Source organism: Furipterus horrens, unplaced genomic scaffold, assembly GCF_987537825.1.
Source record: "Furipterus horrens unplaced genomic scaffold, mFurHor1.1.pri manual_scaffold_8, whole genome shotgun sequence".
NCBI classification, from domain to species: domain Eukaryota; kingdom Metazoa; phylum Chordata; class Mammalia; order Chiroptera; family Furipteridae; genus Furipterus; species Furipterus horrens.
In genome coordinates this window covers 55,392,557-55,464,645 of record NW_028327178.1, presented here as the reverse complement: position 1 = coordinate 55,464,645, position 72,089 = coordinate 55,392,557, and the positions used below count along the sequence as shown (strand labels likewise).

Sequence of the window (72,089 nt, the reverse complement as noted above, 5' to 3'; positions counted from 1 at the left end):
TGTTCAGTTGGTTATTTCTGATGATTTCTCCAAAATTAAGTTATAAATCCATACTGATCCTGGGAGGAAGTTAGTATAGCTCCCACTTACTACTCCGCCATCTTGGATCTCTCAGGAAATTTTTTAACTCAAAGTATAACTTGGAAAATGACGTTGTTTCTCTACCTCATTAAATCTCTCTCTTTTTTACCCCATTTCTCTGATGAGTTTTTTGCCTGTATATAGATTATGCTATGGACTTTTGCTTAAAAACACACGTATGTATTATTAACTCTTGTGCCTTCTTCAGTAAGCCTTCAGGAGCCATAGCCCCCTGCAAAATGCCTGACATGTACTAATCAATATATATGCAATACAAGTTTACAATAAAATTGTTTTATAACAAGCCTACAGGCATACATGACAGTTATGATCAAGAAAAAAAGGCAAAGAATTTTCAAATTAATTGATTATTTTCCCACCAGAGTACACCTGGCTCACGACCTTTCTTGGGAATTAAGGTGAGCCTTTGGGAAGGTGTGTTAACTGGGTCAGATAATATATCTCTGTTCAACTTTGAAGCAACCATGTTTTCAGAGACACCTTGACCTTTATCTAGGGTGTAATGCAAGAGAAGTGCAGCCAGAGAGTAAGCATGTGGTTTCCAGGTCTTGTTTACTGTCTGACCTTGAAACTCCTTTATCTCTCAGCTTTTAGTTCCTCATTAGTACAGAGGAAGTTAAGAATAACTTCTTCTAGAAGCACTGGGCTTTTAAAGTGAAAAGGTTTATAGGAACATGTTCTTTGAAATGAAAGCACCATGAAAATATCAGGTTTATTCACCTTATATTTTCCCCTGGATTTTGAACTTTTGGAAAACAGAAGTTGGTCTCATCAGTCTTTGTATACTGTGCCAGGGAACATAACAGAACTTAAAGTTTGTTTATTAAGCTGCGTTGAGTCTCATAGAAATTGTTAAGGACTTAGGCAGAGGCCTTTGTTCTTTGTTTGCCAAAATTTCTTCAGTGGCGACTGGATAATAGTTAAATGGGTTATGCTATTGTGCATAAATGGGGGTTTTAAGGCTTTGATGGGGTCACCAAGAGAAATGTGTTGCCAGGTCAGGTCCAGAGCCCAAGGGCCTGCTGCCTGTTCCCTGTCCAGGTTGCATCTCATTGGTCTGCAGGCTGCAATTTCCAGACCTGTAAGAGGACCAGTCAGGCCTCCACTCCTTCATTCAACAGAGATTTATTAACCACCTACTGTGTCACACCATGTAGACACAAAGATAGATAAAAGTGGCTCCGCCCTGGAGGAGCTGCCTTTATAGGGAGAGACAACTCAGGAACTCAGCAAATTGTAAGACAGCCAGACAAGGTCTCTACAGGTGGTGGGGACAGGGACAGGACTCCTGAGTACCCTGAGTATCCAAGGGGATAGGAGTCTCCTGCAGGGGGGAGACTCTCTCTACCCTAAGTCTCTGTAGATGTGTGAGCTTACCAACTGGCCTTGAAGAGGGACACTCCCCACAACCTACTCACCAGTTCATGCCCCTAATACTGCTGGTACAGCCACTGCCCCAGCTCTTCTGAGCCTTTCTTCCCCTCTATCCATCCTGTGGTCCTGGATGGGGGGATGGAAATCAGTGACTCCTCACTGGTTGTCACATGAGGGACAACTGAGCACACATCCTACAACCAACCAGCTGTTGGCTCATGGCCAGTGGTCTCTCTGCATGTGGCACCTACAAAATGGTTGTGGCCATCAATGGCTGGGGGTTGGTATTCATGTTGCTACAATGACCAAACACATTCCAGGCCTAGAGGGCTGCCTGCACTCCCAGCCCCAGAGCCCCAGGTGAGGGCCAGGGCTACTTCTCTAGCTGACTGACTTTTACTGGCTGCTGCTTTTGTCTGTGCATATAGGTTAGGGTTGACCCCAGAGCCTTTTGCTCTGCTGACCTTATTTCAGTTCATCTCATGCCTTAGCAGCCCTCGCTGCCTAAGGAAAGGAGGAATCATTGATCATGCCCTGAATATTTTAAATTTATTTCTCATTGTATATACTTAATTGATCTGAATATAAATGGTTTCCAAATTTCATTTGGAAAATTGGAGTGAAAAGAAAGAGATACTAAAATTTCAATGCTTTACTTGTATTATATATATATTGCATATTATGCGCTGAACAAGAGCAACTGATTATATTTAGGCAAATAATATGAGACCTGAAGGCAAAAAATGTAGTAAGAAACTCCCCTTAAAACAATGGGTACATCATCCCATCCAAAATCAATATGGAACTATTGAAGTTTGACTATACTTTAGAGCAAACAATACTAATAAATATATACTATGTTTTCTCCAAATGCAACAGAAGACATTTTTTAAGAATTAAAGGCATTTATTTATTTGTTTGTTTATTTATTTATATTGATTGTGCTATTATAGTTGTCCCAATTTTTCCCCTTTTGTCCTCTAAGCAGCAATCCCCAACCCCTCCAGCAATACCCCCTCCTTTATTCATGTTTATGGATCATGCATATAAGTTGTTTGGCAACTTGCTCTTATACTTGCTCTTAACATCCCTCTGCCTATTCTGTAACTACCAATTTGTACTTCTTAATCCTGAATCTTTTTCCCTATTCCTCCAGATCCCCTCCCCACCGACTACCATCCCAATGTTCTCCATATCTATGATTCTGTTTCTGTTCTGCTTGTTTGCTTATTTTGTATGTATTTATTGTCACTTTAATTTTTATAGTTTTGCTATTCTTCTTTTCCTTAAATAAGTCCCTTTAACATTTCATATAATAATGATTTGATGATGACAAACTCCTTTAGCTTTACCTCATCTTGGAAGTACTTTATCTGCTCTTTGATTCTAAATGACAGCTTTGCTGGATAGAATAATCTAAGTTGTAGGTCCTTGCTTTTCATCATTTTGAATACTTCTGTTAAATCCCTTCTAGCTAGCAAAGTTTCTTTTGAGAAATCAACTGACAGTCTTATAGGAACTCCTTCGTATGTAATTATCTGCTTTTATCTTGCTGCTTTTAAGATTCTTTCTTTATATTTAACCTTTGGCATTTTAATTATGATGTGTCTTGGTGTGGTCCTCTTTGGGTCCAGCTTGTTTGGGACTCTCTATGCTTCCTGAAATTTTATGTGTATTTCCTTCACCAAACCAGGGAAGTTTTCTTTTATTATTTTTTTAAATAGGTTTCCAATTTATTTCTCTTCTCCTTCTGACACCCCTATGATGCTAATACTGGAGGCGTAGGAAAATATGGCTCACCTCCTTGCACAACAACAGCAAAACTAAAGCTAAACTACAGAACAAACATCACTCAGAACCATCAGAAAATCAAGCTGTATAGTTCAGCAACTAAGAAATTAAAGAAACCACATTCATCCAGATGGGCAAGAGGGATGGAGGGGAAGGGACATGGAGACTCAAATTGGGCTAGCCCCAAACCCATGTGTGGTGGATATAAAATGGAGGAATATCTCAGGAGCTAGGGAACTTAGCCCCATACCAGACCACTCGGCCCAGGGCCCCACCACCAGGAAGACAAGTCCCCATAACCTCTGGCTGCAAAAACAATCAGGGCTTGGGTCAACAGGAGAAAGTGCAGGACCCCCATGTCTCTCAGGTCTCTACTCCCAAAGGGCCTTGCCCCACACATGGACTTACTCAGACTCACCCCTTTCTGGCTCCAACACCAGAGAAGCACCCCAAATGGCACCAATGGCATATGGGGAGGAACCAAAGTGTCTGGCATTAAGAGGAGAGCTGGGGGACAGCTTCCTCCAAGACAGAACTACAGACAGCAGCCATTGTGCCTTTTCCTAGTCCTCCCCCACATAGAGTCACAGTGCAATGGTACCATATCTGAGTCTCCATCAACCTAGCTCACATGGTAAGCCCCACCCTGACAATTACCTAAGTGTCCACCCCATCCAATTTATGGGCCCACCCAAGCTAGTAACAGTGGCTTTTCTACATGCAGACCTGGGCTAGGTGCAGGACTCAGACTTTCCTAAATCCACTCAAAGAAGAATCAACTGAGCCCAGCCCCGCATACCTCTCACTGAGTGGTGCCAGGCCCAGCACCAGCTGCAGACATATGCGAAAATCCAGATAGAGCATAGGTGGAGGCTGACCCTAGCCTGTACCACCCAGGAAATTCCAGAGCCTGCACACCCAGTGGACAGCTAGAGACCAAGCTGGAGCGCCACCATCCTGCTCATGCATAGCTAATCCTCCATGGAGAGGCAGAGATTGGTAGTCAGTGGTCACAGCCAGTCCTTGCAGCTGACTGGCTTGGGTAAATCCCTCCCATTGACCTGCTCACAACAATCAAGATTCATCTACAAGAGGAAGGAGTACTAAGCCCCCATGAAGGGTACACCTAAAGTGCCCAGCTTGGGTGATAGGGGAGGCTCTGCCACTGGACCCTACAGGACACTCACTATACTAGGCCATGCTACCAAGACACAGAGTCAAAGTAGCTATTAATGGTAGTTTTTTTAAAGTGATATTTCATGATCAATTAAATTTTTAAATCAAATTACTCTTGTTCTTTAGAAACTAAAAGGATAGACTTTTAAATGCTGAGAAACATCTTAAATAAAAATATTGAAATAACTAGTTATTGAGACCTACTATCAGCTAGGAATTTAAAAAGAGACAAGACTATGCTTGCTTACAAATTTACATTATAATTGGAAAGACACACATGTATACCAGTATAAAAAATAGTCAAAAAACATAAGGTACCTAACCACACCATAAATTATTTTATTTTTTTACCCTCACTGGTGGGTATGTTTATTGACTTGAGACAGAGAGAAAGAGAGAGAGAGAGAGAGAGAGAGAGAGAGAGAGAAATATTAATTGAACCTGCAACCTAGATATATACCCTACCAGGCATGTACAGGATGACACTCCACATAACTGAGCCACCCAGCCATGGCCCAACATCATTTTGATGTCAGATAATTGAAGAGATATATTTTATCTTTTAAATTTTATTTTGTGCATAAGTTGTTTCTCTATATTTTCTTTCTTTTTTGCTAAATCCCTATACCTATCCAGACCCCAAACCACCCTCCACCAGACAGTGTGCTATCTATGAATCTGCCTCTACTTTGCTTGTTATTTTATTTTGTTCATTATAATATATTACATATATGAGTGAAATCATGTTATCTGTCTTTCTCTGACTGGCTCATTTCACTTAGCATAATGCTGTCCAGGTACATAGTTCCTCTCTATATTGTGGTTTACTTATTGTGGCCTCACTGTATTGTGGGATTTTTTAAAACATTATATTTAATTTTTTTTGTCATGAATTTTTTTGCTATATCATGGGATTTTGCAGTACTATATATGTATGTTGTTAAAGTTACATAGGTTTAAGAGTGTAGAATATGTTTAAGAACATAAGTAGTGTTTATAAAAGTGTGGAAAAGGTTAGTAAGGGAGTGGGAACAGTTTATAAATGTGTGGGAAGGGTTTATAAAGCCTTAAAATACACCTAAATACGAAAATAAATGTAAGGTTCCTACTTCGTGGATAATCAACTATCGCGGGGGGGCCTAGAACGTAATGCTCGTGATAAATGAGGGAATACTGTATATCCATGCTGTTGCAAATATTAAGATTTCCTTCTTTTTTACAGTCAAGGGTAGATGTGCCACAGCTTTTTTATACCCTTATCTACTGATGAACACTTGGGCTGCTTCCAAATCATGACTATTATGAATAATGCTGCTTATCTTCTTTCAAATTAGTATTTTGGGAATCTTTTAATAAATTCCCAGAAGTGGAATCACAGGGTCATAATTTCATTTTTAATTTTTTGCAGAAATTTCATACTGCTTTCCACAGGAGCTGCACCAATCTGCATTCCTACCAATAGTGCATGCACTAGGGTTCCCTTTTCTTCACATCCTCATCAACACTTGTTGTTTGTTGATTTATTGATGATAGCTATTCTGATTGCATTTCTCTGGCGATTAGTGACAGTGAGTAAAGAAAACCAGCTACAAATGAAAAGACAACCCACTGAATGGCAGAACATATTCACTGATACAACTAATAAGGGGTTAATATCCAAAATTTATAAAGAACATATAAAACTCAACACCAAGAAAAAACAAACGATCCAATTAAAAACTGAGAAATCCAAATACTTGTGTTTCTCACTTTATTTCAATATTTGCTTTATTGTGATGGGCTGGAACCAAACCTACAGTGTCTCCAAGGTATATCTGTGGTTACTGAACACTCTCTATGGGCCAGGCACAGTTTCTAAAACTTTGCTTACATTAGCTCAGCTAACTGCACAACCTTTCCATAAGGTAGGTAACATTTTCAAACCCCATTTTCTAGATGAGGAATCTGAGGACTGTAAAGGTAGCAAGAAGCGTGCCCATGGCACACATGGTCAGGCTTCAGATGCAGAATGCTCTGACCTATGCCCCAGGCCTCCACTGTGAAGGAAATCTTTTAGGATTTCCCCACTGAGAAAATGAAAGATGTAACAAAACTTCCTCCTTATCAATCTTCCTTCCACTGGCCAGCATCTCCCTTGGGCTACCTAATTCTATGCTCTAAGTCATTCACAGCTCTGCTTCCACATTCACCGCATTTACTAGAATTTCCTCCCTCCTCTCCGGTTTCACTGATGACTTTATCGTTTTTGATACCATGGCCATGTTCTACTACGTCTGTGTGTTCCTCACTGCTGTAGCACTTCTGCCTTGACACTCCTCCAGAAAGCCCAGCTCTCCAGTCTTACTGCAGTGGTATGAAGAACCCCGTGGTAACCACCCACACCAACCCTCAGGAGTGAAGGTTGCTGGGAGTGAGGCTCCTTATCTCTAGCTCCTCAGAGTCACTTTGTCTTCAGCCCTGGGTATCCCTCTTTCTGGTGACAGTGCCAGGAGGGCCATCCATGCCACAGATCTCTGCACAGAATGTCTGAGGTACCATGAAGCCTGCATGGCATTTCAGTTTCTCCCCTGCCCAGTCCTGCTCTAGGCCCCTCACCTTCCCAGAGTCTGGTGGGTGGGGCTGAAATTTCCAAGTTTTTGAGGAACTGCCAGACTGTTTTCCAAAGCAGCTGCACCATTTTACATTCCCTCCTGCAGTGTATGAGAGAATTCTAATTTTTTCACATCCCTATCAACAGTTATTATTGTCATAACCATTCTAGTGGGTGTGAAGTAGTATCTCACACCCACTAGAGTTGTATTTCCATGGTGGCTAATATTAGTGTTCCTTATTCTCACATTTCATGAACCTTGCTAAGGTATTTCTTTCTTCTTCTCAGAAAATCATCCCCTTTTCTGTATTCCTAAAGAACAGCTGAACAGTAACATTTGTAAGTTAACTTTGGCTTATGAATGTGTTCATTACGTTGATTGTGATAATGGTCTCACAAGTCATATAAATGTCAAAATTCACTGAATTGTATATGTTAAGTATGTGCAGTTAATTGTATGTCAGTTATATCTTATTAAAGCTGTCAAAATAAAGAAACACTCCTGCTCTCCTCCACAAAGTGATAATGATTCATGCCAGATGCCTGAAACAATTATATCCCCTCTTTCTAAAAAGTTTCTGGATTCTATTTCTGTCTGGTAGCCCTTTTGCTTATGTGTCTTGATACTACAGTGTGTCAAAACTTTTTGAGGAATAGGCCTGGTGTGAGAGCAGAATGGAAATTGGACTTCTGGGAGGACGAGAGGCCCTTAGGGAGACGAGGAGCGTAGAAGGCATGCCAGTGGGGAGGGGTAAGAGGAGTCCAATGCACAGGCTCTCTGTATTGCCCTCTGACCCAGGAGAGCCCAGGTAGCCTCTCAGAGTGATCCTATACTTTAGACCTCTAGCACACGGCCCCTGGAGCAGCTCTCAGTCCAAGGTCTTTACATTGAAATAAACCCTACACTCTTAGAGACAGATAACAAATGATCTAAACCTGGAAACCAATCTCTGTCCATGACATTGAAAAACAATCGAGCCCTGGTTGGTGTGACTCAGTGGATTGAGCACCAGCCTGCAAACCAAAGGGTCATTGGTTCAATTCCCAGTCAGGGCACATGCCTAGGCTTCAGGCCAGGTACCCAGTTGGGGGTGTGTGAGAGGCAGCCACACACTGATGTTTCTCTCCCTCTCTTTCTCTCTCCCTTACCCTATCTAAAGTAAATAAATAAATAAATAAAAGATAAAAACAATTGTAAGTTTTAGTAATATCATTTATATATCTTTTTATGTGGTTTGATTGATAGTCTTATACACTAAAAGTACTAATATGCTAATAAATAATGAATGCTAAAGAATGTAACATTATAATAAAGTCAGTATTATTTCACATATTCTGATCAGAGAGATTAAGTAGTTAAATAATTAAACTATAGACAAAAGAGAATACAGAAAATAGCTTGTGTAGACTTGATTCTCTTGTTCTACTCAAAATTAAATTCACTAAGAAAAAACTTTAAAAGCATGATAAAATTTAAAATATTATGCTCTTGACAAGTAATTTAAGACTTCATGGGAATATTAAAACAAAAATTCAATGATCTGCTCATTAATGACGAATTACATACTGAGTTTGTAAGTCAACACCAAAGATGAAAGATATGCATACATTGTAGATTGCTTAAAATCCATGCAGTTAAGATTACCGAAGACCTAGCAGAAATGTAAACATATGGATGTCTGCTATTGAGAAAATAAAACCACACAGTAAATCATAAATTAATATATGTACCAACCATATATGAATTAAATATACACACAAACATTGTATTAATCAACATTATAAGATGTATAAATAAATTTAAAAACCAGCTTGAATATGGACTAGCAAAAAAATCTATATATTATGATAAGTAATACATTCACATGAGTTGAAACCTGTGACATTGACTGTTTAATGTGGAGAAGTAAATGTCCCAGTGTGCATCTTTGAAGCATATCCACTCGAAGCAGGACCCTTCCACCATGTACTGCCTACCATCCACTGTGTCTTTCTCAAACTTCTCATGCAATACTGAAATGGCTCCCTATGTGGATAGTTTGTTTACACTGTCCTGCCTCAAACAGCTACACTAACATTCTCAATTCAGCAATTACATCTGTAAATCCTCTTACCTGCTCAACTGTCAAACACAATTAAAGGCTCTGGAAAGTTTTCCTTTAAAAATTTTTTAATTAATTTTTTATTTTTTTATTTTTAAATTATACCTGACATGCAAAATTATATTAGTTTCAGGTGTACAATAAAATAATTAGACATATAAAACTAACTATATGGCCCTGGCTGGTTGGCTCAGTGGATTGAGCGCTGGACTACAAACCAAAGGGTAGCTGGTTCAATTCTCAGTCAGGGCACATGCCTGGGCTGCAGGCCAGGTCCCCAATTGAGGTATGAGAGAGGCAACCGCACACTGATGTTTCTCTCCCTCTCTTTCTCTCTCCATTCCCTTCTTTCTAAAAATAAATAAATAACATCTTTTAAAAATTAAAAATAAGCGATCACTTCGATAACTATAGTAGCCATCTGACATTATACATAGTTATTACAATATTATTGACTATATTCCCTATGCTGTATTTTACACCCCTGTGACTATTCTATAACTATCCATTTGTACTTCTAAATCCCTTCACACTTTTCAATCCTCCAACCCCCCTTCTATCTGGCAACCATCAAAATATTCTCTGTATCCATGAGTCTGTTTCTGTTCTACTTATTTATCTTCTTTTTCAGATTCCATATATATTATAAGTGAAATCATCTGGCATTTGTCTTTCTCTGTCTGACTTATATCATTTAATATAATACCCTACAGGTCCATTCATGTTGTTGCAGATGGAAAGATTTCATTCTTTCTTAAGGCTGAATCATACCCTGTTGTGTTTATATGTGCACCACTTCTTTTTTTTTTTCAATTACAGTTGTCCCACTTTTTCCCCACTGCTCCCCCCTACCCAGCCCACCCCTTCTCCCACAATAATATCCCTCCTCATTGTCCATGTCCATGAGTCCTTTATACACATTCCTTGACTATATCCTTCCCTTACTTATCCCCCTTCTCTCCTTCCCCTCTCCATTCTATTGACAGTTATTCTGCTCCTTTTTCTATTTAGTTCATTTGTTTATATTGTTCTTTAATTTCCTGTATTAGGTGCCATCATATGGTATTTTTCTTTCTTTGCCTGGCTTATTTCACTAAGCATAATTCTCTCTAGTTCCATCCATGTTGTTGCAAATGGCAGGAGTTCCTTCTTTCTCTCTGCTGCATAGTATTCCATTGTGTAAATGTACCACAGTTTTTTGATCCACTCATCTACAGATGGGCGCTTAGGCTGTTTCCAGTACTTAGCTATCGTAAACAGTGCTGCTGTGAACATAGGGGTGAATAAGTTCTTTTGAATTAGGGTTTTAGGGTTTTTCAGGTATAATCCTAGCAGTGAAATCATTGGATCAAAAGACAGTTCCATTTTTAGTTTTTTGAGGAAATTCCATACTGTTTTCCATACTGACTGCACCAGGCTGCATTCCCACCAACAGTGCAGTAGGGTTCCCATTTCTCCACATCCTCGTCAGCACTTGTTGTTTGTTGATTTGTTGATGATGGCCATTCTGACAGGTGTAAAGTGGTATCTCATTGTGGTTTTTATTTGCATCTCTCTGATGGCTAGTGATGAGCATTTTTTCATGTGTCTATGGACATTCTGTATGTCCTCTTTGGAGACGTGTTTGTTCAGGTCATTTGCCCATTTTTTAATTGGGTTGTCTGTTTTCTTGATGTTAAGTCGTATAAGCTCTTTATATATTTTGGAGATCAGTCCCTTGTCTGAGATATCATTAGCAAATATGTTTTTCCATATGGTTGGTTTCTTTTTCATCTTGCTAATGTTTTCTTTGCGGAGCAGAAACTCTTTAATTTGATGTAATCCCGTTTGTTTATTTTTTCCTTTATTTCTCATGCCTTAGGAGATGTACCCATGAAAATATTGTTACGTGGGATAACTGAAATTTTCCTGCCTATGATTTCCTCTAGGACTTTTATGTTGCCACGGCTTACATTTAAGTCTTTGATCCATCTTGAGTTTATTCTCGTGTGTGGTGTAAGTTGGTGGTCTAGTTTCAGTTTTTTGCACGTCTCCATCCAGTTCTCCCAGCACCATTTGTTGAAGAAGCTCTTCTCACTCCATTTTATGTTCCTTCCTCCTTTATCAAATATTAGTTGACCGTATAGTCCTGGATTTATTTCTGGACTCTCTATTCTGTTCCATTGATTTATATGTCTATTCTTATGCCAGTACCAGACTGCTTTGATCACAGTGGCTTTGTAGTAATGTATGATGTCTGGTATTGTGATTCCTCCTGCTGTGTTCTTCTGTCTCAAAATTAACTTGGCTATTCGGGGTCTTTTTTGGTTCCATATAAATTTTTGAAGTATTTGTTCTAGGTCTGTGAAAAATATCATTGGTATTTTAATAGGGATTGCATTGAATCTGTAAATTGCTTTGGGCAGTATGGCCATTTTGATGATGTTGATTCTTCCCATCCAAGAACATGGTATTTGCTTCCATTTATTTGTATCTTCCTTAATTTCTTTCTTCAATGTTGCATAATTTTCAGTGTACAGGTCTTTTATCTCTTTGGTTAAGTTTATTCCTAGGTACTTTATTTTTCTGTTGCTATAGTAAATGGTGTTTTCTTTTTTGTTTCTGTCTCTGATATTTTATTGTTGGTGTACAGAAATGTCTTCAATTTCTGTATATTTATTTTTTAACCTGCTATTTTGCCAAATTTGCTTATTATATCAAGTAGTTTTTTAGTGGAGTTTATAGGATTTTCTATGTATACTATCATGTCATCTGCATATAATGATAGTTTTATTTCTTATTTTCCAATTTGGATGCCTTTTATTTCTTTTTTTTTTTTTTTTGTCTGGTTGCTGTGGCTAGGACTTCCAATACTATGTTGAATAGGAGTACAGAGAGTGGACATCCTTGTCTTGTTCCTGATTTCAGGGGGAATGCTTTCAGTTTTTATCCATTAAGTATGATGTTGGCATCAGGTTTCTCATATATAGCCTTAATTATGTTAAGGTATGCTCCCTCTATTCCCATTTTGCTGAGAGTTTTCATCAAAAATGAGTGTTGTACTTTATCAAATGTTTTTTCAGCATCTATTGATATGATCATGTGATTTTTGTTTTTCATTTTGATTAGGTGATGTATTATATTTATTGATTTGTGAATATTAAACCATCCTTGCATCCTTGGGATGAATCCCACTTAATCGTGGTGTATGATCCTTTTTATGTATTGCTGAACCCTGTTTGCCAATATTTTGTTGAGGGTTTTAGCATCTATGTTTATCAGAGATATTGGCCTGTAGTTTTCTTTCTTTCTTGTGTCTTGGCCTGGTTTTGGTCTTAGGGTAATACTGGCTTCATAGAAAGAGTTTGGGATTTTTCCCTCTTTTTGGATTTTTTGGAATAGTTTGAGGAGGGTAGGAGTTAGTTCTTCCCTAAATGTTTTGTAAAATTCGCCTGTGAAGCCATCTGGTCCAGGGCTTTTGTGTGCAGGGAGATTTTTGATTACTGTTTCAATTTCCTTCTTTGTTATTGGTCTGTTGAGACTTTCTGCTTCTTCTTGATTCAGTTTTGGAAGGTGATATATTTCTAGAAATTTGTCCATTTTATATAGGTTGTCAAATTTCTTGCCATACAGTTGTTTGTAGTAATTTTTTACAATCCTTTCTATTTCTGTGGTATCAGTGGTGATTCCTCCTTTTTCGTTTCTAATTTTGTTTATTTGGGTCTTCTCTTTTTTTTTCTTGATGAGCCTAGCTAAAGGCTTGTCGATTTTGTTTATTTTTTCAAAGAACCAGCTCCTACTTTTGCTCTTTTGAATTGTTTGTTTAATCTCTATGTCATTGAATTTTGCTCTGATCTTGATGATTTCCTTCCTTCTTCTTGCCCTAGGCTTTGTTTGTTGTTGTTGTTCTTGTTCTTGTAGCTTTAGGGTTAGGTTTTTTATTTGAGATTCTTCTATCTTTTTCATATATGCCTGTATTGCTATGAACTTCTCTCTTAGGACTGCTTTTGCTGTGTCACATAGGTTTTGGGCTGTTGTGTGTTCATTATCATTAGTTTCTAGAAATTTCTTTATTTCTTCTTTGATGTCATTGTTTACCCATTCATTATTTAATGGCATATTATTCATCCTCCATGAGTTTGGATGTCTTTGAATTTTTTTCTCTGAGGTTGATTTCTAGTTTCAAGGCATTGTGGTCTAAAAAGATGCTTGATATAATTTCAATTTTCTTGAATTTGTTGAGGCTTGTTCTGTGTCCTACCATGTGGTCTATCTTTGAAGATGTCCCATGTGCATTTGAAAAGAATGTATATTTTGCTTCTTTGGGGTGAAAAGTTCTACATATATCAGTTAAGTCCATGTGGTTTAGTGTGTTGTTCAATGTTTGTATATCCTTGGTGTTTTTTTGCTTAAAAGATCTGTCTACTGTTGATAATGGAGTGTTGAAGTCCCCTACTATGAGTATGTTGCTATTGATATATTTTTTGTAGTCCTCCAATATTTTCCTTATATATTTTGGTGCATCTATGTTGGGTGCATATATGTTTATCAGTGTTATATCTTCTTGATGGATTATTCCCTTAAGTATTATGAAATGTCCTTCTTTATCTCTTTTTATTGCCCTTGCTTTGAAATCCATTTTGTCTGATATGAGTACTGCTACCGCGGCTTTTTTTTTCATGTCTTTTTGCTTGGAATACTTTTTTCCATCCCTTTACTTTCAGACTGTGTAAATCTTTTGTTTTGAGGTGTGTTTCTTGTAGACAGAAAATATGTGGGTCTTGTTTTCATATCTATTCCGTTACCCTATGTCTTTTAATTGGAGCATTTAATCCATTTACATTTAAGGTTATTATTGACAGGTATTTATTCATTTCCCTTTGTACCTGTGTTATTCTCCTCTTTTTTTCTTCTTTTTCTTAAAACATTCCCTTTAGCATCTCTTGCAATGCTGGTTTGGTGGAGATGTATTCTTTTAGTCTCCCTTTGTCTGAGAAACCCCTTACTTCACTTTCCATTTTGAATGAGGGCCTTGCTGGGTAGAGTATTCTTGGTTGTAGGCCTTTGTTTTTCATTGCTTGAAATATTTTTGGCCATTTCCTTCTGGCTTGTAGTATTTCTGTTGAGAACTCGGTCGATAGGCTTATCAGAGCTCCCTTGTATGTTATTTGCTGTTTTTCTCTTTCTGCTTTTAGGATTCTCTCTTTGTCTTTGAATGTTGCCATTTTAATTATGATGTGCCTTGAGGAAAACTCTGACTCCAAAAAACCTCCGCTGCCTTGTGGCATACCTCTTCAGGGGAAAGGCTAAGGGAGTAAACCCCGACAGAAAATCCGGAGCCGGAGTCCCTAAGGCGGTTTGACGTTGTAATCAACACCGGCAACTCCTGCGGCGCACCTGAAGCCAAGCTGTATTGACTCCGTCTTTCCCTTGGACCCTTCAGCTGCGAAGAGAGGGGGGGTCTGCTGCATGGGCAACAGCAGACCCTCCATATCACCCTGCCCAGGCTCTGTAGCTTCAGCTTCACTGGAGAGGACACTCCAGCGTCATCACAAGATGTCAATTCAACACGGGAGGAGACAGATACCGTGTCACTCCCGAGTCGGACTGCACAGCCATTCTCGGCGGTGCAGATAGACTCTTAAGAAGCTACACCATCGTCTCTCGAGACGGACGGCTGCTGCCGCCGCCTTGGAGTGGGCCTTTTGGGGTTCCTCTTCATTGGGACTCTCTGTGCTTCTTGAACTTGCATGACTTTTTCTCTCATCAGGTTAGGAAAACTTTCTGTCATTACTTCTCCTATCAGCTTCTCTATTCCTTGTTCTTCTTCTTCTCCCTCTTTTATTCCGATGATCCAGATATTATTTCTTCTCATGTTATCCTGTAATTCCCTTACATTTTGTTCATATTTTTTCAATCTTTTTTTATTTTGTTGTATTGTCTGGGAATTTTTTTCTACATTGTACTCTAACTCACTGATTCAATCCACTGCTTCATTTAACCTGCTTTTGATTGATTCTACTGTGTTTTTCAGTTCAGAGATTGTATTCTTCATTCCTTCCTGGTTCTTATTGATAGTTTTTATGTCCTTTTTTATGCTGGTGTAGTTCTCCATAAGTTCCCTGTAATTTTCTTGGAGCTGTTGGTAACTTTCTTGGAGTTTGTCGTAGTTTTTTTTTGAGGTTGTCAAGTATATTGAGCTTCTTCACCATCATTATTTTTAATTCCATTTTTGACATTTGGGCTATGTCTATTGCATCTACCTCTCTTTCTGGGGATTCCTCTTTTCCTTTCATTGGGAGGTTGTTTCTGCGCCTTACCATGTTGGATTCTTCTTGTTTGTTTTTGTTTTTTGGATTTGTCTGCTTTGACTTCCCACCTTTGTGGTATGAGATTCTTTATAAAAGATCTGGGGGTTTCAGTGGTGCAGTCTCTTTGATCTCCTGAGAATAATGTTCTTGGGATACCCTGTACGACATTTGTTTATGCTGTCAGGTTATATTTCAGATGCTCTTTGGTGGGGCCTTTCCTCTGGCTACTTGATTGAAAGTCACTCTGTCCACTTTGTCTTGAGTTCTTTTGTGGAGATGCTGTTAAAAACATAAACACACAGCCCAGGCAGAAAACCCACACCCTCAAAAATATCCCCACCCTTTATCCCAGTGTCCTCAGCAAATGAGCCAGTATTAATATAAATGTAGAGCAATTAGGGCTTTTATACTATAGGAAGAATAGATAAGAGTTGCTTTTAAGGAGGAAAATATGATTTTTGAGAGAGGAGATGATAGATTAATAATAGTAGCAAGTAGTGTCGAGACTATGCAAGACAGTAAGTAATATTTATATTGTTTGTTAATAATAATAAAAGAAAAAGAGGGAAGAATGCAGAATATAGTGAGAAAGTGGAATTGTATAGTATTAGATTTATATATTAGTTATATGCTATATATTTAGTGTGAAAGGGAGGCTAAACAGACAAACAAATAAACCAAAATTAAAGAGGAAGGATGAAAAGGAGAGATGGTATGAAACAAATTAAAGAGATAGTTTAAAAAAAACAAAAATAAAAATAAAAGTAAAAATTAAGATAAGAAATTTTAAAAAATTAATATAAAATAAAATACAAATAAAAAAACTAAAATAGAAATAAAAATTTTTTTTAAAAAAGAAAGTTTTTACTCAGTTCATCCTTTGTGTGCCATCTTCTTTTTCTGAACCCACAGCTGGTCTACTGAGGCGGGCCAGAGGTTCCTGATCCTGGCAGCAGTGGTGTGCGCCTGCGTGCGGTGTTGGTCGTGCGCCCCAGGTAACACCCGCGCGTCCGCGGTGGCCAGGCATTCGTTTGGCGCCTGTTGGAGCCGGACAGCCAGGGTGCTTGTGCACATGCACACGTGTGCAAGCATAGTGGCCTGCGTGCTGGCCTCAGGCTTGCCGAGCCTCACCTCGGGAGTCCTCTCTCGCTCCTTGGGGCGGGGCCCAGGACACTTGTGCACGGTAAAAGTGGGCGTCTCTGAGTCGCCGCCACCCGCTGTTGCGTGCTGCAGCTGCCTGCTGTTCCTGCACCCGCCTGGGCGGGCACAGTAGGGCTTGCATAAGTGAGCTGTGCGCCAGCCTGTCACCTATTGGGGCGGTCCAGGGGTGTCTGCACACGGTCTCCTGCATGCCCAGCAGGCCGACCCTGCGCCCGCTGGCGCGCTGATCTTATGCCTGTTGGGGTGGGCCTGAGGGGCACTGGGATGTACAGCCAGGGACCTGGCTGCGCGCCTGGGACAGTGGATGAGGGCACCTCCCTGTGCGTGCCAGCGGGACCCAAAGGGAGATTGGGGAGTGGGCAAGCACACTTCTGTGCCTGCAGTCCTCAAGAATGTCCTATCACCCCCAAAATTTCCTCCTTTCTCTGCAGCACACAAGAGAAAAATATAAAGAGAAAACATGTTTTTACATACACAGCAGTACCCTGTTTCTTGTCTCTTAGCACGAGATGCCACCTGACCCAGTCCTGACTCTGCCAGTGGGCAGAGACCCACTCTCCTCCTGATTCCTCTCTGGGGAAGCCTGTGGTCACTAAAAAGTCTTTGTGTATTTCCAGCCCCAGCTTGGGAAGCCAACCCAGTCAGAAATCCCATCTCGTCCCTTTTTCCTCCGCTATCCTTACCAAACAGGTTGCTTCCAGATGGTCTTCTCTGATGCAGCAGTACCAAAGCTCAAATCCTGCCAGTGTCCAGACACTCCCTGAGATGTTCTGTCTTCAATCATTCCAAACTGCAGACGGGTCTTGGGAGCCAGAAAGTGCAACCTCCCCTCACTCCTCCGCCATCTTCAAACCTCTGCACCACTTCTTTATCCATTCATTTATTGATGACCACCCAGGCTGCTTCCATATCTTTGAAAATAATGCTGCAATAGTCTTATGGATGTATATGGCTTTTTGATTTAGTGGCTTGGGATTCTTTGGATAAATACCAAGTAAAGAAATTGCTGGGTCCTTCTTTGTCTCATTATAGACTTTGTTTTATTTATTTATTTTAATTGTTTTATTGTATTTTTTCCATTACCATTTATCCCCCTTATACCCTCTTCCACCTCCACCTACACCTTCCTCCCCACAATCACCACACTGTTGTCCATGTACACGAGTCCTTTTTCTTTTTTGTGAGATCCTGCCACGCTCCAAACCCCATAACCCCAGGGCTGTCAACCTGCTCTCTATCTATGAGTCTGTCTCTATTTTGCTTGTTTGTTCTGTTTGTCCATTAGATTCCACATATGAGTGAAATCATATATTTTTCTCTCTGACTGGCTTATTTCACTTAGTATAATGTTCTCCAGGTCCATCCATGTTGTTGCAAAGGGTAAAAAAATTTTATGGCTAAGGAGTACTTCATTGTGTAAGTGAACTATAAGTTGTTTTATTCACTCATCTACTGATGGACACTTCGGCTGCTTCCAAATCTTGGTTATTGCAAATAACTACAATGAACATAGGGGTGCTTATGTTCTTTCAAATTAGTATTCCAGGAATCTTTGGATAAATTCCAAGAAGTGGGATCGCTGGGTCATAAGGCAGTTCCACTTTCAATTTTTTGAGATAACTCCATACTACTTTCCACAGTGGCTACACCAATCTCCATTCCCACCAACAGTGCAAAAGGGTTCCCCTTCCTCCACATCCTCACCAGCACTTGTTGTTCATTAATTTATTGATGATAGCCATTCTGACTGGTATGTGGTGATATCTCACTGTGATCTTAATTTGTATTTCTCCGATAATTAGTGACATTGAGGATCTGTTCATTTGTCTATTGGCCATCTGTATATCCTCCTTGAAGAAGTGTCTATTCAGGTCCTTTGTCCATGTTTGTCGTTTGAGGTTTTTATGTGTGTGTGTTTGTTTCTTTGTTTTTTGGTGTTGAGATTTGTAAGTTCTTTACAAATTTTAAATATTAACCCCTTATCAGATGTATTGGCAAATATGTTCTCCTATTCAGTGGGTTGTCTTTTTATTTTGTTGATGGTCTCCTTTGCAATGCAAAAATTTTTAGTTGGATGTAGCCCTGTTTGTTTATTTTGTATTTTGTTGCCCTTGCTTGAGGTGATACATCAGAAAAAAATATTGTATGAGCAATGTCTGAGATTTTACTGCCTGCTTCCTTCCAAGATTTATATGGTTTTGGGTCTAACATTTAAGTCTATAATCTGTTTTGCATTTATTCTTGTGTGTGGAATAAAATGGGTCTAGTTTCATTTTTCTGCATGTATCTGTCCAATTTTCCCAATAGACTATCTTCAGCACAATGGATGTGCTTGCTTCCTATGTCAAATATTAATTGACTATAAAGGTGTGAGTTTATATCTGGGCTCTTTATTCTGTTTCATTGATCTGTGTATCTGTTTTTATGCTGTGCCATGCTGTTTCAGTTATTATGGCCTTACAGTATAGTTTCATGTTAGGTAGGGTGATTCCTCAAATTTTGTTCTTCATTCTCAAGATCGCTGTTGCTATTCGGAGCTTTTAGTAGTTCCATATAAATTTTTTAAATATTTGTTCTAGTTCTGTGAAATATGTCATTGGTTTCTTAATAAGAATTCCACTGAATCTATAAATTGCTTTGGGTAGTATGGAAATATTAATGATGTTAATTCTTCCTCTCCATGAACACAGTATGTGCTTCCACTTATTTGTATCTTTTTCAATTTCTTCCATCAGTGTCTTTTAATTAATTTTCTGAGTTAAGGTCTTTTACATCTTTGGTTAGATTTAGTCCTAGGTATTTTATTCTTTTGGGAACTATTGTGAATGGGATTGTCTTCTTGATTTCCATTTCTTATAGTTTATTATTGGCATATAAAATGTAACTGCTTTCTGGATATTAATTTTGTTTCCTGCCACTTTACTAAGTTCATTTATCACTTCTAATAGTTCCTGGTTGAATTCTTAGGATTCTCTATGCACAGTATAATGTCATCTGCAAATGAAGACAGTTTTATTTCTTCCTTTCCAATTGGGAAGTCTTTTATTTTCTTCTTTTCTGATTGCTATGACTAAGACTTCCAGTACTATGTTGAATACGAGAGGTAAAAATAGATATCTCTGTCTTGCTCCTGATCTTAAGGGGAAGACTTGTAGGTTTTGCTCATTGAGTGTGTTTCTGTCAGTGGGTTTGTCATTTATGGACTTTATTATGCTTAGGTATGTTCCCTCTATTCTTACTTTACTGAGAGTTTTTATCATAAATGGATGCTACAGTTTTTCAAAAGCTTTTTCTGCATCTATTGATATAATCATGTGTTTTTTATCTTTCATTTTTCTTTATGTGGTGTTTCACATTTATTGATCTGTGAACCATGTACCAACCTTGCACCCCTGAAATAAATACCACTAGAATATAGTATATGATCTTTTTGATGATTGCTGTATTGGGCTTGATAATATTTTGTTAAGGATTTCAGCATCTATATTCATCAGGGATATTGGCCTATGATTTTCTTTTTTGTAGTGTCTTATCTAGTATTGGAATTAGAATATGCCAGTCTCATAAAATGAGCTTGGGAGTCTTCCTTCCTCTTGAATTTTTCAGATTAGTTTGAGAAGAGATGTTAGTTCTCTCCTCAATGTTTGATATAATTCATCTGTGAAGCCATCAGGTCCAGGGTTGTTTGTGGGAGTTTTTTGATTACTGCTTCAATTTCACTAAGTTTTGGAAGATTGTGTGTTTCTAGGAATTCATCATTTTGTTCAGGTTCTACAATTTGTTGGCATATAGTTGTTCATAATATTTTCTTACAATCCTTTATATTTCTTTGGTGTCTTTTTTTCTTTATCCTCTTTCTCTTTCATTTGATTTTATTTATTTGGGTCCTCTATCTTATTTTCTTGATGAATCTGGTTAAACATTTGCCAATCTTGTTTATCTTTTCAAAGAACCAGCTCTTGGATTCATTGATCTTTTGTGTCTTTTTTTAGATTCTGTTTCTTTATTTCTACTCTGTACTTTATTATTTCCTTCATTCTACTAACTTTGGACTTGTTCGTTGTTCTTTTTCAAGCTCCTCTAAGTGTAATGTTAATTTTTTTTAGTTGAGATTTTTCTTGTTCTTTGAGGTAGGCCTATAATGCTATGAATTTTCCTCTTCAGAGTGCTCTCCCAGTGTCCCACAGATTTTGGATTGTTGTGTCCTCACTTTCATTTATCTCAAGGGATCTTTGACTTCTTCCTTGATGTCACTGTTGACTCATTTATTGTTTACCCATTCATTATTGAATAACATATTATTTAGCTTCCACGTTTTTGTGTATTTTTCAGTTTTCTTCTTGTGATTGATTTCTAGTTTCAGAGCATTATGGTCAGATAAGGTGCTTGGTATGGTTTCAATCTTCTTAAATTTATCGAGACTTGTTTTGTGTTCTAATGGGGGTCTGTCCTACAAAACATTCCATGTATACTTGAAAAGTAGTATACTCTGCTGCTTTCGGGTAAAATGCTCTGAAGATATCAATTAAATCCATTTGATCTAGTGTGCCATTTAAAGCCATTGTCTCCTAATTGATTTTCTGCCTGGAAGATATAGCCATTGAAGTCAATGGGGTGTTAAGATTCCCTACTATGACTGTCAATCTCTTCCTTTATGTCGATCAAGATTTGTTTTACATATTTAGGTGTTCCTGTGTTGGGTGCAAAAATGTTTACTAGTTATGTTCTCTTTTGGATTGTTCCCTTTATCGTTATGTGGTGTTCTTTTCTGTCTTTTTCTATATTTGGTTTTAAAACCTATTTTATTGGATATAAATATTGATCCTCTGCTTTTTTTTCCCATTTCATTTGCATGAAATGTCTTTTTTCATCCTTTTACTTTTAGTCAATGTGCATCTTATGTTCTGAGGCCCATCTCTAGAAGCAGCATATATATGGGTCTTTTCTTTCTTTTTTTATTCATTCAGCTACCAGGTATGTCTTTTAATTGGAGCATTTAAGCCATTTACATTTATAGTGATTATTGGTAGATACATATTTATTGCCATTTCAGTTTTTAACATTTATCTCTGCTTTTTTCTTTTTCTTTTTCTTTTTCTGCTCCTTAAATCAAGGCCTTTAACATTTGTTGCAATACTGGTTTGGTGTTATCAAACTCCTTTAGCTTTTTCTTATCTGAGAAAATTTTATTTTTATTTGCATTTTAAATGATATCTTGCTGTAAAGTAGCCTTGGTTGTAGGTCCTTACTTTTAATCACTTTGAATATTTCAAGCCAATCTCTTCTGGCCTAACACGTTTTTGTTAAGAAATAAAATGACGGTCTAATGGGAGCTCCCTTGTATATAGCTAAATGCTTTTTTTTCTTCCGACTTTTAAAATTCTTTCCTTGTATTTAAGCTTTGCCATATTAATTAAAATGTCTTGGTGTGGGCCTCTTTGGACTCATCTTATTTTGGGATCTCTGTGCTGCTGGATTGTGTGTCTTTTTCTTCAGGTTAAGAATGTTTTCAGGACCATTATTTCTTATTTTAACTTTGAGAGCAGTTCCATTAAAAATTTTTTCCTATCAAAACCCAAGTGATAAAACTCCCAGCCGAGATGGAGTCCCAGACAGACATGCTGTGTCTCCCTCCACAAATAAGAAGAAATACAACTACCTCAAAACTAGAGACAACGAGAAGTTCCAGAAAATCGAGCCACATGGAAGTCCAACAAAGATATAAAGAAGAAATACTCATCCAGACAGGTAGGAGGGGCGGAGCCGGGGAGGAAAGAATAAATTGTGGTGGTGGCAGTAGCAGTGGAAGCAGCGGTGGCAGTGACAGGCCAGTGGAAATCACAGTCAAGCATTTAAAAAAGTTTAGAGGGACAGCTGCAGAACACTCCCAGCACTACGCCAGACCACACAGCTCACAGTTCCAGCACTGGGGACAATAAAGCCTCATTGCTTCTGACAGTGCAAACCAGTGGGATTGGTGCAGAGGCAGAAACTTCCAGTCTCTCAGCAGAGTCTGCCTGTTGAAAGGGCTACCAGAGTTCTAGAATATCTGCAGACCCACTCACTCTGGGAACAACGGCCAGGGCAACAGTTATAGAGCCGCCAGGCCCATATGGAAATGGGAGAAGTGCCTGGAAAAGGGGTGAGTGCTGGGCAAGCAGCATTATTCCCCATCCACCCGCCACGCCACAGAGTGCCAAAACGTGGTGAAATGGGTCACCCTGTACTGACAAATACCTAAGGCTCCGCCACTTACAATGTAACAGGTGCAACAGCTTTACCTAAGACACAGAGGCAAACAAACACAGGATCCTGTCAAGATGAGGAGACAGAGAAGTATGGCCTAAAAGAGAGAATGGATCAAGGTTCCAGTGGGAGAACTAAGCAATGAGGAGATAGCCAACCTAACTGATGCAGAGTTAAAAACACTGGTGATAAAGATGCTCACAGACTTGACAGCTATGCTTAAGTATGGCAGATGCATAAGGGAAGAAGTGAAGGCTATGCTAAGTGAAAAGAAGAAAAATCCACAAATACCAACGGTGAAGAGAAGGAAACCTGGGTTCAAATCAATGATTTGGAATATAAGGAAGAAAAAAACAGTTGACCATTACAGGAGGAGGAAACAAGAATGGAAAAAAAATGAGGAGAGGCTTAGGAACCTCTGGGACAACTTTAAACATCCGAATCAGAAGGGTGTCAGAAGGAGGGAAAAAAAGCAAGAAATTGAAAGTTTATGTAAAAAAATAATAAAGGAAAACTTCCTAAATTTGGTGAAGGAAATAGACATACAAGTCCAGGAAGCACAGAGAGTCCCAAACAAGCTAGACTCAAAGAGGACCACACCAAGATACATCATAATTAAAATGCCAAAGGTTAAAGATAAAGAGAGAATCTTAAAAGCAGTAAGAGAAAAGCAGAGAGTTACCTACAAAGAGATGCCTATAGGACTCTCAGTTGATTTCTCAAAATAAACTTTGCAGGCAAGAAGGGACTGGCAAGAAATATTCAATGTGATGAAAAGCAAGAACATATAACCAAGATTACTCTATCCAGAAAAGCTATCGGTTAAAATGGAAGGGCAGATAAAGTACTTCCTGGACAAGGTAAAGCTAAAAGAGTTCATCATCACCAAACCATTATTATATGAAATGTTAAAAAAGAATTAAGAAAAAGATCAAAACTATGAACTCTTAAATGATGACAAACTCACAACTATCAGCAACTGAAACAAAATGCAACTAAACAAACCAGAATAGGCACAGAATCACAGGTATGGGGATCATTTGAACGGTTATCAGCTGGGAGAGGCAAGGGGAAGAAATGGGAAAATGGTGCAGGGACTACGAAGCATAATTGGTTGGTACAAAATAGACAGGGGGAAGTTAAGAATAATATAGGAAATGGTGAAGCCAAAGAATTTATATGCACAGCCCATGGACATGAAATAAGGGAAGTGGGATTGCAGGAGGGAAGGGGGTACTGGCAGAGGGGAGCAAAGGAAAAAATTGGGGCTACTGTAACAACATAATCAATAAAATATACTTAAAATAAATAAATAAAATTGAAAGTGAAATAGGAACTTCCCAATGAAGAAAAAACCAAAGTAGTTTGTTAACACCAAACCAGTACTGCAACAAGTGTTAAATGGCTTGCTATAAGAAGAAAAAAAAAAGAAAAAAAAAAGGTAAACAATCTAACAACAAAATGGCATTACATATGTATCTATTAATAATCACCTAAATATAAATAGCTTAAATGCCCTAACCAGATGACATAGGGTAACTGAATGGATAAGAAAACAAGCCCAACATCTAAGAAGGAATACAACTACCTCAAAACTAGAAACAACCAGAAGTTCCAAAAAATCAAACTGCATGGAAGTCCAGCAAACAAAGATATAAAAAAGAAATACTCATCCAGACAGGTAGGAGGTGCAAAGCCTGGGCAGAGAGGACATGGTGTGGTGGCGGCAGCAGCAGTAGGCTGGCAGAAGGCATAGTCAGACGTTTTAAAGTCAGGAGGGACATCTGGGGAATGTTCCCAGCTCCTCACCGGACCTCGCAGCCCAGGGTCCCAGTGCTGGGGAAAATCATGCCTCATGGCTCCTGACTGTGCAGACCAGTGCGGGTTGAGGTGGAGGCAGAAACTGCCAGTTTCAGCAGAGTCCACTTGTTTAAAAGGCCCCCATGGTCCTAGAGCATCCACAGACCCACCCACTCTGGGAATGACTGCCATGACAGCAGCTAGAGGGGCGCCAGTCTGGCGTGGAAGTGGGAGAGGTGCCTGGAAAAGGGGTGAGTGCTGGGCAAGCAGCATTGTTCCCTCTCCAACCCCTCCTCCCCATATAGCACACAACGTGGTATAACAGGTCACCCTGTACTGACAAACCCCTAAGGCTCCGCCCCTTACAACATAACAGGAGTGACAGCTCTACCTGGATGCGGATGCAAACAAACACAGGAGCCTGTCAGAATGAGGAGACAGAGACGTATGGCCCAAAAGCGGAAATAGATCAAGGTTCCAGTGGGAGAACTAAGTGATGAGGAGATAGCAAACCTAACAGATGAGGAGACAGACAACCTAACAGATGCAGAATTCAAAACACTGGTGATAAAGATGCTCACAGGCTTGACAGATATGCTTGAGTATGGCAAATGCATAAGAGAAGAGGTGAAGGCTATGCTAAGTGAAACGAAGAAAAATCCACACAAAACCAGTGGTGAAGGGAAGGAAACTTGGGTTCAAATCAATGATTTGGAACATAAGGAAGAAAAAAAGCTGTCAACCAGTGCAGAATGAGGAAGCAAGAATTGAAAAAATGAGCAAAACTTCCCAAATCTTGCGAGGGAGATGGACATACAGGTCCGGGAACCACGGAGGGTCCCGGGCGAGCTGGACCCAGAGGGGACCACAGCAGGACGCATCATGACTGAGATGCCAAAGGTGAAAGATAAAGACAGAGTCCTGGGGGTAACAAAAGATAGGCAGAGAGTTGCCTACAGGGGGGTGCCTATAGGACTATCAGCTGATTTCTCAGAGAACACTTTGTAGGTATGAAGGGACTGGCATCACATTATTCAATGTGATGAAAAGCAACCTACAACCAAGATTACTCTATCCAACAAAGCTATCATTTGTTGGAAGGGCAGATGAAGCGCTTCCCAGACAAGGTGAAGCTAAAGAAGTTCATCATCACTGAGCCATTATTATATGAAATGTCAGAGGGACCTACTTAAGAAAAAGAAGATCAAAACTATGAACACTAAAATGACAACAAACACACAATTATCAACAACTGAATCTAAAAAATCAAAACAAAATCCAACAAAGCAAACCAGAATAGGCACAGAATCATAGGGGATCATTTGGAGTGTTATCATCTGGGAGGGGGGAGGGGAAAAAATGGGGACATGGTGCAGGAACTAGAAGCATAATGGTTAGTACAAAATAGACAGGGGGATGTTAAGACTAATATAGGAAAGGGTGAAGTCAAAGAACTTATATGCACGACCCATGGACATGAACTAAGAGGCGTGGGATTGCTGGATGGAAGAGGGGTACTAGGCAGAAAGGAGTAAAGGGGAAAAAAATGGAACTACTGTAACAACATAATCAATAAAATACACTTTAAAAAAAAGAAAGAAAACAAGGCCCATATATATGCTACCTCCAAGAGACCCATCTCCGATCAAAAGATACACACAGACTAAAGGTAAAGGACTGAAAAATATGTTTCATGCAAATAAAAAAGAAAAAGAAAGCTTTAGCAGCAGTACTTATACCCAACAAAATAGACTTTAAAACCAAGTCTGTAGTAAGAGAGAAAGAAGGACACTACATAATGATAAAAAGAGCAATCCAACAAGAGAATATAACCCTAGTAAACATTCACATCCAATGTAGGAGCACCTAAATATGTAAAGCAAATCTTGATGGACATAAAAAGAGAGATCGAAAGGAATAGTCATAGTTGGGGATTTTAACGCCTGTTGACTTCAATGAATATATCTACCAGGCAGAAAATCAAGAAGGAGTGAGAGGCTCTAAACAACAAACTAAATCAAATGGATTTAATTGATATCTTCAGAGCATTTCACCCCAAAGCAGCAGAGTATTGATACTTTTCAAGTACACATGGAATGTTTTTTAGGACAGACCCCACATTAGAACACAAAACAAGTCCCAATAAATTTAAGAATTGAAATCATATCAAGCATCTTCTCTGACCATAATGCTATGAAACGAGAAATCAATCACAAGAAGACTGAAAAATACGCAAAAACATGGAAGCTAAATAACATATTATTAAATAATGAATGGGTCAACAACAAGATCAAGAATGAAATGAAAAGATACTTGAAACAAATGAAAGTGAGGACACAACAATCCAAAATCTGTGGGACAATGGGAAAGCACTCTGAAGAGGGAAATTCAGAGCAACATAGGCCTACCTAAAAAAAACAAAACAAGAAAACAACAAAAAATACACACACAAGAAAAATCTCTAATAAACATTTCAACTTCACACTTTAAGGAACTTAAAAAAGAACAACAAACAAAGCCCAAAGTGAGTAGAAAAGAAAAAATAATAAAGATAAGAGCAGAAATAAATGAAATAGAATTTTAAAAAACAATACAAAAACTCAATGAATCCAAGAGTTGTTTCTTTGAAAAGATAAACAAAATTGACAAAACTTTAATCAGTCTCATCAAGAAAGAAAGAGAAAAGACCTAATAAATAAAATCATAAACGAAATAGGAGATATAACAACTGACACCAAAGAAATCCAAAGGATTTTAAGAAAATATGATGAACAATTATATGCCTACAATCTGGATAACCTGAATCAAATGGATAAATTCCTAGAAACATAGAATCTTCCAAAACTATATCAGGGAGTATCAGAGAACATGAATAAACAGATTACACCTCATAAAACTGAAGCAGTAATAAAAAATTCCCAACAAATAAAAGCCCTGGACCTGATGGCTTCACTGGGGAATTTTACCAAATATTCAGAGAAGAACAAACACCTCTCCACTCAAACTATTTCATAAAATTCAAGAAGAAGGAAAGCTCCCAAACTCATTGTATGAGGCCAACATTACCCTAATTTCAAAACCAAATAAAGACACTACAAAGAAAGAAAATTATAGACCAATATACCTGAAAAATAGAGATGCTAAAATCCTGAACAAAGTATTAGCAAACTGAATACAGCAATGCATCAAAAAATCATACACCATGATCAAGTGGAATTTATTCCAGGAATGCAATGTTGGTTAGTGCAATGTTTGCAAATCAATAAATGTGATTCACAACATAAACAAAAATGAGGTGGATTTCCAGTCAGGGCACATAAGTAGGTTGCACGTCAGGTCCCCAGTTGGGGGCGCAAGTGAGAGGCAACCACCCAGTGATGTTTCTCTCCCTCTCTTTCTCCTTTCCCCTCTCTCTAAAAATAAATAAATAAACAAACAAAAAATTAAAAAAACAAAAAACAAGAAAAACAAAAACGAGGGACATAAACCACATGGTCATATCAATAGATAAAAATTTTTTTTTATAAAATCCAGCATTCATTTATGATAAAACTCTCAGGAAAGTAGGAATAGAAGGACATATCTAAACATAATAAAGTCACATATGACAAAACCCACTGCCAGCATCATACTCAGCAGGTAAATACTACAAGTGTTTCCCTTAAGATCATGAACAAGACAGGGAGTCTTCTTTCAGCTCTCTTATTCAACATAGAAATAAAAATCCTAGCCACAGCAACGAGACAAGAAGAAATAAAAGGCATCCAAATTGGAAAGGAAGAAGTAAAACTGTCATCATTTGCAGATGACATGATACTGGATATAGAGAACCCCAAAGATTCCACAAAGAAACTTCTAAAGCTGATAAATGAATTCAGCAAAGTAGCAGGATACAAAATTAATATCTGTTTTTACATGCTAATAACAAACTAACAGAAAGGGAAATCAAGTAAACCACTCTCATTGCTTCAAAAAGAATTAAATGCCTAGGAATGAACCTAACCAAGGATGTAAAAGACGTGTACTAAGAAAATTACAAGACATTGAAGAAGGAAATGGAGGAAGATACAAATAAGTGGAAGCCAATACCGTGTCCATGGATAAGAAGATTTAACATCATAAAATGTCCATACTACCCAAAGGAATCTTCAGTATCAACGCAATTACTATCAAGATTCCAATAACATATTTCATAGAACTAGAAAAAATATTTCAAAATTTTATATGGAACCACAAAAGGCACCACATTGCAAAAGTGATATTGAGAAATAAGAACAAAGTTGGGAGATCCAATCAAGATGGTGGCATAGGCAGACGTGGCTCACCTCTTCATACAGCCACATCAAAAGTACAGCTAAAATATAGAACAATCATCAGCCAGAATTGTCATAAATCAAGTTGCATAGATGTCCAGCAAATATGAAACTAAAGAAACTACATCCAAGTAGGGAACTTCCAGCCAAGATGGAGACCTAGACAGACATGCTGCATCTCCCTCTACAACTAAGAAGGAATACAACTACCTCAAAACAAGAGACAACCAGAAGTTCCAGACAAGCTGCATGGAAGTCCAACAAAGATATAAAGAAGAAATACTCATCCAGACAGGTAGGAGGAGCAGAGCCAGGGTGGAGAGAATGCAGTGTGGTGGTGGCAGGAGCAGTAGCAGTGGCAGGCTGGCAGAAAGTGCAGTCACTCATTTTAAAGAGTTGGAAGACTATGCTAAATAAAATGAAGGAAAATTCACAAAAAACCGATGGTGAAGAGAAGGAAACCTGGGTTCAAATCAATGATTTGAAACATAAAAATAAGGAAACAATACAGAATGAGGAAACAAGAATTGAAAAAAATGAGGAGAGGCTTAGGAACCTCTGAGACAACTTCAAACGTGCCAACATCCAAACCATAGGGGTGCCAGAAGGAGAAGAGGAAGAGCAAGAAATTGGAAAATTATGTGAAAAAATAATGAAGGAAAACAGCCCAAATTTGGCAAAGGAAATAGGCATACAAGTCCAGGAAGCACAGAGAGTTCCAAACAAGCTAGACCCAAAGAAGACCACACCAAGATACACCATAATTAAAATGCCAAAAGTGAAAGATAAAGAGAGAATCTTAACAGTAGCAAGAGAAAAGCAGAGAGTTACCTACCAAGGGGTGCCTATAAGACTATCAGTTGATTTCTCAAAAGAAACATTGCAGGCAAGAAGGGACTGGCAAGAAGTATTCAAGGTGATGAAAAACAAGGACTTAGAACCAAGATTACTCTACCCAGCAAAGCTATCATTTAGAATGAAAGGACAGATAAAGTACTTCCCAGACAAGGTGAAGCTAAAGGAGCTCATCATCACCAAGATATTATTATATGTAATGTTAAAGGGACTTAATAAAAGGAAAATCAAATTATGAACATTAAAATGACAACAAAGTCACAACTATCAACAACTGAATCTAAAACATAAAAACAAGAGGAGGCTCAGAAGATGGCAGTGGAGTAGGTACCGGTGTTATCTGCTCGCTCCCACCATGGAAAGACTTCAGGTGCAAACACGGAGAGGAGTGAGTGAATGAGTGCTGATTTCAGACAGCACGAACAGGGAAGGGAGTGTGGGAGCAGCGTGAAGGAGGGAGGAAAGTTCAGCCATGAACACCAGGTTGAGTTGCTGGGCCTCCGGGACTGGCGCATCTGCTGTACCTCACCTGAGGGGGGGCAGCTGCTGACTGGCTTGTTAGCCAGGAACTGCTTGGAGGCTTCCCCCTGCCAGGGGTGCACTGACCAACGAAGTCTCACAGGAAGTCAGTGAGAGGGTTGGGCTGAAAAGGCTGGAGGCCTGGGAAGACAGTGAACAACCTGGACGGGGAGAAACTATATGAACTGAGTCTAGGTGGAGACCTCCTCGGCCGCAAAACGGGACTGAAAGCTCTGTACTCTAGGCGCGCGCAGCACTTGCACCAGGTCCCTACTGAACAAAAAAGAAGTTTTGAGGTAAGGAGAGCGGCCCACACAGGAAAGCTGCAGTGGAACTGCAGACTCGGGGAAGGGGACCCCTAGGCAGGGAGGTGGTGCACGCTCCAGCACTTTGAGCGATCGCGCCAGGGCCCTACCGAACAAAGGGACGGTTATGAGGCAAGGAAAGGGACCCATTCGGGAAAGCTGAGGCAGATCTGCAGGCTCTGTGGGGACCCCAGGCCAGCAGGTGGCGCACACAGGCTTATAGTCAGGGACATAAGCGGGTGGTGTAGCTTGGAAATAGAGACACAACTGGAGGCAGAACAGAGATTACTGGCAGGCACATGCTGGCCCAACAGCAGAACAACGTTGCTAGACAAGCCTGAGAAGGGCTGAGGGTGCCGCAGGAGGAGACAACTAAACGTGGCTCACAGCAGAGCAGCGGTAGGCCCATGAGCAAGAGACTAGCAATCCCAGAATCAAGCTGGATTTCCCCACAGCCAGCCAACCAACCAGAAAAGATTTGAAACCCATGAAATTTTGACCAGGAGCCAATCCAGAAAAAAAAAAGACTGCGCCTAAAAGTTGAACTAAGTAAAAACCCTTTGTTTCTTTTTTTTCTCCTTTCTTTCCCCATTCTTTTTTTTTCTTTTCTTTTTCTATCTCTTTCCTCCCTTCCCCCTCTTTTCTTTTTTTGCTCTCTCATTTCTCTCTTTTTTTCTTTCTTTCTATTTTTTTAATTTTAATTTTCACCCTCTCTTTTCCTTCCCCTTCCTTTCTTTTTCTTCTTCCCTTCCCCTTATTTTCTTTCTCTCTCTTTTCTCTCTTTCTTTTTCTATTCTTTTAATTTTTTTCTTTTCCTTTTTCCTTTCTCCCCTCTCTTTTCCTTCCCCTTCCTTTCTTTTTCTTCTTCCCTTCCCCTTATTTTCTTTCTCTCTCTTTCTTTTCTCTCTTTCTTTATTTCTTTCTTCCTATTTTTTTAAATTCTTATTTCTTTTTCTTTTCTCCCCTCTCTTTTCCTTCCCCTTCCTTTCTTTTTCTTCTTCCCTTCCCCTTCTTTTCTGTCTCTCTTTCTTTCTTTCCTTTTTTTTAAATAATTTTAAAAAATTCTTTCTTTAATCTGTTTTCTACCTTCTATCCCTCAGATCCTTCTGCTGCAATTTTTGTTGGTTTGTCTGTTTGTCTGTTTTATTTATCTTCCCTCTCACACTAAACATATAGCATATAACTGCTATATAAACCTAATACTATACACTTCCACTTTCTCACTTCATTCTGCATTCTTCCCCTCCTTTTTAAATATATAGTGTAAATACTACTTGCTGTCTCACATAGACTTGACCCTATTTGCTAATATTATTATTATACATTCCCTCTCAAAAACATCTTTCTTTCATTTAAAACAATCCTTATCTGTTTCTCCTATAAGAGTCTTAATCTCTCTACATTTATATTAATTCTGGTTCATTTGCTGCTGATAGTGGGATTGTAGTTGGGGGATATTTTGGAGGGTGTGGGTTTCTTGCCTGGGTTGTGTGCTTATGTTTTAACAGCACCTCCACAAAAGAACTCAAGACAAGGTGGGCAGATTGACTCTCAATCAACTAGTCAGAGGAAAGGATCCACCAAAGAGTAACTGAAATACAACCAGACAGCATAAACAAATGGCATAAAGGGCAACACAAGAGCATTTGGCTCTGAAGATCAAAGAGACTACATCACTGAATCCTCCAGGTCTCCTATAAAGAATCTCATATCACAATAGCAGGAAATCGCGCTCCACACCGTGCCCATCTGAAGCGGCTGAGCGTGTTTTCCCGTTTTCTTGAAGTAAACATGGAGAAGCCTTGAAAACGCAAAATATTTTGTCCTCAGAAGTTCGCACATGGCTAGATACTTTCTGGACAGACCTCATATATTACTTGAATGGAGAACGAGATAAGGACTGAGACATTTTTGAGGAAATTCAAAGACAATACACCATAAAATAGTGTCAAAAAGAGGAATGGACATGAAGTATGGCTTTCTGTGGCATGTGGCATATTGTACCAGGCAAAGGGATAGAATTGGAAAGCTCCACTGGGCCGGTGAATGTGACTATTTTGCACGTGAAACATTGAGAGGCCATGCAAAGGGGACTGAAGAGACTGTCAACAGCAGCTTCACTGGTGGCAGCGGACTCCTTCACAGCACTTCCCTGTTACGTTCATTCTCGTGGGGGGATATGTTACTTATTTGGCAATGTGATTTAAATATTGATTTGTATCCTTGGTTTTAATTTAATGTAATTAAAAACTTGTTCTTTTATTTATTGATGGAATTTTAGAGAGACAGAGGATGGGAGAGAGAGAAACGTAGATTTGTTGCTCCCCTTATTCATGCATTCAGGGATCCAACCCGAAACCTTGGGGTAGCGGGATGACACTCAAACCGAGGAACACATGGCCCGGGCTCCTTGGTTTAATCTTGGAAAGCAAAGCTTGTAAAGCTTAATTTATGTTCTCCGTTCATCTGCTGGAAGTTCTATCTTTTTTTCAAAAGTACATTTTGTTCATTGTGTCATTACAGTGGTCCCATTTTTTCCCTTTGCTCCCCTCTGCCCAGTGCCCTGCTTCCCTCCAGCAACCCCATCTCCCTTGGTTCATGTCCATGGGTCATGCATATGGGATCTTTGGCTTCACCCTTTCCTATATTGTACTTAACTTCCTCCTATTTTGTACCAAACAATTATGCTTCTTCATCCCTGCACCATTTCCCCATTTCTCCCCCTGACCCTCCCAGCTGATAACCCTCCAAATGATCCCCGTACCTAAAAAAAATAAAATAAAATAAAAAATAAAAACAATAGCAGGAAATCAAAGCAGACATATCTAATAAACAAAAACAAACAAGAAGAATTCAACATGGGGAGACACAGAAACAACCTCCCAATGAAAGGAAAGGAGGAATCCCCAGAAAGAGACAAATGAAATAGACATAAGCAAATTATCAGACATGGAATTCAAAAAAAATGGTATAAAGAAGCTCAGTGACCTTGACAACCTCAAAGAAAACTATCACAAACTCCAGGAAAATTACAAAGAACTGCAAGGAAACTACAAAAAATTTCAGGGAAGCTACAAGAACTACACCAGCATAAAAAATGACATATAAACTATTAATAAAAACCAGGAAGAAATGAAGAATACAATTTCTGAATTGAAGAACACCATAGAATCAACAAAAGCAGGCTAAATGAAGCAGAAGATTGGATCAGTGACTTAGAGGACAATGTAGAAAAGAATTCCCGGACAATACAACAAAATGAAAAAATATTTAAGAAGAATGAAGAGAGTTTAAGAGAACTGCAGGACAACATGAGACTAAACAACATTAGAATCATAGGATTACAAGAAGGAGAAGAAGTGAAAAAAGGGATAAAAAACCTGATTGAAAAAGTAATGATAGAAAATTTTCCTAACTTGTTGAGAGAAAAAGTCATGCAAACCAAGGAAGCACAGAGGGTCCTAATGAAGATGAACCTAAAAAGACCCACTCCAAGGCACATCATAATTAAAATGACAACATTCCAAGACAAAGAGAGAATCCTAAAAGCAGCAAGAGAAAAACAGCAAATAACATACAAGGGAGCTCCAATAAGGCTATCAACTGACTTCTCAACAGAAACACTACAAGCCAGAAGGGAATGGCAAAAAATATTTCAAGCAATAAAAAAAAAAGGCCTACAACCAAGAATACTCTATCCAGCAAGGCTCTCATTCAAAATGGAAGGTGAAATAAGGAGTTTCTCAGAAGGAAGACTAAAAGAATACATCTAGACCAAACCAACATTGCAAGAGATACTACAGGGAATGCTGTAAGAAAAAGAAGAAAACAAGAGAAGGAGAGGAACAAAGTACAAAGGAAAATGAATAAATACCTGTCAATAATAACCTCAAATACAAATAAATTAAGTGCTCCAATTAAAAGACATAGGGTAGTGGAATGGATATGAAAACATGACCCACATATATGCTGTCTACAAGAGACACACCTCAAAACAAAAGATTTACACAGACTGAAAGTGAAGGGATGGAAAAAATTATATCAAGCAAATGGACATGAATAAAAGCTGGGGTAGCAATACGTATATCAGACAAAACAGATTTCACCACAAAGGCCATAGAAAGAGACAAAAAAGGACATTACATAATACTTAAGGGAAAAATCTATCAACAAGATATAACCCTTATAAACATATATGCACCCAACATAGGAGCACCCAAATATGTAAGGACAATCTTGAAAGACTTCCGGCAGGATATAGACAACACGCTCATAGTAGGGGATTTTAACAACCCATTGTCAACAATGGACAGATCTTTGAGGCAAAGAAACACCAAATATATTGAGGAATTGAACAACACTCTATATCAAATGGACTTAGTTGATATATATATAGAACTTTTCACCCCAAAGAAGCAAAATATACATTCTTTTCAAGTGCACATGGAACGTTTTCAAAGATAGACCACATGGTAGGACACAAAACAAGCCTCAACAAATTCTAGTAAATTGAAATTATATCAAGAATCTACTCAGATCACAATGGCTTAAAATTGGGAATCAACCTCAAGGAAAAAACTCAAAAATATTCAAACTCATGGAGAATGAATAACATGCTATTAAATAATGAATGGATTAACAATGACATCAAGGAAGAAATAAAAAAGTTTCTGAAAACAAATGATAATGAACACACAGCAACCCAAAACCTATGGGATACAGCAAAAGCAGTCCTGAGAGAAAACTTCATAGCAATACAGGCCAACCTATAAAGGATAGAAGATCTCTAATAAAAAATCTAACCCTACAGCTACAAGAACTAGAGGAAGAACAACAAACAAAGCCCAGAGCCAGTAGAAGGAAGGAAATCAACAAGATCAGAGAAGAATTAAATGAGATAGAGACCAAACAAACAATTCAAAAGATCAACAAAAGTAGGAGCTGGTTATTTGAAAAGATAAACAAAACCGACAAACCTTTAACCAGGCTCATCAATAAAAAAAAGAGAGAGGACCCAAATAAATAAAATCAGAAACGAAAGAGAAGAAATCACAACTGATACCACAGAAATGCAAAGGATTGTAAAAAATTATTACAAACAACTGTATCACAAGAAATATGAAAACCTAGATGAAACGAACAAATTTCTGGAAACATATAATCTTCCAAAACTGAATCAAGAAGAAGCAGAAAGTCTGAATAGGTCCATAACAACCAGTGAAATTGAAAGAGTAATAAAAAAAAACTGTCGGCACACAAAAGCACTGGACTGGATGGCTTCACAGGCAAATTTTGCAAAATATTTAGGAAAGAAATAACTCCTATCCTTTTCAGACTATTCCAAAAAATCCAAGAAGAGTAAAAACTCCCAAACTCATTCTATGAAGGCACTATTGCCCTAATTCCAAAACCAGGTCAAGACACAACAAAGAAAGAAAACTACTAGCCAATATCGCTGATGAGCAGAGATGCTAAAATCCTCAACAAAATATTGGCAAACCAGATCCAACAACACATTAGAAAGATTATACACCATGATCAAGTGGGATTCATCCCAGGGATGCAAGGATGGCTTAATATTTGCAAATCAATAAACGTAATACATCACATAAACAAAATGAAAGACAAAAACCACATGATCATATCAATAGATGCAGAAAAAGCATTTGATAAAGTACAACACCCATGTATGATGAAAACTCTCAAAAAACTGGGAATAGAGGGAGCATACCTCAACATAATAAAGACCATATATGAGAAACCTGAAGCCAACATCATACTCAATGGGAAAAAACTGAAAGCATTTTCCTGAAGTCAGGAACAAGACAAGGATGTCCACTCTCTTCACTCCTATTCAATATAGTCTTGGAAGTTTTAGCCACAGAAATCAGACAAGAAAAAGAAATAAAAGGCATCCAAATTGGAAAAGAGGAAGTAAAACTGTCATTATTTGCAGACAACATGACAATGTACATAAAAAACCTTATAGACTCCAGGAAAAAACTACTCAACCTAATAAGTGAACTCGGCAAAATAGCAGGTTAAAAAATAAATATACAGAAATCGAAGGCATTTCTGTACACCAACAATAAAATTTTAGAGATTGAAACTAAAAGAAAAATTCCATTTACCATAGCAACAAGAAAAATTAAGTACCTAGGAATAAACTTAACCAAGGAGGTCAAAAACTTGTACTCAGAAAACTACATAACACTGAGGAAAGAAATCAAGGAAGAAACAAATAAATGGAAGCATATACTATTTTCATGGATGGGAAGAATCAATATCATTAAAATGCCCATGCTACCCAAAGCAATTTATAGATTCAATGCAATCCCTATTAAATTACCAATGACATACTTCACAGACCTAAAACAAATACTTCAAAAATTTATATAGAACCAAAAAAGAGCCTGAATATCCACAGCAATCTTGACGAAAAAGAACACAGTAGGAGGAATCACAATACTTGATATCAAACTATGCTACAAGGATACAGTAATCAAAACAGTCTGGTACTGACATAAGAACAGACACATAGACCAATGGAATGAAACAGAGAGCCAAGAAATAAACCCAAGTTTATATGATCAACTAATATTTTACAAAGGGGGAAGAAACATCAAATGGAGTGAAAAGAGCCTCTTAAACAAATGGTGTTGGGAGAACTGGATAGGGACATGCAAAAAACTGAAACTAGACCATCAACTTATACCATATACCAGAATAAACTCAAGATGGGTCAAAGACTTAAATGTAAGCCGTGGCAACATAAAAGTCCTAGAGGAAAACAGGCATAAAAATTTCAGATATCCTGCATAGCAACATTTTCACTGATCTATCTCCTAAGACAAGGGAAATAAAGGAAAGAATAAACAAATGGGACTACATCAAACTAAAGAGTTTCTGCTCAGGAAAAGAAAACATCAGCAAGATTAAAAGGGTACAAATAATATGACAAAATATATTTCCCAATGATACCTAAGACAAGGGATTGATCTCCAAAATATACAAAGAACTTATATGACTCAACACCAAGAAGACAGACAACTCAATTCAAAAATGGGCAAAGGACCTGAACAAACACTTCTCCAAAGAGAACATACAGAGGGTCCATAGACATATGAAAGAATGCTCAACATCACTAGCCATCAGAGTGATGCAAATAAAAACCACAATGACATACCACCTTACACCAGTCAGAATGGCCATCATCAGCAAATCAACAAACAACATGTGCTGGTGAGAATGTGGAAAAAAGGAATCCCTGGTGCACTGCTGGTGGGAATGCAGACTGGTGCAGCCACTATGAAAAACAGTATGGAATTTCATCAAAAAAGTAAAAATTGAATTGCCTTTTGAACCAAGAATTTCATTGCTAAGATTATATCCGAAAAATCCTGTAACACTAATTCAAAAGAACCTATGCACCCCTATGTTCATAGCAGCACTATTTACAATAGCCAAGTGCTGGAAACAACCTAAGTGCCCATCTGTAGATGAGTGGATCAAAAAACTGTGGTACATTTACACAATGGAGTACTACACAGCAGAAAGAAAGAAGGAACTCCTACCATTTACAACAACATGAATGGAACTAGAGAGAATTATGCTTAGTGAAATAAGCCAGGCAACAAAAGAAAAATACCTTATGCTATCACCTATTACAGGAGTCTAATGAACAATACAAACAAATGAGCAAAATTGAACCAGAGGTATGTAAACAAGGTGTAGACTAACAATGACAAGGGGGTAGGGGGAAGGGAGAGAAGGGGAAAAGAAGGGGAAGGGTCTAGCCAAAGAACATGTATAAATGGCTCATGGACATTGACAACTGGGTAGGGACTGACTTTGGGAGAAGGGGTGGGCAGGGTGTGGGGAAGCAATAGAAAAAAAAATGTGCGACTAATGTAATAGAAAAACAAACAAACAAACGAACAAGTTTTTGGTGAGGAAAAATATATATATAAAGAACGGAAATTCAATTTTAGTGAATATTAGAATGACAAGGATTTTTCTTCACACTGTATATTTTTCTCTCTATCTGATCCCTCCAGAATTTGGCATCCTGAAGAAGTAATGACATAAGGTTCTTTACATGAAACTAATAAGACCAGTTGTTAATAAAGGTCTTGTTGACAAGATTTAGACTGGAATGTCATGCCTAAAGGAGACATGCTTGGGCTCTGGTTGTTACCAAAAAGCCCTGAGGAACTAAGGTTGATCTTAGAAGGTAATAAAAGCCCATGAGAAAAAAGGCCTGATACCTAGGTTGGATGTGTGTCCCATGGCAATCTTTTCAGGGAAGAAATGAAGGTTGTTTTCCTGAAAGATGGTTAGAAGGGACCTTAAGGCACAATAGAAAACCTGAAGGACTTGGAAAAGGCAGGTGTTTACAGGCAAGGCTGAATGGCAGGTATGTGGCTCAGCTTCTGTGCCCTGAAGGGCAAACTGAAGTTCACCCTAAATGTTCCTTGTGTAAGTTTGAGCAAAGCAGACTTAAAGATCATAAGTGATCAATTTCTGCTCTTGTTATGTTTATGCAAATGAACAGGATAAATCAAAAATGGACCTAACGCAGTCCCTTTAATGACAAGGAAGGTAATCTTAGGGAGAAAAATTGTGGTTAAAAAAAAAAAAAATCACAATGCTCAATGACAGACTATAAAGTAGTGCAGCTAACCGTCTTTAAAGTTTCTTTTCATTTAAAGTTTCCTTTCATTTGTAAGTTAAACCAGGTCTCTAGCAGCATCAAAAATGCTCAATTTACAGGCAAGAAGAATGTCAAATGCCTTGAAACTGGATGTCTTTCTAATAAGACAGTCCTACAGATTTAGAGACTGGTTTGTGGGTTATGTTGCATAAATTAACATGTGTTTTCTGTTTTCAAAGGGCATAAGCCTAGGATCTCATTGCCTGAGTGATTTCTGTATGTATAGGCCTCACTTAATCCTGTCTGCATCGCTACCTCCTGAGACTCAATGGTTTGACTGAACTAAGTGGTTGGGTTGGTGAAGAATGGGGTGGTCATGGGCTTCACCTTAAAACGGGTTTCTCTTTTCTCTCCTAATGGCTTGGACAGAAAGGACCCAGAGATCTGAGAGGGGAAAACCTAAAATATTTCTCTCAGCCCAAGCTAAGTATTGTGGGCTAAAGGGTTCTCAACAGGTATGATGTGCCTGGCACACCTTCCTCCAAAGAAGCCCTTCTTTTTTCCCTATTGGGGAACATTGAAAAATTAATACCTGCCTTTTGTCATCTAGTGGTTATGGATTAAATGATGTCTTAATCCTGTTGTCAAATCTGTTGCCCCCAGAATACGACAAGGATGCCAGCCTGTTAAGCCAAGCACTCCGTTATCCAGGGACAGCCAACTTGAACTGGAATTTGCAAGATCCTTCCCCATGTGGGAAGGCCACCCTCCGCTCCACACCCCTACTCTTATAAGGGAATTCTGTACCCAAGGGTAGGTAGGATGACGACCATGTCCAGCTTGAAGCAGCTAGAGGAGCATGAAATCATCTCCCATTGTCCTCTATAAGATTGTAAAGGGTCTCAAGTCTGAAAGGGGGTATATGTTAATTTTTTATTGTTATAAAATTTAATTAATTAATTAATCAATTTAAATAAAAATAATAATATAGGAAATGAAGAATCTGGAGAGCTTGTATGCACGACCCATTGGCATGGACTGAGGGGTTGGGGGCATTGCTGGGGGAGAGGGGTGATGGGCAGAGGGTAGCAAAGGGGGAAAAAATGGAAGTATTGTGACAATATAATCAATAAAATATACCAAAAAAATTAAAATTAAAATTAAAAATAAAAATAAAATCCAACTAAGGAAACCAGAATAAGAACAGAATCATAGGATGGGGATCCTTTGGAGGGTTATCAGCTGGGAGTGGGGAGAGGGAGAAATGGGGAACTGGTGCAGGGATTAAGAAGCATAATTGGTTGGCACAAAATAGACAGGGGGAAATTAAGAATAATATAGACATCTACCTCAAAACTAGAAACAACCAGAAGTTCCAGAAAATCAAACTGCATGGAAGTCCAACAAACAAAGATATAAAGAAGAAATACTCATCCAGATAGGTAGGAGGGGTGGAGCTGGGGCAACGAGGACACGGTTTGGTGGTAGCAGCAGCAGTGGCAGTGGCAGACCAGTGGAAAGCACAGTTACACATTTTCAAAAGTCAGGAGGGATACCTGGGGAGCATTCCCAGCTCCTCACCACGCCATGCAGCTCATGGTTCCAGCACCAGGGAAAATAAAGTCTCATTGCTTCTGACTGTGCAAACCAGTAGGGGTTGGGGTGGAGGCAGAAACTGCCAATCTCTCAGCAGATTCCACTTGTTTAAAGGTTCCCCACAGTCCTAGAATGTCTGCAGACCCACCCACTCTTGGAATGACAGCCAGGGCAATAGGTAGACAGGCACCAGTCCCTGATGGAAGTGGGAGAAGTGCCTGGAAAAGGGGCAAGTGCTGGGCATGCGGCATTGTTCCCCCCTCAGACTGTTCCCCCACATACAGCGCCACAAGGTGGTGAAACAAGTCACCTGTACTGATGAGTCCCTAAGGCTCTGCCCCTTGCAACATAACAGGAGTGACACCTCTACCTGGGACATGGAGGCAAACAAACACAGGAGCCTGTCAAGATGAGGAGACAGCAAAGTATGGCCTAAAGGAGCGAGCAGATCAGGGTTCCAGTGGGAGAACTGAGTAACGAGGAGATAGCCAACCTAACAAACACAGAGTTCAAAACACTGGTGATAAAGTTGCTCACAGACTTGACAGATATGCATGAGTATGGCAAATGCATAAGAGAAGAAGTGGGGGACCTCTGGCCAAGATGGAGCCATACACTGGCACGCTCTGTCTCCCTCTACAATTAAGAAGGATTACAACTACTGCAAAACTAAAAATAATAAGAAGTTCCTGAAAATAAAGCTACATGGAAGTCCAACGTATGAAGTCATAAACAAGTGTTGCTCGTCCGGACGCGTAGAAAGTGCGAAACTGCGGCTGAGAAAGATTGAACTGTGCTGGAGGCGGCAGCCACAGCAGCGAACAGCAGGACCCAGTAAGCGGACACCTGTATTTGTGGGGAGGAGAGAAGCGCCTGGGAGCTGGCCCCAGCTGCAGACCAGATCCATCGGCTCGTGATTCCAACGCCCAGGGAAGGCAGACCTTATGGGGAGGCAGCCCTGTTCCTTAGCGGAGAGTAACAGCAGGAATCCATCTTGGACCCCCGCCCCCACATAAAGCACCACAGTGTGGTAAGAAAGATCGCCAGGTTGTGACGAGTACACGGAGCTCCGCCCAATATAGCATAGGAGGTGTGGCAGCGCCCCGCCCAAGAAGGAAAAATAAACAAACTGGTCAGAATGGCAAAATTACTGATTGAAATACCAATCACACAGCTAACGAAAAAACAAATAAAAGCCTTGACCGATGAACAAATAGTGAATCTTTCCGAGGCTCAGTTCAGAGCTATAGTTATAAGACAGCTTACAGACCTAACAGCGGGCTGAATCAAGACGGAAGGAATGAAGGCTAGTCCTACTGAAATGGACAAAAATACATACAACACAAGTGCTGAGGAAGGGAAAGCCATGGAACAAATTAACAAATCGGAACATAGGGAGGGAACAGTCAACCAGTGCAGAAAGAGGAAACAAAAAGTGAGAAATATGAGAGGCTCAGAAGCCTCTGGGACAGCTATCTGTGATTGAACATTCGAATTATCAGATTGCCAGAGGGTGAAGAAGAAGAACTAGAAATTGAAAAATTATGTGAAAAAATAATGAAGCAGAACTTCTCTAACTTGGGGAAGGAAATGAACTGACAGGTCCAGAAAGCAGAGAGAGTTCTGGATAGGCTGGACCCAGGGAGGACCACACCAAGACACATTACCATCAAAATGTCAAAAAATAAAGATAAAGAGAGAATGTTAAAAGCAGCAAGAGAGAAGAGAAGAATTATGTACAAAGGGGTCCCAGTTAGACTATCAGCTGATTTCTCAAAGGAGACTCTGCAGGCAAGAAGGGACTGGCAAGAAATATTCAAAGTAATAAAAAGCAAAAACCTACAACCACGACTACTCTATCCAGCGAAGCTGTCATTCAGGATAGAAGGGCCGAGAAAGTTTTTCCAGGACAGAGTAAAACTGAAGGAGTTTGTTATATCCAAACCACTGTTATATGAGATGTTAAAGGGACTGGTTTAGAAGGAGGATCAAAACAATGAACATTAAAATGAAAACTGTATCACAACAACCAACAGCAGAAGCTAGGGAATCAAAACAAAGGCAACTAAGTAGGCAACGAGAGTGGCAAAAAAATTATAGGTAAGGGGAACATATTGGGGGGAGGTCAGCGGGGAGGGGAAAGGGGGAAAAGGGAGGAAGATGATGCAGGAATTAAGAAGCATAGCAGGAGGGAGTGGAGTAGACAGGAAGATGTTGAGAAGAACTATATGCACAACCAATGGGCATGGACTAAGGGGGGCAACTGGAGGGAGGGGGCTTACAGGGGGCAAAGAAATTAGGACAACTGTAAAAGCATAATCAATAATAAAAAATTTAAAAAAAAAGAGAAGTGACGGCTATGCTAAGTGAAATGAAGGAAAATCCACACAAAATCAATGGTGAAGGGAAGAAAACCAGGGTCTAAATCGATGATTTGGAACATAAGAAGGAAAAATATAGTCAACCAGTGCAGAGTGAGGAGACAAGATTTGGAAAAAGTGAGGAGAGGTTTGGGAACCTCTCAGACAACTCTAAAGGTGCCAACATCTGAATCACATGGATGCCAAGAGAAGAGGAAGAGCAAGAAATTGGGAACTTATATGAAGAAATAATTTAGGAAAACTTCCCAAATTTTGCGAAGGGAATGGACATACAAGTCCAGGAAGCACAGAGAGTGCCGGGAGAGCTGGACCCAGAGGGGACCACACCAAGACACATCAAGATTAAAATGCCAAAGGTGAAAGATTAAGAGAGAATCCTAAAAGTAGCGAGAGAGAAGTGAAGAGTTGCCTACAAGAGGGTGCCTATAAGACTATCAGTTGATTTCTCTAAGGACACTTTGCAGGCAAGAAGGGACTGCCAAGCAATATTCAATGTGATGGGAGGCAAGGACCTACAGCCAAGATTATTCTATCCAGCAAAGCTATCATTTGGAATGGAAGGGCAGATGAAGTGCTTCCAGACAAGGTAAAGCTAAAAGAGTTCATCCTCACCAAACCATTATTATATGAAATGTCAAAGGAACTTACTTAAGAGAAAGAATATCAAAACTATGAACACTGAAATAACAACAAACTCACAACTATCAACAACTGAATCTAAAAAATCTAAACAAAATTCAACTAAGCAACCCAGAATGGGAACAGAATCATAGGCATGGGGATGATTTGGAGGGTTGTCAGCTGGGAGGGGGAGGGAGGAGAGGTGGGGAAATGGTGCAGGGATTAAGAAGCATAATCAGTTGGTACAAAAGAGACAGGGGGATGTTAAGGATAATATAGGAAAGAGTGAAGCCAAAGAACTTATATTCATGATCTATGGACATGAACTAAGGGGGGTGGGATTGGTGGAGGGAGTGGGGGTACTAGGCAGAGGGCAGCAAAGGGGAAAAAATGGGGACTACTATAACAACATAATAAAATATACTTAAAAAAAAAACCCACATCCATCAAGATGGATCTGGTAAGCTGGTGCCATACTTGAGACTCCATCAACCTAGCTAACCTTGCTTGACCCACCTTGGAGATCACCAGAGACCCTCTACCCATCGACTTGTGGGGCCACCCAACCTGCTTTTCCATATGAATGGCTGGTCTTGGCTCATGCTTTACAATTTCCTAAATTTTATCATACAAGCAACTGCTGGTCCCAGTGAACTCCAGGTCTGCACTAGCAGGATCCAGCTTAGATTCGCAACTTGACTTTGCCTGGGAATCTCCAAGCCCAGCACAAGTAGCAACCATCTCAGATTGCTTTATAACACAGGCAGGGTGCCACAGGCAAAACAGAGATGGGGGTTGACCTTGGCCTACACCACCCAGGTAACCCCAGAGCCAGTGCACCCATGGACAGCCTAGACCATATCGGAACACCACCACCCTATGCCTGCACAGCTGATCCTCCACGGAGAACGTAGGTTGGTGGTTAGTGGTCATAGCCAGTCCTTGCAGCTGACTGGCCTGGGTAAATCCCTACCATTGATCTTCCAACAGCAACCAAGGCTCAACTAAAAGAAGAGGGTGTACTCAGCACACAAAAAGGGCACACCTCAGGTACCCAGCTTGGGTGATAAGGGAACCATGCCACTGTATCCTACGGGACATCGACTACATTAGGCCATACTACCAAGACACAAAGTAAAAACAGCTCTACCTAATACACAGAAACAAACAAAGGGAGGCTGCCAAATTGAGGAGACAAAGAAATATAGCCCAAATAAAAGAACAGAACAAAACCCCAGAAAAAGAACTAAACAAAACAGAGATAGCCAACTTATCAAATGAAGAGTTCAAAACACTGGTGATCAGGATGCTCAGAGAAATAATTGAGTACAGCCACAAAATGAGGAAGGAAAAGTTATACAAAGTGAAATAAAAAAATATATACAGGGAACAAACAATAATGGGAAGGAAGCTGGGATTCAATCAACAATTTGGAACAAAAAGAAGAAATAAACATTCACAGGCAAAAGAAAGAAGAAACAAGAATTTAAAAAACGAGGAAAAAATTAAGAACCTTTAGGACAACTTTAAAAATACCAGCATCCAGAAAACTAAGAGGAAGAACAAAGAATTGAAAACTTATTTGAAAGAAAACTTTCCTAATTTGGCAAAGGAAATAGACATACAAGTTTAGGAAACACAGACTCTCAAACAAGTTGGATTCAAAGAGGACCATACCAAGAAACATCATAATTAAAAAATCAAAGATGAGCGGCCATCACTGAGGCGCCAGCGGTCAAAATGAAGTTCAATCCCTTTGTGACTTCCGACCGGAGCAAGAACCGTAAAAGGCATTTCAATGCATCTTCCCACATTCGCAGGAAGATTATGTCTTCTCCTCTTTCCAAAGAGCTGAGACAGAAGTACAATGTTCGATCCATGCCCATCCGAAAGGATGATGAAGTTCAGGTTGTACGAGGACATTACAAAGGGCAGCAGATTGGCAAAGTAGTCCAGGTTTACAGAAAGAAATATGTCATCTACATTGAACGAGTACAACGGGAAAAAGCTAATGGTACAACTGTTCACGTGGGCATTCACCCCAGCAAGGTGGTTATTACCAGACTAAAACTGGACAAAGACCGCAAAAAGATCCTTGAACGTAAAGCCAAATCTCGCCAAGTAGGAAAGGAAAAGGGCAAATACAAGGAAGAAACAATTGAGAAGATGCAGGAATAATGTAATCTTCTATACAACTTTCATTAAAAACTTGAAATGAAAAATAAAAAATAAAAAAAAATATCAAAGATGAAAGACACAGAGGGAATCTTAAAAACAGCAAGAGAAGAGAGTTATCTACAAAATAATTCCCATAAGACTATCAGCTGATTTCTCAAAAGAAACATTGCAGGCAAGAAGGGGCTGGCAAGAAATATTCAAAGTGATGAAAAACAAGGACCTACAACCAAGACTACTCTATCCAGCAAAGCTATCATTTAGAATGGAAGGGCAAATAAAGTGTTTCCCAGATAAGGTAAAGCTAAAGGAGTTCATCCTCACCAAGCCATTATTATATGAAATGTTAAAGGGATGATTTATGGAAAAGAAGATCAAAACTATGAACAGTAAAATGACAAAAAACTCACAAGTATCAATTGAATCAGAAAAATATAAACAAAAACAAACTAAGCAAATAAAGCAAGAACAGGAATTGTAATTATGGGGATCATTTGGAGAATTATAAGCTAGGAGGAGCAAGGGAGAGAAAGGGGAAAATGGTACAGGGATCAAGGAGCATAATTGGTAGAATAAAATAAACAGGATGATGTTAAGAATAGTACAGGAAAGGGTGAAGCCAAAGAACTTACATGCATGACCCATGGACATGAACTAAGGGTGGAGAGATTGTTGGAGGGAAGAGGAGTACCTGGAGGAGAGGAGCAATAGGAAAAAATTGGGACAACTGTAACAGCATAGTCCATTAATATACTTAAAAGTAAAATAAAATAAGAAACTGATTTTTTTTTTAAGTTGGAGGAATCATGCTTCCTAATATTAAACCAAAACACAAAGCCATAGTAATCAAAACTGTCTGGAACTGGCATAACAACATACAGATAGAGCAGTAGAACAGAATAGAGAGCCCTGAGATAAACCCACACCTTTATAGTCAATTAATATTTGACAGAGGAAGCAAGCACATACAATGGACTAGAGGTAGTCTATTCAATAAACGATGTTGGAAAAACTAGACAGATGCATATAGAAAAATGAAACTAGACCACCTTCTTACACCACACTTAAGAATAAACCCAAAACGGATCAAAGACTTAAATGTTAGACCCGAAACCATTAAAATCCTAGAAGAAAAGATAGGCAGCAAAACCTTGAATATTACTCATAGAAATTTTTTTCGGATATATCTTCCCAGGCATGAGAAACAAAAGAAAAAATAAACAAATGGAACTACATCAAACTAAAAGATTTTTGCACAGCAAAGGAAATCATCAACAAAATACAAAGACAACTCAGAATGGGAGAACATATTCGCTGATACATCTGATAAGAGGTTAATATCCAAAATTTATAAAGTATTTATGAAGCTCAACACCAAAAATACAAACAATCCAATTAAAAAGTGGGCAAAAGATCTGAATAGACACTTTTCCAAAGAGGACATACTGATGGTCAATAGACATATTAAAAGATGCTCAATGTCACTCATCATCAGAGAAATGCAGATTAAAACCACAAAAATATATCATCTCACGCCGGTCAGAACGGTTATCCCCAATAAATTAACAAGTGCTGGCAAGGATGTGGAGAAAGGGGAACCGTTCTGCACTGTTGGTGGGAATGCAGACTAGTGCAGTCAATGTGAAAAGCAGTATGAAGATACCTCAAAAAATTAAAAATGTATCTACCTTTACATCCAGTGATCCCACTTCTGGGAATACATCTGAAGGAACCCAAAAGACTAATTCAAAGGAATACAAGCACCCCTATGTTCATTGTAGCATTATTTACAATCACCAAGATATGGAAGCAGCCCAAGTGTCCATCAATAGATGAGTGAATAAAACAACCATGGGACGTTTACACATGGAATGTTACTCAGCTGTAAAAAAGAAGAAAGTTTTACCCTTTGTGACAGTATGGATGAATCTGGAGAACATTATGATAAATGGAATAAACCAGTTAGAGAAAGACGAATACCATATGATTTCACTCATATGTGGAATCTAATGAACAAACTGAACTAACAAGCAAAACAGAGATGGACTCATAGACGGGGAGTGAATGACAGCTAGTGGTGAGGGGAGGTGGTTAGGAGGTGGAGGGATTGAGCAAAAAGGAAAAGAGTAATGGATATGAACAGCAATGTGGTGATTGCTGGGGGTTGGGGTTAAAAGGGGAGTAAATGGTAATGGAAAGAATACAATATTAAAAATAAAAATAAATAAAAGCAGATAAAGCTGAATGGATAATAAAACATGACTATATATATATGTTACAAGAGATCCAGCTCAGATTTAAAAATGCACACAGACTGAAAGTAAAGGAGAGGAATAAGATAGTTCATGCACATGGAAATAAACAAAAGCTGGGGGAGCAATATTTATATCAGAGAAAATAGACTTTAAAACAAAAGCTATGATAAGAGACAAAGAAATACATTAAATAATGAAAAAGTGATCTATCTAACAAGAGGATATAACCCTTGTAAATATTTATACACCTCACACAGGAGCACCTAAATATACAAAGCAAATATTGACAGAAATAAAGGGAGAGACTGACATTAATACAGTCATAGTAGAGTCCATTAACACCCCACTGACATTAATGAATCAATCTTCCAGACAGAAAATGAACAAGAAAACTGGCTTTAAGTGCCACACTAGAACAGATGGATTTAATTGACATTTTCAGAGCATTTTACCACAAAGGGGCAGAATATACATTCCTTTCAAGTGCACATGAAATATTTTGCATAATAGACCACATGTTAGGACACAATACAAACTTCAATAAATTTAAGAAGATTGAAATCATATCAAGCATCTTCTCTGACCACAATGGTATAAAACTAGAAATTAATTACAAAAAAAAAAAAAACCCTGAAAAAGGCACAAACACATGAAGACTAAATAACATTTTTCTAAACAGTGAATGGATTAATGAATTAGATTAAGGAAGAAATAAAAAAATACCTTGAGACAAATGAAAAAGAAAACACAACCACCCTAAATCTATGGTACACAGCAAAAACAATCCTAAGAAGGAAATTCATAGCAATACAGGTCTACCTCAAAATAATAATAATAATAAAAAATAATAAATAAAAACAAGAAAAATCTCAGATAAAAAAAAACAACTAATCTCACACCTAAAGGAACAAACTAGAAAAACAACAACTATCAAATCCCAAAGTGAGTAGAAAAAAGGAAATAATAAATATCAGAGCAGAAATAAATGAAATAGGCTCTATATAAACTAGCAAAGGATCAATGAAACTAAAAGCTTGTCCTTTGAAAAGTAAGACTGTTAAACTTTTAAGAAGACTAATCAAGGAAAAAAGATAAAGGACCCAAATAAATAAAATCAGAAGTGAAAGAGAAGTAACAACTGACCCCACAGAAATACAAAGGGTTATAAGAAAATACTATAAATAACTGTATACCAACAAATTGGAGAATCTGGAAGAAATGGATAAATTCCTAGAAACATACAATCTTCCAGGATTGATTTAAGAGGAAACAGAAAGTCTGAAGAGATGAATTACAATCAATGAAATTGAAGCAGTAATAAAGAAAACTCTCAACAAACAGAAGTCCAGGACCAAATGGCTTCACAGATTAATTTTACCAATGTTTCAAAGGAAAATTAAAACCTATTCTTCTCAAATTATTCCAAAAAATTCAAGAAGATGTAAGACTCCCAAGCTCATTTTAAAGGCCAACATTATTCCAATTCGAAAGCCAGATAAAGACACCACAAAGAAAGAAAATTATAGGCCAATATCCCTGATGAACATCAATGCTAAAATCCTCAATAAAATATTAGCAAACCAAATCCAGTAATACATTAAAAAGATCATACACCATGATCAAGTGGGACTTATTCCTGGGATGCAAGTTTGGTACAATATCCATACATCAATTAACATGATACACCACATAAACAAAATGAAGGATAAAAACCACATAGTCATATCAATAGATGCAGAAGAAACTTTTAACAAACTCTAGCACCCATTTATGATAAAGGCTCTCTACAAGGTGAGAATAGAGGAAACATACCTCAACATAATAAAGGCCATTTATGGCAAACCCAAACATAACATCATATTCAACAGGGTAAAATTACAAGTGTTTCCCTTAAGATCAAGAACAAGACAAGGATGTTCTCTTTCACTCTCTTATTCAACATAGTACTAACCATAGCAATCACAAGAAGAAATCAAAAGCATTCAAATTGGAAAGGAATGCATTTGACATGATACTGTATATAGAGAACCCTGAAAATTTCACCACAAAACTACTAGAACTAATAAATAAATTCAATAAAGTAGCAGGATACAAAATAAATATTCAGAAATCGGCTCCATTTCTATACACCAATAGTAAATTATCAGACAGAGAAGCTAAGAAAACAATCCTTTTTACACTTGCATCAAAAAATATAAAATCCTAGGCATAAATTTAACCAATGAAATCAGTCCCCTCAGCCTCCACTGCTACCACCATCCCCTCTGCCAGGTGGTGGTTGCCTAAAAAGGAGGTGAGGGGGCAGCCCTGTGCACTCAGCCCCATCTCCTTGGGGTCTACTTGAGGTGTCCTTGAGCTCTGAGGACATTTTTGCTGCTGCATGGAGAGAACACCCATCTTCTGTGGGACTTGGAATTCCTGGAGAACTGCCTTTATGAAAAGCTGGCAATCATTTATTTAAATCCCATCTCTTAGTTTTCCTTTTTGTTGAGTTTCAGAAGACTTTGACTGCCATTTCCTCGGTGAAGGCTTTATTACTAAGGACATCTGGACCAAAAAATTAATGAATTTTCTTCTGATGATGATAAGGATGCCTTCTATGTTGTGGACCTGGAAGACAGTCTAAAGAAACAGTTGTAATAATTTAAAGCTCTTCCTTGGGTCACCCCCTTTTATGCAGTCAGTTGCCATGACAGTCAAACCACAGTGAAGATCCTAGCTGCCATCAAGACAGAATTTGACTGTGCTAGCAAAACTTAAATAGGATTGGTGAAGAGTCTTGGGGTGCCTCCAGGGAGGGTTATCTAAGCAAATCCTTGTAAGTAAGTGTCTCAGATTAAATATGCTGCTGATAATTCAGTTCATATGATGACTTTCCATAGTGAAGTCAAGTTGATGAAAGTTGCCAGGGCACATCCAAAGGCAAAGCTGGTTTTGCATTGTCGCTGATGATTCCAAAGTAGTCTGTCATCTCAGTGTTAAATTTGGGGCTACACTCAAAACCAGCAGGCTTCTTTTGGAACAGGCAAAAGAGCTACATATTAACAACATCAGAGTCAGCTTCCATGTGGGAAGTAGTTGATTTGATCCTGAGACCTTCATGCAGGCTGTCTCTGAGCTCACTGTGTCTTTGATGTGGGAGCTGAGCTTGGTTTCAATATTGCTGGATCTGAGAATGTAAAGCTTAAATATGAATAGATAACTAGTGTAATTAACCCATCCCTGGATAAGTATTTTCCATCAGTCATATCTGAACCAGAGAGATATTATGTTGCATCAGCTTTCATGCTTGCAGTTAATATCATTGCCCAGAAAGTTGTATTAAAGGAACAAACAGACTCTCGTGATGAAAATGAGTCTAGTGAAAAAACCTTTATATATTACGTGAATGATGGAGTGTATGAGTCATTTTAATTGAATCTTCTATGATCATATGTATGTGAAGTCTCTTCTGCAGAAGAGTCCCAGACCGTATGAAAAGTATGATTCATCCAGTATATGGTGACCAACATGTAGAATGCTACTGCTTGCCCAGGATGCCTTTGGGGGACTAGATGCTTTTTGAAAACATGGGTGCTTACAACACTGTTGCTGCTTCTACTTTCAATGGATTCCAGAGGCCGACTATCTACTATGTGTTGTCAGAGTTGGTATGGCAACAGATTCAGCAAGTCCAGAACCATGACTTTCTATGTAAAGTGGAGGAGCAGGATGTCAGCACTCTGCCTTTGTCTTGTGACTGGGAGAGTGAGATGAAACGTTATCCAGCAGCCTGTGCTTTGACTTGTATTAATGTGTATGTGCCATTCTTGTAGTTGTTGCTTTGAGCATAGCTTGAATAAAGGGATTGGAAGAAACCATTTAAATTAATTATTGCTAGTTTTGAAATGTCTGTAAGTTGAGTTGGCACCGATGGAACAATGTGGAAGACTAGGTGATGGGGATCACATTTATCTGTGCTCCTATAGAAACTATTTGAATATTGGTTTTATATGGATTTTTATTCAATTTTCAAACATGCTACTAAAGAGTGTCCCTCAGCTGCTGAGCAAGCATTTGTAACTTATACTTTGGCAGATGGGTCAGAAGCTTAGTGTTGTGACCTGTTTTTAAAACAAAGTACCTTGAAAATTAAAAAAAGAAAATTTAACCAAGTAGATAAAAGACTTGTATTAGAAATATTATAAGACACCGAAGAAAGAAATTGAAGAAGATACAAATAAATGAAAAAATGTACCATGTTCATGGATAGGGATAATTAACATCATTAAAAGGTTCATACTACTCAAAGCAGTCTATAAATTCAATGCAATTTCTAACAAAATACCAATGATATTTTTCATAGAACTAGAACAAATAATCCAAAAATTTATATGGAACCAGAAAAGACAACACATAGCCACAGCAATCTTGAGAAAGAAGAACCAAGGCAGTGGTATCGCATTACCTGATATCAAACTATACTAAAAGACAATAGTAATCAAAACAGCATGATACTGGCAAAATAAAAACAAAAGCAGACACATAGATCAATGGAGCTGAAGAGAGAGCCCACAAATAAGCCCATGTTTATATAGTCAATATTGAATGTAAACTGTAATTGATAAAAACAACAAAAACAGCTAATGTGACTTTTTCTTGATATTTATCTATAAGGAGTATGACACAAGCACACATTTTATTTTTATAATATTTGAGTTTGTTTTATTTTAAATAAACTAGATAATCTGAACTTCCTAAACTTCTTATTTGGTTTTTCTGCTCAAATAAGCTAATATCACTTCCACATAGAGTTTTAGATTAAAAATAAAAAATTATGTTCAACTAAATTGAATTATAAATCTAACAAGCTTTGTTATACCAACAGTAATTATGTTCTGTGATGTCATTTTATATATAATTTTCAAGGTCCTTAATTAACTTTAACACCTTGAATTAATGTTGAGACAAATAATAAATAATCTTTAGATATTTGTTTTTTCTTATTTGTACATGTTATAGAGTGGCCATTTCTTTGGGCTCTGTTAACTGATAGGGCCCAGTTTGCCAGTTTGATGTGGGAGTCCTTTTCCATGCTTGTGAGCTTTGGTAGACGAAAGCTCACAAACTGGCCATGGTGGATGTGGGGTTTTACAGTCTTGGAGCCCCTTCAAATCAAGACATGCTGCCCTAGCTCCTCCTCAGTGACAGAGAGCCACCTCACCTGAGGTCTGTGACTGTCTGAGCCACCTGGCAACTGAGTGAGGTGAGGGATCATGGCCCTTAGCAGTCAGCCAATGCAGAACCCCTCTCTCAACTCCAATCCTGGAGTTTTCTGCAGGGCTGACCAAGGTTTCAACTGGACTACATTGACTCCTCCCTCTGCCCAATCCTGCTTTGTCCCCCTCCTACCCAAGTGTTGGACCCCAAAACCACACACCCATCTCTGTCTCAGTAACTGCTTTCAGAAGCCCCCATGTTCGACACTGTTTGCTAAAGTGCCTTTATGGTGGTGGGCAATTCTCAGTCACTCACCTCCCAATTCATTCTGTGTAATCAAAGTTAATGGCTTTGGTTCTGTTAGATAATTACCACTGGTGATTGAGACTACACTAGGAGCAACAATGGCAAAAAAATATGGCAATGCATTCAATGGGATGTGCTTTGGTTTATTAAGGAGGAAAGAAAAAGATTTGTTTTGTCTAAAGTATTTGTTTACTCCAGAATGGGAAAGAAGGTTGTAAAACATAACAAGTAAAAAAAAAAAAAAAGTTATGGAAGGTTTGATGAAAGTTAACTTTATTTTTCAAACATCTGTAAATAATAAGTCTGAAAAAAAAGCAATGAAATGTGTTAAAACTTTGGCAAAATTTGATCATACTTAATGAATTTTTCCATAAGAAAAAATAAAAGCATATGAATTCTTCACTTCCAAATAGTATATTAATGCAAAGCTAAATTTTCTTTTCCTTTCTGTTAAAATAACAACTTGGTCTTGAGGTATTTAGTATGTTATTTAAAAATAATTGTGAATTTTCATAGGGATAATGCATCAAGTGGATAACTAACAACAACAATACTGAAAAATCTACATGTCAGAAAAATTAATAGAGTATGATTCCATTTATAAGTTCAAAGCCATAGAAAACTGAACAAAATGTATGTGATGTATGAGTAAATGTGTGTGTGCAGGTGTGTCCAGAAACCAGAGTTTACAACAACAGAAACGGAAAGGTGTGACAAGCTTGGCACTCAAAAGGGTTAGTCTTGGGGGCAGGAGTTCCCAGTGTGGAGACAAGGCTGAGCTAGTGGCCACATCTCTGGTGACACTCAGGCTTCCAAGTTCAACATGTTCAGGTCCCTTGGAAGCCAGGCCCTGCACGTGCTGGTGGAAAGGCCTCTCTGGTCTGGGATGGGCCTGGGCACTGTCAGCCAGCAATCACGAGGAAGAGAACAAGCAGGCTCAAGGTGACAGCTACTGATCTGCTCTGCCTTCCCAACTTCAGGCTGACTTTTTTGGGTCTCTCTCTCACCCAATGACATGCAGAGAGGGGATTCACAGAAACTCAGTTCTAGCTGAAGCAAGTGCACAATGTACCACCAAACAGTAATCTAATTCTCTAACAACATGCACTTTTGTTTTCATTTAACATTTCCTATTGACTAGGGTAATTTACAACCCTAATAGGGTAGATGTTAACTTGTAGGAAACTGATAGCAACATAAATTATTCTTGTTCAATGGCAATGTGATGAATTTTATCCTGGAGGCATGAAAATGGTCACTGTGCAACAGTAAAGATTCCAACCCAGAGGTCGCAGTTTTATTGCTCCGGACATTGAGTTTTATAAAATTTAGCAATTTTATTCCAATAATCTTTGAGTGAATAAAATGCTTTTAAAGCCAGTTCTATCATCCTGCTGTCTCCTTAATAATGAGTTAAATAAGTCCTTGGCATGTATTTATTATTAACAAACAAAAATAAATAATATAAATCAAAACCTCTTTAGAGTGGGTGCTGTTGCTTTCAAAAGCACTGGCTCCTTAGTCTCTAGACCTCTAGGGCTTCACACTCAGAGCCAGGGCTCTTACAAAGTGGCCAATATTACCAGCCCCCAATACTTCTTTGGATATCCAGCCTTGGTCCCATATGCTGCTACACAGGCTTCAGGCTTCCACATAGCCAGCTTCCAGGCTGTTTTGAGAGGATCTTCCATGCTTTGGAGTGCTCTCTCCTCCAGGCCTGGGATTCTTCCCAGTAGACCCAATGCGGGCCGCTGTCCATGGTACCAGGCTGTTGCTTTGGTTTGGTAGTGACACCTTATAACTGGTGAGGAACTGATCTCCTGACATAATCAAACGATTATTTGTACCTTGGGGGGATAATAGTTTTCTGACAATGGCTAAAGTGAGTCTGGAAACTGCACTGAAGCTATCATTATGATAAAATTCTTTCTGGAAACCAGTTATGGCCTATGGTAAGGTATAGCCCTTTCTTGAGGGATAAGAAACCACACCTGAGTTGACCTGAAAGTCCTCACAGGGTGAAAGAAGGTTGCAGGTAGCCCTGGAGCGCTGCCTGTGTGGCCTGTCTTTTTTTATCAGCAGAGTGCCGTAGGCCCAGGAGCAGAGGAAACTGGCCAGAGGGTGATGGCAGGCTCCCAGATGTCTTCAAGTTAGTTCTGGTCCAAGGTGACTTGACAGTGAGAAGCCTTTACAAATTACAGTGATACCTCAGCTAACGAAGATAATTCATTCTGGAATCACATTCGTTAGCCAAAATCTTCATTAGCTGAAACATGATTTCCTGTAGGTTTCTATAGAAAATCATTTAATTCATTCTGGATACTGCCCACTATTTAAAGATAAGTTTTATAAAATAGTAAAAAGCACACTATAAAAGGGCAAAAACTCACCAAAGGTTGAAATGAACAGCTACCCAATGGATGAAGGAGAATGGAAAGTAGAATGAAAAACTGACGATCTTTACACTATTACAGTACAACGTCATCAAATCTGAAGCAGCTTATGTTATCAGGCATCTCACTTCTCACTGTCTCGAATGTAAACAACCCAGTCAAGTTGGTGGGTATCCCCTGTGTGATGTGATCAGCTCATTTCTTTGTCACACACATACAAACGGAAAAGATAAGCTTCTGGAATACCTTAACCATTCACATTTGCTGCTTTATGTTAGTGCGCATATCCACTAAAACATTTAATAGCTGAATCCGAAAACAGTGAAAAAAATCTTCATTAGCAGAAAATTCGTTAGCATGGTCACTCATTAGCCAAGGTCACTGTACTCTGTCCTTATTCCTGGGCCATGTCCAAGGTAACTCCTTGTCCCTCAAAGTTCCCATCCAAGCACCATTTTTGATTTTATTATTTTGTTCCTTAGACTCTGCTGTTACGCTCTCCTGCCCCTCTGACGGCAGCATCCCTGTCAAGACTTCCTCAATATCCACTTCTCCTGGGGCAAATCCGATCAGGCCACTGGCCTCCTGAAAACTGGTCCTTGATTCCCACAGGTATGCAGGCCTCAGTCTTTAGTGCAATGAGGCCCTCCATGCACTGGTTGCTATAGATGTGCCTGCATGCTATAATTTCTGTCAGCATAGCCATGGATGTTTCCCACCTGCAGGCCAAGTTCCACCCAACTACCACCCCCCAAAGCTGGTGTGCCCTGCTTCACTTCCCAGTATTCCCTCACCATGCCACCGCTGCTTGGAATGGACTGTCTGGCCCACGGTCCCCAAAGGCCAACACCCACTGAACTTGACCTCATTCTATTTCATAACCAAACTGGACCTTTCTCATCTTTGAACCATCGGCATCCAGCATACAGCATGATCTATGGAAAACAATCCCAAATATGTTGAATAAACAAACAAATTGAATCTAGTCTAAGCCTGTCATTGTACAACAGGAAAAAAAGGAGTTGTAAAGAAGTAACAGTGACTTCCCTGAGGTCTTGCAACCAGTTAGTGACAATGCTAGGATGAAATCCCAAATCTCTTGGGGCCACTCAGAACTCCCAATGGCTTCTGGGATCAAGCTGAACCTGACTATCAAAGTTACAAGTGGGTGCACTGGGCTCCATGGGTGGGAGAACTGTAGAGTAAATATTAACCATGACACAGGGTAAAGCCTGACTGAGGTGAGGTGCTGGGTCCCCACCCACAGGCCCTCCCTGCGCCTCCTTCTGGGTGGTAACATAGACAGAATCTTTTCCACACTGCAGGGCACATGACAGAGCTCACTACCTGAAAGATAAAAGGAAGGGAATGAGGAGATGAAACAAATACAGTAACAGTTAACTTATCGCAAAAACAAAAATGTTTGCCTTCCCAAAGTGGGTCCCTCATTTTGTTTTTGGCCAAAGGCTGCAGACTCTCTTCCAATGGCAGGGCAAGGACTCTTTCCCTGGGAGAGGTCTGGACCACATGGACTCGGCTGTTTTTCAGAGCCAGGGTTCAGTTCTCTGCTGCACAGACAGGCAAAGTATTAACACACTTTGGAGAGGAAACAGTCTGATCCCATGGCCAGGTGATCCCCATTCCTGGCTGCGTGGTTTCCACAAAGAGATCCAAGGAACTCATAACCAGACTTGATGATTGTTCTTTGCTCCTATAGAACAACTGCACATCTCCTGAACTTCTAGGATCTATTTTGGAGAATTTTTCCCAGTTAGGTGCATTTTCGCCAGCAGGTAGCTCACTTTCTGCTGTAGCCCCATGCATCATAAGCCAACAGTAATGTTCCAGTTTCAGGGCTCCAGCTCGCCACTGACAACCAGCACTACAAGGATGACCTTGCTGTAGATGAGAGAGCTTAAGGGATGGTGCCTCCTAGCAAATGGAATGCACATAAATATGAATTCAAACCTCTTTTCTAGACATGCTAAATCATGTTCTCTTTGCCAGCTAGAATGAAAGTGGTGATATGCTGAGGGCAGAACGTCCAGCTCAAGTAGCCAGGAGTCCAATCACTGATGTCACCTGCTGCTAACAAGCTCTGTGTCTTTCCTGGGAGGTAATTTTGTACCAAGAAAGAACCAGCTTCAGGAAGGCAGGCCATCCTTCAAGGAACGGTGCTAAGAGACCTGGAGTAAGAATGTGAAAACTTGGGTACTAGTCTTGGCTATGCTCCTTCACATTGTGCAGTTGGAGCAGGTCACTTAATCATGTGCTCAGTTTCCTTATCTGGGAAATGGAAATAATAATACTTGCTCTTCCTATTTTGCAAGATTACTCAACTCAAAGGATTATTTTCTTAGCCAATACTACCAACAGTTTTCAGTCGTTCATGGATTTACTACTACTTAAGTAACCTTTCTAATTTTTCCCTCTTAATGTATTTTAGTCCTTGAGTCATTGAAAAAAACACCAGTTTGCCCTTTCCAAAATAAAATCACTTCCTGCTAAAAAGCACTCCCTACTTAATGCCACTAAACTGAACACTTAAAAATGGTTAAAATGGTAAATTTTGTTTTTTTTTATTTCATCACATGCATACAAAAAGCACCCCCTACTCCCTCATTCAAACCTTGAATATCCCTCTCACTCTTACACACCTATTGGTGTTATTCAGTGGCCAGCTCAGGTCCCACCCTCTCGAGGTGCCTCTCCTGACCTAAACCTGTTCACAAGGTGCTGCTTTCCTCCCCTCTCATCAGGTCACCTGTCACCCAGTAGCTATAACAATTGATGGCATTGTGCCTCCACAACAGGATTGTCATCACCAGAATTCAAAGAACAAGACTGGTAGTGCAATGGCCAACACCATATCTTGTTTTTCGGCTGGCTTATTTCTCTGTCCACAGTAAAGGGAGTTAGGTGACTCCTTAGTAGGCATATTTCACCATTTAGTTCCTCACAGTGTGAGTTTTACTCACTGTATCCTTTTGATGTCCATATTCATTTCTATTGTCATAAGAAGCTACTGCAAGGGAATTACATCAGGGAGTTGGCAGAATAGGAAACTCCAGACCTCATTTCCCCACAGAGATACCAACTGAACAACAATATATGGTCCAAAAAGTCTTTATGAGAACTGCAGACCCACTTCAGAAGTTCCAGTATATGAGACAGCCTAAAAGATAAGAATAAATAACTTAAAATGGGTAAGAAAAACTGTTTAATTTCAATCTCAACAGCCCTTTCCCCCCAAACAGCACACCCTAGTACAATTAGGAGAAAGCACCCAGCATGCAGCTTCTCCCACAGGAGGGGAAGGCAAGAGGGGGAATATGTGTCCATCATTCCAGTTTTTCAGAGGGATTGGTTTCTGTCTCTCCTGATTCAGAACACTGACAGAACAAGCACACTTTGGAATCCCCAGGGGACAAAGAGCACAGAAGCTTCCTGCAGCTCCAGAAAACTTTCAGTACCACAGACAGACACCACAGCAGCAAGAGATTATGAGCTTCTGACAAAGAAAGCAGTGAACCTCTGATTGGGAGATTACCATAGAAGCCCAGAGAAAACATATCCCCAGAAAAGGTTTGAGAGGCTTCCAGAATCTCTAATTGTTCTATTTGGAGAACATCTTTCCCCTATATAAAGCCAGTCTGTAAAGACCAAACATTTTTAAAAGCACACGAGGAAACGTGTTTGCCATACTTAAGCATATCTTTTAGGTCTGTGAGCATCTTTAGCACAGTGTTTTGAACTCTGCATCTGTTAGGTTGGTTATCTCCTCATTTGTTCAGTGGCTATCTCCTCATCGCTTAGTTCTCCCACTGGAACCTTAATCTATTCCCTCTGTTGGGCCATACTTCTCTGTCTCCTCATCTTGACAGGCTTCTGTGTTTGTTTGCCTCTGTGTCTTGGGCAGAGCTGTCACTCCTGTTACGTTGTAAGTGGCGGAGACTTAGGTATTAGTCAATATAGAGCGACCCATCTCACCACGTTGTGGCGCTGTGTGTGGAGGAGGGGTCTGAGAGGGACCAATGCCATTTGCTCAGCACTCACCCCTGTTCCAGGCACTTCTCCCACTTCATATGGGATGGCGCCTCTCTAGCTGTTGCCCTGGCCGCTGTTCCCAGAGTGGGTGGGTCTGCGGACATTCTAGAATCATGGGGGTCCTTTAAGCAAGAAGACTCTGCTGAGAGACTGGCAGTTTCTGTTCCACCACAACCCCCACTGGTTTGCACAGTCAGAAGCAATGAGGCTTTATTGTCCCCAGTGCTGGAACCATGAGCTGCATGGTCTGATCTGGTACTGGGAACACTCCCCAGATGTCCCTCTCGACCTTTTTAAATGTTTGACTGCATTTTCTGCCAACCTGCCGCCGCTGCTGCTGCAGCTGCCACCACTGCTGCCGCCACCACACTGCATCCTTTCTGACCTGACTCCACCTCTCCTACCTATCTAGATGAGTATTTATTTTTTATATCTTTGTTTGTTGGACTTCCATGCAGCTCGATTTTCTGGAACTTCTGGTTGTCTCTAGTTTTGAGGTAGTTGTATTCCTTCTTAGTTGTGGAGGGAGATACAGCGTGTCTGTCTAGGCCGCCATCTTGGCTGGAAGTCTCTGTTCTTTTTATTTTTTAGGCCATTCTAATAGCTGTATAGTGACGTCTCATTATGGTTTTGCATTTCTCTAATGACTAATAATGTTGAGCATCTTTTGCTGTTTTTACATCTATATATCTCCTTAATGAAATGTCTGTTTATATCTTTTGCCTATTTTTATTTTCTTATTATGGGTTAGTTTGGAGAAGTCTGTATATATGACAGACTTCTAAACAGTTTCTCCTAATCTGTGGGTTGTCTTTTTCATTTTCTTTTTTAAAAACATGTTTTATTGATTGTGCTATTACAGCTGTCCCAATTTTTTTTCATTTTCCCAGCTCCACCCAGGCTCCCATTCCCTCCAAAAATCCCCCGCCATAGTTCATGTCTGTGGCTCATGCATATAAGTTCTTTGGCTACTCCATTTTCTATAATGTTCTTAACATTCCCCTGCACCTGCTTCTTAATCCTTGCACCTTTCCCCCATTCTCCCTCCTTCCCCCTCCCAGTTGATAACCCTCCAAATGATCTCCATATCTATGATCCAGTTTCTGTTCTGCTTGTTTGCTTAGTTTGTTTTTTAGATTCAATTGTTGATAGTTGTGAATGTATTGGCATTTAAAATTTCATAGTTTTGATCTTCTTTTTCTTAAATAAGTCCCTTATAACATTTCATGTAATAATGCTTGGTGATGATGAACTCCTTTACCTCTACCTTTTCTGGGAAGCACTTTATTTGCCCTTCCATTCTAAATGATAGCTTTGCTGGATAGAGTAATCTAGGTTACAGGTCCTTGCTTTTCATCACTTTGAATACTTCTTGCCAGTCCCTTCTTGCCTGCAAAGTTTCTTTCAAGAAATCAGCTGATCATTCTATGGGAACCCCTTTGTAGGTAACTCTCTGCTTTTCTCTTGCTGCTTTTAAGATTCTCTCTTTATCTTTAACCTTTGGCATTTTAATTATAATGTGTCTTGGTGTGGTCCTCTTTGGGTGTATCTTGTTTGGAACTCTCTGTGCTTCCTAAACCTATATGTCTATTTCCTTCACAACATTAGGGAAGTTTTCTTTCATTATTTTTTAAAATAAGTTTTCTATTTCTTGTGCTTCCTATTCTCCATCTGGTAACCCTAAGATTCAGATGTTGGTATGTTTGACGATGTCTCAGAGGCTCCTTAGCCTATCCTCATTTTTTGAAAAAATTTTTTTTCTTACTGTTCTGATTGACTGTTTTTTCTTCCTTACATTCCAAATGGTTGATTTGAGTCTTGGCTTCATCCCCTCTTCTGTTGGTTCCCTGTAGATTTTTCTTTATTTCATTTCACGTAACCTTCATTTCTCCCTGGGTCTTTTATGCTGTTGAAGTACCCAGTGAGTTCTTTGAGCATCCTGATAGCCAGTGTTTTGAATCCTGCATCTTATAGGTTGCTCACCTCCATTTTGTTTAGTTCTTTTTCTGGACTTTTGTTCTGTTCTTTCATTTTGCCTATGTTTCTTTGTCTTATCATTTTGGCAGCCTCCTTGTGTCTGTTTCTGTGTATTAGGAACAGTTGCTTTGACTCCCTGTCTTAGTAGCATGGCGTATTGTAGAAAAGTGTGCCTGTAAGTTAATGGGGTGGAACCTTAGGTAATCACCATGGTGGGACAACCCTTGTCACAGCTCTGTGGCTCTGTGTGGGGCAGGGTTCAGAGATGTGACAATGCCACTGCCTGGCCTCTGGAGTTTTGCCATGGAAGAAGCTGTCCTGATGCCAGACACTTCAATTTCTCCCTTTATGCCACTAGTGCCCTTCCAGCTGTTGCACTAATGCTGAATTCCAGAGGGAGTGGGTCTGCATAAGTCCTAAGTTCATTGGGGGCCCTTTGAGAGGAGTTTCTTGTGAATCCCTCAGTTCCTTCCACTGCTCCAACCCCCTGGTTTTTACGGCCAGAAGTTATGAGGACTTATCTTCCAGGTGCTGGAACCCTTGGCTGGGGAATGTGGTCTGGGGCTGGGATCCCTTGTTCCCAAGGTATCCTTCCCAATTTTTATCCACCATATGTGGATGTGGGACCACTGTTCTGCCTCTCCACATCTCTCTGCACCTCTCCACCTCTCCCTGCCTCTCCATGCATCTTCAAGTCTCTGCTTCCCTACTCACCTGGATGAATGTGGCTTCTTTAAATCCTTGGTTTTCGGACTTCTATACAGCTGGATTTTCTGATGTTTCTGAGTGATATTTGTTTTTCTGTCTAGTTGTAATTTTTGCTGTAGTTGTATGAGGAGGCAAGGCATGTTTACCTATGCCTCCATTTTGACTGGAAGCCCAAAACTGTTTTTTTCATTTTGTTAATAATATCTCATAGAATGGGAGTTTGAAATTTGATGAAGTCCAGTTAATCAACTTTTTCTATTATAGATCATGTTTGCTATGTTGTATCTAAGAACTCTGACTGTCCCAAAGTCTCAAAGAAATCTTTCTTCTAGGATGAAATGCAGATTTACTCCCTAGAAGAGTGGACAGTGTGGGAGGTGCGGGTGGATGGAATACACAAAGCAAGGCACATTAGCATGCTCCTTACCAGATGCACTTGCTGCCAATGTACAGCAGAGCCCAAACAGCAGTCACAGGCCAGGGAACTGTCCTGTGCTGCTCCAGGGGCCTCACTTTTTGTCCTTCCCCAGCCAACTCTCACAAAACAAACAAATGGGAAGAACCAGAACAGAATAGGACACATCCAAGGGGGAAGATCCTAATAGAGAGCTCTCCTGAGATGACCTTCAAATAGCGAAGAATTCGTGAGATGGGAGCCATCCTCTTTGGCCATCGCTGTCCTAAGTATATTCATCACATGCTCACAACCTTGGGGGGAATACTATGATGAGGCCTATGTTTAAGATGAGGAAACTGAGGCACAAAGCGGAAAGTCACTAAGGTCTGGTCCCTTGGGACCTTGAGTCCAGGTAGCCTGGCTACAGTGCCCCCTCCTGCCCTCTGCATGCACACTGCAGCCCCTACATCTGTGGGTGGTGCATAGATGAGTCACATAGAGAGAGTTGGGGGAGAGGCTGAGGATGGAGATGGATTTTGATGAGAGATAGAAAAGAATAAAAGGCAGAGGGTGAGAAGTGGAATGGTGAAGAAAAGGAGTGGACCAGGGTTTGGTACATCAGCCAAGGTGTGGGGCCCAGGACAGCAAGGCTAGGCTGTGGATGTGGGAGGGGGTATAAATCCTCTGTTCCCCATTAAAACTTCTGTCCATCAGAAATGAGCTCCACACTAACCCTCAGCCCTGGGTCAGCTTAAAAGACTCTAGTGGGTGAACTTCTTTCCTCATGTGCAGCATATAGAGCTGTTCTGCTCCCCAACAAACTCCCCAGAGCCTAGATTTGTGAACTCAGAAAACCATTTTTATCCTACTAACATTTTAGTTTGCGTGACATCTGCAGTTAAGATTGAATTTTACACTTTTAGATAAAATATGAAGTAAGCAAGGTGTTATCCCTTCTTTCAAAATTTAAGGTGTACATGTGTGTGTGGAGGGGAGAGGTGTGTTTCTAATTCTGGGATGGGGTGAAAACAGGTTTCTTCTCACTCTTTCTCCCCTTGTCCCCTCTCTTCCCAGGTGGGCTCTAGTCATTCCCTCCTCTCTCCACCTGCAGAAGTTGTTTTGTCCCCAGCATCATTTTAGTTGTCCCACTCAGGATCCTTTCAGCTCTTGCTCTTCTCCCTCTTGCTCCTGACTGTAGCACCGTGGGGGAGTTCTCCCCACATACGCACCTCTGCCTCTGCTTTTGAATTCCGGAAACACAGGGCTGTGTGCTAACTCTGTTCCTTTCTGTATAAAAACAAGCTACCCAAACGAGTCAGACCCCCAAGGCCACATGCAGTGGAATGATAACAAGAATTCACAGGATTTTTTTTTTTCCCCTAATATGGAACATTGAAAAATTAATCCCTGCCTTTTGTCATCTAGTAGTTATGGATTGAATGATGTCTTTTAACCCTTTTCGCCAAATCTGTTGCCCCCAGAACACAACAAGGACACCAGCCTGTTAAACCAAGCACGCCGTTGACCGGAGACAGCCAACTGACCTGGAGTCTGCATGATCCTTCCCCATGTGGGAAGGCTACCCTCCCCTCCACACCCCCACTCTTATTAGGGTTTTCTGGACCCAAGGGTAGGTAGGACGACGACCATGTCCAGCTTGAAGCAGCTAGAGGAGCTTGAGACCTTCGCCCATTGTCCTTTACAAGATTACAAAGGGTCCTAATATTTGAGAGGGGGGGGATAGTTAATTTTTACGAACCAGGGGTATGGACTTGGGGGGGATTGCTGGGGGAAGGGGGTGCTGGGTGGAGGGGAACAAGGGGGAGAAAACTGGAACTGTTGTAACAATATAATCAATAAAAAACATTAAAAAAAAAAAAGAATTCACAGGATGGATTTAGAGACAAGAGTTCTTGCCGAAAAATTAAGTGGGTTATTGTAGTTATTTTTGTTTTTGGTTGTTTGTTTGCCTTTTAACGGTCTCATGTGGTGTTTCAGAATACACAGGACAGATAGGTAGAAGGATGCAAAGACATCACTTAATTAACACTTTGTGTGACAAGACACTTCAAGGCAGAAACTCAGGACACCCTAAAGTGAAAGGAGATTCCCTGCCTGGGTTATGGTAAGAGGCTCCTGGGAAAGGGGGCTGTCTCAGGGTCCCTCTGGGCATTTTCTAGCACCAAGAGTGGAAGCAGACTGGATTACTTGAATGTGCTCAGAGAGGCCATTTCAGTGAGAAAACCTGCCCCTCCTCTTTGAGCATTCCTAGAAGATTCTAAATAGGACCCCTGTTGTTTTTTGTTTACAGACCTGTGGGAGCATGGCCTCACAGAGCCTGTGTGTGGTTTTGAAGCTCATATGTATCTAGTCACCAGCAACTTTAGAGATGCCAACTATAAAATTGAAGAAAGAAAGAAATTTTGAAGGACTGATAAAGGATTGCAATGAAAATGTGAGACTTGGAATCTGTCAGTTTTCAAAGGGTCTAAATGTTCAATTTAGGATGTTAAAAAAAACAAAACAAGAAAGCACTTTTTTGTGAATAGTCTTCAGTGTGGCTTTGTTTTGCAGTCAGGTTTTCTTCCTCTTTCACTACATTGAACAGCTCTAGAAAAGAAATAAATCTGTGTCAAAATGCCTCTACCTGGACCTGAGGCCCAAACTGGCCTATGAATCTGGTGGCCGTAAGAGGCCTTCCTCACTCCTGCCCCTTCCACCACTAGCTTGGGGCAGCTGAGATGTTGGCCCTGTGTTGCAACAGTCCTATTGCCCATCACAGTAGAAAATTCTTCTCTAAAGAAGATGCTATTGGGAAGAGCTTTTATACAGAAAAGTTTTGACACCTTTCTGTAGCTAATTTTACACCAGAAAACAGGTTAATTTTTCTTTTCTCCAAGGTGCTGTCTGCACACTTTTTAGTGTATTCTTAATCTTTTCTTTTTTCCTATCAGTTCTCAAGTGGTTGAGTTTCCTTTTTTGATCAAAGTGGAGAATAGCAAGGGAGTGGTGCACTTACAGTTGTATAGATCACCTTCTTACACAGAGGGGGAACATGTGTGTCCCCAGAGCTGCCCTAGTAGTGGGACTTAGGTGTTCCCAGTCCACTCTCCAGGACTGTGTGGCCTGTTTGTTCAGACATTGCAAGGACTGGGTTTAAACTTTTCACAATTGTAAATGTAAATGGTTTTGCTGTAAATGGTTATCTTGTGTTCACAACACAAACCAAGCATTTGAATATTTATTGTGAGTGCATAGCATTTGTCAGTGGACATAACATACAAAGATCTCTTACCACAATTATCTTGTTACAGCTTAAAAATATTAGCTGTCACTTCTTTCATGGTTCTTGTGAGAAAGGAAATTCTCTCTTTATTTAACTCTCTTTTCTCCTGAACACCATTACCACCTCATTCATAGTTCTTTGTGGCCACTTAATCTTGCCAATTATGCTGGTGACACTACCACAAAACAACATGACTGACATACTGACAGCTCTGGCTGATGAAAGAACAGCCACAAAGGGACAGCCCTTTGTGGGATGAGTCCCACACCAGTAGCCTCTGAGGAATGCTGGGGGAGGGGTGGACAAATGGGGAGGGGAGGATGCTGGTCACTGCAACCCCTTCCCAACCAGAAGGGATCCATTGCTTTTAATTTTATAGCCTAGTGGCCCTGAAGGGCAAGGGCTCCTGAACACACACCTACCTAATTCATCCACTGTTGCCTCAACACAACACCTCTGTACTTCTGTTTTATTTGTCATTGACATAATGAAACAGGAAGACCTAATCCACAGGCCCCACTATGTTCTACTCTTCCAGCTGGGGGCCAACACATGTCATTGCAGCCAAGTGCCCAGGTGCACATCTTGTTAAGGAATGCCATGTGCAAGATTCTGTGTGCAGAGACCCAGAATGACTAACCTCATGTAGAGGGACCCATGTGCAAGGTCCCTATGTGTAGGATTCCCATGTTGGAAGGAAGCGAATACACTAAACTCTACTTGTGCTGAGCCCCACAAAGAGTTCCAAGGCTCTCAGTCTGTCCCCAGCTGCATCCCCGATGTAGTAACTGACCCTCAGATTAGCCACTTAGGTGGCATAGTGTCTGGTGCATTGGGTTGATTATATTTTCTGAACTTTGGTCTTTTTTTCCCTCACTTTTCCTTTTTAGACTACAAAAATAATACGTTTATTATTTCAAAAGTACTCGCCTTCCCATAATACAACCTGGTTATCAACATGAAACATTTTCTCCAAATGGTCTTCTCTGTAGGTTTACAATCACCCAGTACTACTATTATAAACAATTACTATTGTTAGTAATTTGTCTCATAGGGAAAAAAAGGATTGAACTACACATACTGTTTCACAACTTACTTTTTCTTAATTCTATCTTGGCCATTTTTGCATGATAGGTGTTTTTAATACCTGCTCTTTAATCAGTTTTAGGGGTAGGTTCTCCTTGGACTCAAGAGAAAACAGTCTGAAACTCCCCAAATCAAAGCCCAACCTCACTGACCAGAGCTGACCCTGTGGTCTGTGCCTCTGGGTATCTGTCCATTGCTCTCAACCTCAGCACCCATAAAATAGCAGCTTTATTCATGTCCAAAGATTTAAATAGCTTGAAACAAACAAACCTCTAAGTGGCCTTGAGACTGGCAAACAGTCTAAGCGTTCATCAGTGGATGAGTGGATCAAAAAATTGTGGAGAGACTTCTGGCCAAGATGGAGGCCTAGACTGACATGCTCCACCTCCCTCCACAACTAAGAAGGAATACAACTACTGCAAAACCAGAAATAACCAGAAGTTCTAGAAAATAAAGCTACATGGAAGTTCAATGTATGAAGTCATAAACAGGTGGTGCTTGTCCGGACGGGTAGGAGGGGTGAAGCTGGGATGGAGAGATCTAGCTGTGCTGGTGGTGGCAACTGCAGTGATGGGTGGCGGGACTGCAGTAAGCACAGACACTCGTATTTAAGGGGAGGTGAGAAGCACCTGGGAGCACCCCTAGCTACAGAACAAACCCGTCAGCTTACGATTCCAACACTGGGGAAGGCAGATCCCCATTGCCTCGACAGTGAGGCCCAGAGGGTGTGGGGATAGAGGAGGAGGCTCCCGGTCTCTGAACAGAGAGTGAATGGCAGGAATTCATCTTGGACCCCCACCCCCACAGAAAACGCCACAGCGTGGTGAGAAGGGTTGCCCGGTTGTGACAAGTGCACAGGGCTCTGCCCCTTATAACGTAGGAGGTGTGACAGCTCCACCCAAGAAGCAAAGGTAAACGAAAACTGTCAGGATGGCAGGGATCATTATAGAGATCCCAATCACACAGCTGACCTGACAGCAAATACATAATTTAGTGGACCAACAGAGAGATAATCTTTCTGAGGTTCAGTTCAGAGCTATAGTTATAAGACAGCTTACAGAACTAACAGCAGATCTTAAACAAGAGAGGGAAGAAATGAAGGTTAGTCCTGCTAAAGTGAATGAAAACACATACGAAACAAGTGGTGAGGGAAGGAAAAGCAGGGATCACATCAACAAATCAGAACATAGGGAAGGAACAAACAGTCGACCAGTGCAGAAAGAGGAAACAAAAAGTGAGAAAAATGGGAAGACTTCCGGCCAAGATGGAGGCCTAGACGCACAATCTCCATCTCCCTCGACAACTGAGAAGGAATACAACTACCACAAAACCAGAAATAACCAGAAGTTCCAGAAAATAAATGGAAGTCCAATGTATGAAGTGATAAAGAAGTGGTGCTCGCCTGGACGGGTAGGAGGGGCGAAGCCAGGGCAGAGAGGTCAAGTTGTGCTGTTGGCAGCAGCAGTGGAGATGGCGGCAGGACAGCAATAAGCACAGACACCCATATTTAAGGGGAGGTGAGAAGCACCTGGGGAGCACTAGCTTTTGATTCCAAAGCCAGGGAAAGCAGACCTCCATTGTCTTGGACTGCGAGGCCCAGAGGGGGTGGGGATGGAGGAAGCTCCCAGTCTCTAAGCAGAGAGTGAACAGCAGGAATCCATCTTGGACCCCCACCCCTGCAGAACACACCACATTGTGGTGAGAAGAGTCGCCCACTTGTGCTGAGTGCACGGGGCTCCGCCCCCTATAGCATAGGAGGTGTGATAGCCCTGCCCAGAAAGCAAAGGTAAACACAAAATTGTCAGGGTGGAACAGATCATGATACAGATCCCGGTGATGCAGCTGACCAGACAGTAAATATCTAGTCTAATGGACCAGCAGATAGATCATCTTTCTGAGGCTCAGTTCAGAGTTTTGGTTATAAAAGTGCTTATAGACCCAACAGCAGATCTTAAACAAGGAGAGGATAAGAAACTTATCGTACAGCTATAAGTGGGCCAACATCTGAATCATAAGGTTGCCAGAAGGTGAAGAAGATCTAGAAATTTAAAAATTATGTGAAAAAATAATGAAGCAGAACTTCCCTAACTTGGGAAAGGAAATATGCTTACAGATCCAGGAAGCACAGAGAGTTCCAAAAAAACTGGACCCAGGGAGAAACACACCAAGATACATTATAATCAAAATGTAAACAATTAAAGATAAAGAGAGAATCTTATAAAAGCAGCAAGAGAGAAGAAGAGAATTATGTGCAAAGGGGTCCAAATTAGACTATCAGCTGATTTCTCAAAGGAAACTCTGCAGGCAAGAAGGGACTGGCAAGAAATATTCAAAGTAATGAAAAGCAAAAACCTACAACCACGATTACTCTATCCAGCAAAGCTGTCATTCAGAATAGAAGAGCAGAGGAAGTGCTTCCAGTACAAAGTAAAACGGAAGGACTTCATCAGATCCAAACCACTGTTATATGAGATGTTAAAGGAACTTATTTAGGAGAAAGGATCAAAACTATGAACATTAAAATGAAAGTTATATCACAACAACCAACAACAAAAGCTAGGGAACTGAAACAAAGGCAAACTAAGTAGGCAACGCGAATGAGAAAAGTACTATAGGTATGGGGAACATTATGGGGGGAGGTCAGCAGGGAGAGGGAAGGGGGGAAAGGGAGGGAAATGGTACAGGAATTAGGAAGCATAGTAGGAAGGAGTGGAGTAGACAGGAAGATGTTGAGAAGAACTATATGCACAACCAATGGGCATGGACTAAGTGGGAGGTGGACAACTGGAGGGAGGGATGTCACTGGGTGGAGGGGAACAAAGGGAAAAGAAATTGGGACAACTGTAACAACATAATCAATAAAGCATATTAAAAAATTTTTTTTGAAAAGAAAAGTAAGGAAAATGAGGAGAAGCTCAGAAACCTCTGTGACAGCTATAAGCGAGCCAACATCCGAATTATAGGATTGCCAGAAGGTGAAGAAGAAGATCTAGAAATTGAAAAATTATGTGAAAAAACCATGAAGCAGAACTTCCCTAACTTAGGAAAGGATATATACTTACAGGTCCAGGAAGCACAGAGCGTTCCAGAAAAACTGGACCCAGGGAGAAACACACCAAGATACATTATAATCAAAATGTCAAAAATTAAAGATAAAGAGAGAACTTAAAAGCAGCAAGAGAGAAGAGAATTATGTACAAAGGGGTCCAAATTAGACTATCAGCTGATTTCTCAAAGGAAACTCTGCAGGCAAGAAGGGACTGGCAAGAAATATTCAAAGTAATGAAAAGCAAAAACCTACAACCATGATTACTCTATCCAGTGAAGCTGTCATTCAGACTAGAAGGGCAGAGGAAGTGCTTCCAGGACAAAGTAAAACTGAAGGAGTTCATCAAATCCAAACCACTGTGATATGAAATGTTAAAGGGACTTGTTTAGGAGAAAGAGCATCAAAATTATGAACGTTAAAATGAAAACTGTGTCACAACCAACAACTAAAACTAGGGAATCGAAACAAAGGCAAACTAAATAGGCAATGAGAGTGGAAAAAGAATTATAGGTATGGGGAACGTATTGGGGGGAGGTCAGCGGGGACGGAGATGGTGCAGGAATTAAGAAGCATAGTAGGAGGGAGTGGAGTAGACAGGAAGATGTTGAGAACAACTATATGCACAACCAATGGGCATGAACTAAGGAGGTGGACAACTGGAAGGAGGGGTGTCACTGGGTGGAGGGGAACAGAGGGAAAAGAAATTGGGACAACTGTAACAGCATTATCAATAAAACATTAAAAAAATGTGGTAGATTTACACAATGAAATACTACGCAGCAGAAAAAAAAAGAACTCCTACCTTTTGCAATAACATGGATGGAACTGGAGAGTATTATGCTTAGTGAAATAAACCAGGTGGTGAAAGACAAATACCATATAATCTCACCTAATACAGGAAGCTAATGAACAAAACAAACAAATGAGCAAAACAGAACCAGAGGCATGTAAACAAGGAACAGACCGACAGTGATCAGCGGGGAGGAGAGGGGAAAGAAGGGGAAGGGTCTAGTCAAGGAACTAATATAAATGGCCTATGGACATGGACAACAGGGTGGGGATTGACTGTGGGAGAGGGACAGGGGTGGGTGGGGCAGGTGAGAGCAACGAGGTAGGGAGAGAAATGGGACAACTATAATAGAACAACAATAAAAAAAATAAACGATTGACATTTTTAAAAAAATAGAAGAAAGACAAACTTGTAATGCAACAGAACAAACAGAAACACCATCATCAAGGTGTGCATAGAATTACACTTTCCAAAGGCAAGGGCAGGTGCAGGCAGCCCTGCAGATGAGTGTGACCGGGAAATGCTTCCATATCTCTCAAATGGTTC

General features: G+C 39.8%; 2 pseudogenes; both read left to right on the top strand.

Moving 5' to 3' along the window:
• The first annotated feature begins 45,592 nt into the window (after positions 1–45,592).
• LOC150002954 (large ribosomal subunit protein uL24 pseudogene) lies at positions 45,593–46,091 on the top strand (annotated as a pseudogene).
• Positions 46,092–48,179: 2,088 nt separating this feature from the next.
• On the top strand, positions 48,180–52,120 carry LOC150002953 (ornithine decarboxylase pseudogene; annotated as a pseudogene).
• Positions 52,121–72,089: the final 19,969 nt, after the last annotated feature.